The 53871-nt window shown below is 39.4% G+C and overlaps 1 protein-coding gene across 3 annotated transcripts; it reads right to left on the bottom strand.

Moving 5' to 3' along the window:
• Positions 1-29846: 29846 nt before the first annotated feature.
• Positions 29847-52754, bottom strand: LOC118787493 (adenylosuccinate synthetase isozyme 2). 3 transcript variants are annotated; one of them, XM_036543076.1, is made up of 13 exons: positions 52517-52754; positions 41124-41226; positions 39914-39982; positions 39460-39510; positions 38476-38542; positions 37118-37225; positions 36801-36882; positions 35277-35403; positions 33800-33954; positions 31488-31612; positions 31082-31179; positions 30510-30659; positions 29847-30122 (listed from the first exon to the last, which is right to left on the bottom strand). In XM_036543076.1, exons 1-13 carry the CDS (start codon positions 52709-52711, stop codon positions 30070-30072), a joined length of 1383 nt encoding a protein of 460 aa, XP_036398969.1. In that variant the 5' UTR covers positions 52712-52754; the 3' UTR covers positions 29847-30069. The 3 variants fall into 3 exon arrangements, with proteins under 3 accessions (XP_036398969.1, XP_036398974.1, XP_036398980.1); XM_036543081.1 differs by lacking the exon at positions 41124-41226 and having other exon boundaries at positions 52517-52599; XM_036543087.1 differs by lacking the exons at positions 41124-41226; positions 52517-52754 and adding an exon at positions 41041-41078.
• Between the last annotated feature and the right edge of the window lie 1117 nt (positions 52755-53871).

The following is a 53871-nucleotide window of genomic DNA, read 5'->3' as shown; positions in this document are numbered from 1 at the left end:
GTATGTGTGTGTGTGTGTGTGTGTGTGTGTACGTACATACTTACATACATGCAGACATGCACATATGCATACATGCATACATATACAGATTTTTTTTTTACCTTTGATAATTCTGATTTACTGTAATACAAAATTACACTCTTATAATTTCAATATCATTTTTCAAATTTTGAATCATATTTTTGATTTTTTTAATTATTTTAAAACGGTAATTAGAATCTAAAGACATGCAGTCAAACTTGAGTGATTTGCCTCTAGCAATTTTCAGACTACAGTCATATTTCTGAAAATGGAATCTCTCATTGCATTTAATAAAACCTGTACATGAAAATGTGAATTATAGTATTACTCTCAAATGAAGTTGATCAAATGCCTAACAGGCTGTACTACAATTGCAGTTGGTTAGAAAAAATAATAATATGGTTATGGAACATGCATGAATTGAATTTATAATGGATTTTTGTTTTAATTTATCACCCTGGAGAGCGCTTTAATATAAGTAAAATATACTTTTTCTCTTGGAACTACTTAGTAATGTTCTATAGGGCTGTGAAGATTTTATTTTATCAATACACAGGTTTTAAATTTGAGTATGTGTGTAGTATAGTAGTTTATCAGGTAGTAATTTTGGGAATATGTTAACATTGACAGATCCCATTGTAGTTCCACTCACTGGTCTTTTATACACGGCAGTTGATTTCACCCATGTGTTTGCATTGCTGTTTATCTCAGAGCAATGGGTTATTTTGCATGTATTGCATAAACAGATCATTCAGTTCTGGCAATTTATTCTATTATTTATTTGTATTAATTGGGCACTTTGTAAAGATGGTATCTTGGAGATGCTCTCTAGTGTTGAGCAATTTTACAGGCATTGTCTGTTATGCTCAAACTCAGAATGGTCTGTATTGATGCTCCAAAACTGGTCCAAATTGTCAGATATGTACCGTCATGAGGAAAGAGTAATTCACCCAAATGTACACATAAATATAGACATATACACACATACACACACTTGCATTCTTGCATTAAATGTTTTTAGGTAAATTCTAAATTTGATGAAAAGTTTGAATTGCATTTTGAAATTTCATTCGGACCATTGTATGTATAATATTCTAACCCAGAGAAAGAAACGTAACCTCCTTTCAAACAACTACTTGTGTACTCTGATATGTGCAGTGAAATGTTGAGTTCTAATGCATTGCTCTGTAGTCTTTTATCCTGCATTGCAAGAGATTTGTCAGAGTTTGTAGCTCTGGTGAAATTACTACAAATACTGTTATGGCCCAAGGAGGAGTTAGTATACTCTACAGTGTATGTTGTAGCAACACCAGTTGGAGGCACTGCATGTGAGATAGCGTTTTGCACAGTAGCAATTTTCCCTCTTTTGCACTCACAGATAAGTTGTATGGGAATATCTTTGAAAAAAAAATATGTGGATCTTTCCTATTTTATATTTTTCTGTGTGTTGACTGATCTTAACATGCTTGACTGCCTTAAACTACTGAAGCCACGTTTTTTTTTTTCTTTTCTTTTCAGAAGGCTGTTGTTGAAAAACTGAAATTGTGTATTGCTGGACTTTTTCTTTTAATTGTTATCAGTAGGAAAAAGCTGTGAACGTATGACCTGTTAAGCATCTCCAGGCATCTTTGGTTACTTGAAAACTATGAATTTCCAGTGTAAAATGTATAGATGTAGGGGCAAAGTAAAGGGGTGGGGAAAATAAGAATTAATTAATTATCTGTCAAAAAGGACAATCATTGTCTGAAGAAAAAGCTATTTTTTTAAAGGATTTGCTTTTATTGGTAATCCCTGTGAGATGATTTTGATGTTGTTCATTGGTTTGTCAGATTTAGATTTTCTTTTAGCTTTGACAATCATAGTATGTTTTATTTTCTCAAGGGGAGTAATTTATACGGCTGTTTAGTTTTGTACTTTTCTGGTGTGCTCTCAGTGAAATTTTTAAATTGTGTGTTAACTGTAATAAATTATGAGAACCTGAAAATTCCATTCCATTGTGATATTGCCTCTTTTCTGTCTTGCTGTACAGTGGTGTCTCATGTTGTGGGTGTATTAAAAATTTCAGTTTACAACTGTAAGTCAGTATTTTAGTATGATAGATGAGGTGCCATTTCAAAAGTGTGTGAATATGATTCATTAAACACCTAATACTGTAAAACAAAATCAACTTTTTAATTTTTCTTTGGAATATGAGTGTCATGAGTCATACTCAAACTACAGTATGAGGATTTGCATTACCTTGTTTAATTTAAGAGAACTTTGGCTGAATACTAATACTCATAAATTCATAAAACTCATAATACTCACGTTTCATAGATCATACTTAGAGGGCTTTGCAGACAGCATATTAGGACTATAAAAGAGCTAATTAGGACTATACAAACAGTGATGACTATAATTAAAGCCAATTAAGACTGCAATAAACAAATATCATTACTAAAATAATTAAAATAAAATCAGTACTAAAAAGGTGATTTGTTAATAAATTAAGATAGAAGGGGCAGTTCTAATTACCTCAGGCAGGGAATTCCTGTCTAGGCATCACCATAATCAACGCTACATCACCTTTGGTCTTCATCAAAATTTTGGGTATGCATAAAAGACCTCATAATTAACCTGAGGCTGATGCAGGGTCTGCAGGTCGGTAGGTTACACTGGGGCTTGACTGTTCAGTGCTTTAAGAGTAGGTAAATTTTGACTGCTAGCCACTATAAAGAAGCCAGGAGGGCAACAGTATATAACTTGCCCTTTTTGACCTACTGTCATCAGTAAAGCCCAGTATCACCATGTAAACGGTGTCTGATCACCTTTATGTTTCCACATGTCTCATAATAATGAGATAGCTGAAATGTCATTGCTTATTAGATTGTTTGATTAGACTAATGATATAAACAGTTATAAATACTGTTGAAACAGATAGGACATGAAAGACCTGTGTTTCAAAAATCTGATGTAGTTATGTCATTCAATGCTTTGCCATGTCATGTACACATTTTTGTCTTTTTTCCCTTTGCCATTGGCATTTGTCATATCCCAAGGGATTTTCAGTTGTTCATTGTTCTAAGAGATTCTGCACTTTTTGTGCAGTACTGTTATACATATGAACTGTATGTGTACTGTAAATGTTAACATTTTGGAGCACAGAGCACAACTGCTGTTTTGAGAGAGCAAGCGAGTTTTAAAAATGTGCAGCTACCATACCCCATGCTTAGAACCGTCATGCTTGAAAATATGTGCTGTAGGACCCCAGCAGTCCACAACACATGGCCCTTCTGTGCTCACCAACTCCAGATCAGCAGATCGAAGGTTTTTTTCAACATAATGCTATGAATCTGAACTGTACTGTGCTTGAAGCCACAGATAAAAGAATTATAGACTTCAAAAGGAGCAAAAAGTAGGCCTTGTAAAAACTTTTCTCTACCTGTATGCAGGAACAGATGGCTCACCAGACTAAACTGAGGTGGCAGGAAATTTATCAAGAAAGAACTTGACATCATTTCTAACCCTATTTGTGAAAATGTTAATGTCCTTCACTGCTGGGAGAGACCTTTTTACTCATATGCCGGGGGTGCAAATTGGCCTAACTTTGTGCGGTGCTCAAAAGTGAACTATCTTGCTGAGGCTTTGGCCCCAGTATGGGTTTTGGGTGAATCATGAAAGTCTCTAGCAGATTGATGAAGACCACCCCCCCCCCCCCCCCCCCCCCTTCTATATATTTTTTTTCACATAACAAAAAATGTAAACTTTACATGGCATATTCCAGAAGACATATCATCTACTATTTCTTTGCATCACAAGCCTGGGTTTATAGATGCACTGGGAACCAACCACTCTAAAATCAGGCAGCTTCATTTATGAGGAGATTGTCACAGATGGAAAAAATACAAAAAGTCTCCTACCTTTATCACCACCCTCTACAGTTCCTAAGTATTTCTAAGACCTTTTCAAAATGAGTGGCTTTCAATATATGTATGTGGTGTGCTTCACTGCATGTGGTGACAGTGTTGATGGGCTTGATTTTATTTGCAGTTTCACACAGCAGTCCAATGAGATGCAAGTTAGTAAGATGTATATTGTTACCTTTGCATTAATTATATGTTCAGATCTGTTTTATATAGGCCTTTTGTGAGACTGGACAAGTTTCAGATTGATATCTGGTTAAGCCCACATTGATAAGTCTGCTATGTCTTATCTTGTCTAAAACTAAATGTGATATGTTGCAATGTAATGTTATGAACTTATACAGTACATTCATTGGAATAAAATGGGGATAATGTTTGAAGCATGTCTACATATTTATTTCTAGATGCTCTTTTTCTTCTCAGTGAAATGCCTTTGTACAGCTTTTTAATGAAATAAAAGTATTTCAACATTATCTTGGTATAAGCAGGAACATTAAAGACCAACACAGTAGCCAGCCGCTGAAAGAGTGAGGATAACAGTATTAAATAATAATAAACATAAATACATAGTATATCAACACTAACATGCAGTGAATTTGACAAAAACATGCTGTTATGACAACAAACACAGAAAAAATGCAATAATCATTGGATGGATATGCATTGAACAATGCCAAGAAGAAAACAATGTTACCCACAATTCATTAAACACAAACACACTGGAACCAAACCAATTCAATTCACATTATTGAAGTGTATACCTAACAAAGTTAAAACTTTAAGGCAACTGTTAGTTACCGTTATAAATACTGAACTATGAAAATTCTTAAAAATGTAGTTTGAATTCCATTCTCCAGGCAATCAGTAATAGTAATGGAGTTGAGTGGGTGTTGTGTTTACTACACATATTGTGTAGTCTGATTGGCAAATTTTGTATGCATTTAATATGAAGTTAGGGCATGTCAAGTTCAGTAAAGGCTTGACCATCTGAGAAATATCCTTTTCTGAGAACAATTATAACAGCACTGCACTTGAACCTTTTCAGGCGTGCCACTTTGTTACACTGAGATGCCACACCAGCACTGCATGTGCACTCTTAAAATACATGAAGGTTGGATAATCGGAAACAGTGTTTCCAAAAAGAGTCCAAAAGTGTATTCAGAAATACATTGGTCTGATTTGTGAACCATATCACCTTATTCCATCCACTTGTAGACATTTGTCAGGTTCATCGGAATGGTGGATCGTAATGTAGCAGTTCATTTCTCCAATATAATGAGGCTTCCAAAATTATGCTGCCACTTTTCTATTTTTTGGATGTATGCCACAAATATAAGGAGCCTGGAGAAGTACACTCTGCCATACCGCATGCCCTCATGCTGTTTGAGAGCACACCACGATGTCCCACATACCTGTTAGTGTGAAAAATCTACTCCCCGCTGGAAGTAACCCAGAGATGGCTAGGTGAAGTGTTGGGTGTGGTGAAATGCATTACTCTTTGAGGCAGATGAAATTGCAGGGTGTCTGTTTGAGGTGCAAAGTCTTTAGAAGGATCAGTGCCCTACAAAAGTTGACAGAGGTACACTTGGAGATGACTTCCATTCATCTAGAATTACATTCCATCCTGAAGAGAGGAGTTCAAATTATTTGATATCTTTGCTGGTAGTGTACCAGCTCCTTTGTGCAGTTTTTGTATATAGATTTGCTGGTGCTCAATGGGAATGGATATTAATAATGGGAAAATCTAGTGCTTCATCAGTAGCTAATACTGGATCATATGATGACATTATATCGGCTTTGTTAGCAATTGCAAATTGGTAAGGAAGGTTGAGGCACCGGATGTGGAAAGTAGGCTCTGGTAACACCTTTATATTTTTATGTTACCGAGCTGCTTCATCCTCTGTCATTACTTGAAGCTATACTGTTACTTTACTAATGCATTCTTTTTGCCTAGTCTGTTTGTATGCTGTGCCTTCTCTTCAAGGAAGTACATTCCCCTGAGAAATGGTTTTCTGAAAATCATGAATCAGTGCTTTAATTGCTGGGGTTATCCATTGCTTTATCAAATTAATTCAACTGAATGAATTTGGTGGAAATGAAAATGTTCCTTAAATTTAGATGTACATAGTATACACTCCCTGCAGTATCCCACAAGCCTATGACTATTTATCTGAGTCAACATCAACCAAAAGGTAAAATACTTGTTTAAATACCTGTGTAAAATCTGAAGGTATTTTTACATTCTGCATACAGGTATGTACTGTATATACTAACTGATTCCTGGGGCTGTACTGTGATGATCCCTTATAGCTGCAGGATTTGAAATAGCTGGGACTGAATAACATGAATCCATGCTTGAGATGATGGCCTCAAGGATATAGTCATTATCTGTTTTAGGCCATGCCCCTTAAAAACTTTATAATGATACAATATTTACAGATTTGTTCTAAAAAAAGCCCAGGTGGTGTATAAGTAGCTCAAGTAGGTATAGAATTGGGTGCTGAGTAGACAGCAATACATAATACATACAGCTCCTTTTGTGCTTCATAGATATAAACTAATCCAGAAAGTCACAGGACAATTCCAGTACAAGAGAAGAGTCAAACCCCAAGTTTCTGCTGTATTAAGATATTCCAGAAATATTCTCACAAATATACTCAACTGATTACAAAAAAATACAAACAAAATGTAAAAAGAGAGGATTTTGTGTATAACAATGCTTTTTCAGCAATGGTGTCCTGGTCGCGGTAGATGTTTTTTATCCAAAGTGACTTACAAGTGAGGCAGAATACAACACAAAAACCCATTTAAAAACCTATATACACCAATTTATTCAGCTAGTGTTAAATTCTGTTAACAAGGCTACTCGGTATGTAAAACCACAGAACAAACCTGATGAAGCATTGAGCATTGTACTGCACTGTACTAAGAAGATGTACACTTTTTGATAAGGTTGGGGCTTTTGTTTTTAGGTGTACAGATTTCCATATTGGGTGTCACAAGATTTTACCATTATCTCATATTGGAGCACACAGGCGTTCAGAAAAGCATGGGTACAGCAGACCTGCAAAAACAAGCCTTAACCAAATTAGGATACAGTAGCCTGAGAGCAGGTTGAGAAGTGCAACGCAAAGCAATTATCTGCTAATACACTCGCATATTGTTGATGGCGCTGTTTTAGTTAACATCTGTTCGAGGAGGGCAATTTGCTCTCAGGTCGGGCTGTGTGTTTTGCTCTAAATTTAGGTCATTAATTTGTATCTGCCCTTTGTTTACATAAGGAATGGGGACAAAAGGGCAGCTGCAGAAACATTTGGCTGTGCCGAAGGCTAGCGGGCTCAACATGTTGAAGTCTTTGCGACCAGCTTGGGTTTCTCTCTGCAGCTACGGCGCAGAAGTTTGCAGGAGCGCTCTGCCAAAGCGGTGCGTGTCAGAGCCGGGGGGAAGCACGCACCCGGAAACAGGGAGAACGCAATAGCGGCGGAACCGTGAAGTCAATAACCCACGCACAACAAAACGCCCTCAGTGCGCTGAGAAATTAGACGCGACATAAACCATTCTGTGTTTAGGGAAAGGGGAACGAGGCGCCCGCGGTCTAGGTGTTTACAGCTTTCAACGGCAGCTTCGAAAAGCTCTTGGTTTTTGTTGAATTGTTTTTGTGGAGTTTGTCTCAGAAAAGGATTAGAACACGTGCGCCTCTTCTGACTTTCGTTACTTATGACACATTCGATAAAAGAAATAGCACAAAAAAGTGAAACATAAATTTAAACTAAACATTCTTCTGTGTTCCTGCGAAAATGTAGAGGAAGTTTAAGATGAAGTTCATTTAATGGAAGTCAGCTGAAGCTGTACGAGGGGAACGTTTTGTATGCCAAGTCAGTACAGATAGATAGCAAAATCTGTTAGAATGGTGCACTGTTTTCGTTGGATTGCCTCTGTATTTAACTGAGCATCCTCAAGTACCAGGCACACGCAAACAGACAGCAAGGACCTCGCCTTTGCCTGAACAATGCGGTCGTGCCCCAGCTATCAGGGAGGCATCAAGTGAGGGTTTGGCTTTTGGAAATGGGCACTCACTGAACTGAACAAAAGGAGGAGACACGACATGAACTTGAATGTGTCTTTGTAGGAAGAGGCCACACACACACACACACGCACACACACACACACACACACACACACACACACACACAGTTCAACAGGGAATTATATGGATTACTGGTGTTTGTATGGTGATTGAAACACTGTGGCTTGGTTTTATGCTATAGAGGACAGTCTAAACGTGTTAGATTGAGTGAAGATTATATTATAATTTCTTTGATCTAATTATGCTAGGTTTATTCGCAAAATAAACAAATACAAAACACATTAAAAATCTTTTGAATGTTGGAATTTTTGAATGTGATTAAAGTTATTAATAATCAGCCCTAATTTCTTAACATGATGCTTGAAACCATTTCTTTTCCCCTGTAATTAATACTCTGATTGATAATACCTTTACATGCATCTCACTGGATAATGCAAAAAGTTTTTGTTTGTTTGTAAATAGAAATGTAGCATATGGCAAACACAGGCAGGTGATAATAAAGTGTAATTTTTAGCCAAACAATGAAGATATTTTTAGTCAAACAATAATTAAAATGCACCTCAACATATTTTACAAATACTGATATGAAAATATATTTGAGATATAACGTGAAATCATTTTGAAAATTAATAACTTTTCCAAAACAATAAAAACATTTCTACACAATAGTTATAGTGAAATATTTTAAACATACAGGGGGTATTTTTTAATTTGTAAATTGATTTTATTTGAAAATTACATGCTTTGAAATGGCTGTGGAAGTCTTCATATGTTTCTTTGACACCCCACTGCTCCCAAGCGCATGTTAATGTTACAATACACTAAACAGGAAAATTGCTATTCAAAATAGATTTTATTTTCAAAAACTAATCCTTCTCTATATTCCTTTGATCATTTCCGTTTCACAAGTATAAAAACCAATGTGCTTGGTTTTCTTTTTAGATAAGCTACATGTCAAGAGGAGCTTTTTGAGTCTCATTACTATCTTACCTGTAATGTGAAGCACTCTTTATTGTCCCGGATGTGGTGCACAGTTTCTGTCACCAGCTGTTGCTGACCTTTCTGCTCAGTGCAGACACCTTTGAGGGAGGGAGGGCGTACCAAGTTGTTGACGTTCCAGGGAGGACATTTTTTTTTTTTACATGTACCTTTCAAGCTTTTTCCCTGGACATACATGAGGGCATACATGAGGGCCATGGAAGCTCCGTTATGGTCTAAGCAAGTGACAGCATTTCTGAGCTTTGGAAAATATTTCTGTCACTCCTGGATGAAGATGTCTGTTCTACAGGTTCCTCTACTAATCAGGCTGCTCCATTGGACTATTATCTACTAGTACATTTTATGAAACAGCAGTTCAATGTCATGATTCATCCGTAAAGAATAACTTGAGTTTTCTAGTCATATTTGCCTGAATTACATTTCTTATTAATTTTGAAATATTACTGTTACAGTACACCCAAAGCCCAATGACTATATTTGTTGATCCACATGGAACATGCTGGAGGTTTCTGGTTGTTGTCTTATGCCTACATTACCATGTTTAAATAGATGTATAGGTGGTTAAAGAGATAGGATGGTTATGGCATACATTGTTTAGATTTATCTCTTGCTGCTGTGCAGAAGAGTGGAAATGGAAGCAGTCAGAGAATAAATAGAGAATAAATGTGCAGATGCTTAAGTCAGCACCAGTAAGTTGGCTTTTTTGTCAGCCCTCTGCCATTGAAGCAGCACCACAGATTTACCACATTTACAGCATCACAACCTACAAATGAAAACATGCCAATTCATGTTCCCTTTTGCCTTCCATGTATGAATAAAGCATAGCTCACATTGAATCTTAAATTTAGCCCACATAATAAAATGTTAAATCCATGCACATGTTAAGTCCATTCTTTCATGTTCACGCCACTTTTGGCAACATGAACTCTAATTAATCCTTGTCTCTCTGCCTCAGTAAATGTGAACATGTAGAGGCTGCCATGCATCACCCTGATGGGCACCATGTCAGTGGTGGGTGAGGCAAGATGCCATCTCTCTGTGAAAGTGTTTTAAAATCTTATAGAAAGATTGTAAAATGCAATGCATTCTATTTATTAATTACCCTTAAAACACATTACTTCAAGGTGCAGGACCAGTGCATTTTCCTCTTTTACAAAAATAAGCTTGAACATGAGTGCTCATGGTTCCAAACATGGGCAGCACCAGGGAGGGGCTTGGTTGTGCTGTAGCTACCCCTAGGATAGCCATAGCACCCCCCAGCACCCCCAAGAAATTTCTGTGGTTTATTTAGAATTTTTAATTTTTAATGAATGGCATGGTAACTGTCGCGGAGCGGGTACTGCGTACGTGTGCGTGCGTGTGCGAGCATGTGTGTATGTGTGTCGGGGGTGTTGCAGTAGAAATTAAACTGTGGTGACCAGCACATTCATGGGAAACCCTAAATTTCAAAGCACCCTTGCTGAAAAGTCAAGCAACCCCATAGCACCAGCAAAAGAAAATCACTGGCACTGCCCTTGGTTGAAAACAAAAAAAAACTTACTGTGGTGATATAGATTAAAATATAACATAACAAAATATAACATCAATATACGGTCCACATACTAGAAATGGTGTAAATTGTTGTCACATTAATTAATTTATTTTTAAGGATGTATTGTATAATTCATTGTAAAATTACATATATTATAAAGCATATTGTACAACACTGTAAATAAACACAATAAATGTAAATGGCAATAACAGTTAATGGGGTGTATTATTTGCAATTTATTTACACAAATGACACAACATTTGTCCATATATTGAAATGTGTTCATTTTTAATAAGGGAAGATGATACAGAAAGTGGAGGGGGAAAGTGTCAAATCACTGTGGGCTCCCCAGCTTGTCAGGGTCATGCACACAAGTTTTGTACTCTGCTCTCTCCCCAGAATTGATCAGTGAACCAATCAGTGGTGTCTGCAGCCCCCCTCTGTGTTGCTTCGCAGGCTGAATCAAAGCAGAGAAGAAAAGAGAGCCTTTGTCAAATTGCCTCAGACTATGACGTTCAGACAGTGAAAGACGACTGCCCAAGTCTCTGTCTTCTCTTGCATCTCCATGGAAACACTGTACTTGTGATCCAAACTTATGGCTCCGCCTTGTGAACCTGCTGCACACTCTGGCTGGATTGCAGAGTTGCGCACATTGTTCTGACCATAGTATCATTTAAGTGTGATTCTCAGGGTTTTAGGTACATTGGGCTTATATTTACTTCACACATTATAAGCACATGTTACCCTGGACAAACACTCTCTCTCGATCATGGGATGAACAATTAGCTTTTTGGGCTTTCAACAGAACGTGGGCAAAATCCTGCTGTTTTTTTCTTTGTTTCATTTTCTTTCTTCTTGTTTGTCTTCTTTGTTAATTCTTAACAGCATTAGCTGGCCATGGTCTGTAGATGTCTGGAAAAATGTCCATAACCCAGAGCAATCATTAAACTCACCTCATAAATTATAGATACACTGAAATTGTTGGTCATGGCAATTGGTCTATGGCCACACCCAATTTTTAAACACTACTCTTGTCTCTAGATGTGTGCAATTTAAACATTCTAAACAAAAATTTTGCATACTTCTGACACTCATTCAGCTAATATTTGCCATATTTCTGAAACCTTGTCTCTGTATGCAACTTTGGTTTGAAAGCCTAGTGGTTGTCGACAGGCTCTGTTCGGTATATAAACAGTAATAACAAAATCAGGAATAGACCTGGTGTTAATGAGTAAGATACCATTATATTAAACTAATATTGACATGGAAAAAAAAATTATATTGATCAACTATCAGCCGGTGTACGCGTGGTGTACTTTGTGAGCATGTATGTATGCGTGTGTGAGAGTTTGAATAAAGGGTGACTCCTGAAATGGGTGAACCGCGGTGCAGCAGTTGCTCCCAGCTGAGTTGGATGGGATGTGGCATGCACAGGAATGAAAGTGAGGAACCTTTAGTTCCAAACCACTTTTGTTCTTTTGCATTTTGTCAACAGTGTTGTTGACACCCTCAGCAGCAAGTCATTAATGATGTTTTGTATTGAAACTGCTCTCCTTTGCTTTTTCTCCTGTGTGTGTGTGTGTGTGTGTGGGGCGGGGGGGGTGCTGAAAATGGTGTTGAAGTTGATCTTGCATATGCAGGCCGGTAACTGGCCACATCTCCCCTAGTGATGGGCCTCTCTGTCTGCTACATCTGCACATTGCATTATCATTAGCCCCCCTGCCTCCTGAGAAGGCTGATGGAGTGAACAATACTGACAAACACCCCCCTCAGCCAAAACCATATGGACCCTATTCCTGGACTCCAGTGGGAAAAAGACAAGTGATTGTGCTGGCATCTGTTTAGCGGTTCTCAAAACCTACCTTTGAGTCAGATGTACGGTGCAGAGCAGGCAACTAACAGTCAGGCTGCAGAGCTAGGCTCTGTCCTTCCTACTGCACTTCACAATCACCTACCCCTTTAGCCAAGCAGAGTGGTTTTGGGAGCACCTCACAAACCAAAGAAAATTGGTGTGGCACAGTAGGTTAAGTTAGGTTTATGTTAATAGTTAAGATACTTTTGATGATTCCTGGGATGCATGAAATGACTCTATAACCACCTACATATAAAACACCAGAGACCAAATTCTGCTTACATTTTCATCAACATAAACCAAAATACAAGGTTTTGTAACCAATAAAACCAAGGCATGGGACCTGAGGTCATGGGTTGAAATCCTAGTTGGGGCATTGTCATTGAACCCTACCTTGACTGGTCTTATAAATCCAGCTGTATAAATGGCCTATGGACAGTGTAAGGACTTGCAGGCCCTGGATGAGGGAGTCATCTGCTAATAAAATGCATAGTGTAAAGTCTCAATGAATGCCTAGCAAACGGTCCAAGTGCAAGTTCCTCATCCCAGTGAAACAATTTTACATGGCAGACTATTTCTTAGGCAGAATTATGCTGCATTTCATCCAGCATCCTGTTTTGCATGTGTGATTTCACAAGATATTAGAGATGAATAGTTATTCATAGAACTGGAAATACAGACACAGATAGTTTGCATCAGGTGTGGATTATTGTGTTTAATGCAATCAAGTACACAAGCACTGTTTGTGCGAACATGACTGACAACTGATGTAAATGAAATTTAATTTCGCAACGCAACTTTTTTACTGAATAAAGTGTAAGCATCACTGTCCCTTTTTTGTTCCCGGCTGTATTTTGATCCATATTTGAATTTTATGCAGATTCAGCCACACAAAGGAAATGAACCTTTCTCAGAATCTGAAATGTACCAGAACCTTTCTCACAATCAGCTGTACCAGTAAGTAAAAAATAGCCTGCAGTTAGCAGCTTTGTGTACATGAAACAGGAGAGCCTACTCAGTTGGGAAAAGGGTGGAGCTTAAGAATATGAATGTCATCAGTGAGCTATTTTCCTGTGCTTGAGATGTGGTGGATGATGTCACATCCATAGACAGGACGACACAACCAAAGCAGATTTGATTGTGGTGCATACCACATTGGGGAGACTGGGGGCAGCTGGGAGATTGACAGATGAGAGCAGTTTAGATTATCCACATTCACATTTCCCCCATTTAGACATTCACTCTAAGAGGTTACACAACATACCTACATGTCCATCATACACCTAGTCTGTCCATCCCTAATGTGCCCTGTCGTTCATCAGTTCATCTTAACTCAATAATCAAATTTCCAGAATTATTTTCTGTTTGTGGTCAAACCCAGAGGAAAAACCCCCAGAAACAGATATACAGCTAGTGTAAAAAATTTTAATGCCTAATGCCACCATATACATTTCCAATTGGATACTGCATTAGGCTCGTGTAACTATGACATGCTCTGTGCTCCTGCAGGAGCTCTGAAATGAGATGAAACACTTGTCTGACACACTCGAATGCAGCCAATCACTATTTTTCACACTGCAAGTCACAGTAGCCTGGTCATCATCAGCTAATAATGCAGCTGGGATCAAACCTGTAGAGCTCAGCTTGCACTTGGGGCGAGTGCCTTAAGCACTGAGCTACTTCTGGAGCCTCCACATTTGGTATAAATTGTAACTGCTGTAAATGTCACTAGATGAATGAAATGGTTAGTTTAACTTCATTAATAAAGTCTAGATACTGAAATTCAAGATAATGCAGGATAGATATGGTAGATATGTGCCATCAGTCACAATTGATTTACTTCAATATCTCAAGTTTGAAAAACATGGTCCTACTAGTTACTGATTATTGCATATCATTATTCATTTGGCAATTTAAAGAAAGAGTCACTTTGTCAGGTATGCTTATAATTTATTTACCATATGTAGAATATGTTACAGGATTGGATTTGTATTAATAATTTGTGACATTATATTACAGCAATCTACAGTCTAGCAGTCTACAGTCTAGGGTCCGAGAGGATGCTGTTAATCCAGTAATATTCACAGACAAAGCGAGGCTGTAAAATTTCAGCACTTGTTTTGGACAGCTCCGTTCAGGAGAGCTTTACAAGAGTAGGAGCAAAATACTATCCCAAACCTTGCTTTCAAAGTTGTATAATGAATGATTTATAATAAACATGACAAAAAAGATGGTGATGATGATGATGATGATGAGGGTGGTGATACAGACAGCCACAATAACAACAACAGTAAAACAGTTACAATATCAATGGCAAAAATTATAATAATGTTGTGATCAGATTTATAACAGTAAGTATGTATGTTTCTGACAGGTGAAACATAGATATAGAAGACCATGTAATATGAGGGCCAATCTCTTGCAGTTGTCAGCCCTCAGACTACTATATATCAACAGGATCCCCAGGACACATTCCAGAGTGCCGTGACACCATGTGTTTAAAGCCCTGCCACATTCTGCTTTCTGGCGTCTTACTTTTGCATTTCCAGCCCACCCTGATTTCAAACACAGCGCCAGCAGGCCTGTCCCTCCTGGGTAAATATTTAAAGTGAAAACAGCCTGGGCCCAATAAACAGCACTGTGGTGTGGCTGCAGTGGGCTGGATGGGAGGATTGGGTATGAGTGCAGGATGGTGGCTAGAACAACTGCTGGGGACGAGTCTGGACAAGGCTGCCACTAACACCTGTCCACTATGGAGACACAGAGGGAGCAAATGCCCAGACTGGACACACCCCTCTGTGCTGTGTTCCCAGTGATCCTGGTGCACGTCACACTTTGAGCAAGCAGCATCATTCAATGGAAAATCAAACTTGGTGAAAGGGGTGGATTGGACATATCAAGTGTTTATGAACTGGCCTTGGAAGGTCTATTCGCCTGAGCCAAACAATCAATGACATTATTTGGTGAATTCCTTTTCACTCAACAGCTGTAGATGTCCTTCAAATAACAGGAAAACTGTCACACATTGAAGGATTACAGACTTTGCTGGTTTTTTATGTATAAACACTCCATTAGTGATCCCCCTCAGAGCCTAACTTCTCTCAAATGAAAATTTTCCTGGTTATAATCTCCAAAGGTCAGGCTATCAATTCAATTGCTTGTTTTGAAATATGCTCTGAAATATTTTGTGGGTTTTATGACATTACTTCCTTCAAAATGACTGAATACGTGTTTGCCTTTGTGTTCGTTTAATTTTGATTTGACTGGTATTGTGTAGTGAAGCCCCTGCCAAGAGAATTTATTCAGGTTAACTAATGACTTCAACACCAAAGGTTCTTGCCTTCTGTGCTTCGTCATTGCTCTTGACGAATGTCAGGCTATGTAATGTGCCAGGAGACATCTTTTTTGCTGATGGTTGGAAATGTTCACTAGTTCAGGCCAACTGCGCTACTGTGTACGCTGGTTTACCACCCAGTGCTTATAGGACCACCATGAGCAACAGATGTCCTTTTGTGCATAATACACAGAGAGCAATCATTTGATTCCCCAAAACACAAACAATGGCTTGTTCACTGTGTAAAATTGAGTATTCCTATTCAGCTGGCTGAAAACAAAAAAGTGTACCCTTTGCTTGCTGTCCTGTGTCGCCTGAGACCCTGACCAGCCTGAAATCCCACCACCAGCTTCCCTGCCTCCCCAAACAAAAATAAAAGTGTATTAATTCCATAGCACTGTCCCCCAACCCCCAATCCCTCAGCCTGTTCTTCCAGGGTGACAACTAACACCACACACTCTTGCAAACCACCCCCACCCCCACCTCTGTCAGCCCCCCAACTGCTACAGCCTCCTCAAACCCCCTGTAAGTGGTGAGGTCAGGGATCAGGCAGGCTGCAGCTCATACTGAACAGCTGCTGAGCTTCTCAGAGACAGAGGCTGCAGCCACAACAGCGATGGCCACAACATCTGCTCAAATGGGCCCTTGGTGGGCTGGCGTGGCTGATGGCCCTAACACATGTGCTGACCAGACCACCAGGTCAGAAAGGGCCTCTTTGTGTGTCTGGACCTGGATAACCAAGTGCTGCTTCATTAAAGATGGTGTTTGTCTGGTGTGAGATCACAGTCAGAGAGAATTTGGAGCCTTATAGAATGCACATATATTAGGGATGTATCATGTCCGGATGTATGACAAGAGTGCAAGAGGTATAAACTGAGGTGTTGACCACTGTTGCATGCAGCTGGGTGTAATTAATTATTGAAACTACTGGGACTGAAATAATTGTATATTGTATGGTCATCCTCAGAACAGATGGTATTAGGAGACCGGTTATAGGCTTTTATAAATGGGAAATAGTTGCAAAGCTGGGAGCGTATAATCTGAGCCACAATATTAATTTTAAACACAGATAACTGTTACCACTACCAGTTGGAAGCTAATAGATAAGTAATTGACCATTCGTATAAACTTCCATATTCAGAATGTACACCAGGCGATATGCGTTAAATGAATTAAAATCTACATAACACTTTTTTAAATGATTTTCACTGACATCCACAATTGCATTTATGCTAGCTAGTTAAAAATACACTGTGTTCCCTCAACACTTAAAGTATCATTTATCTGTGCATCGTACTTTGGTGCTGTCAACAAAAGGTGTAAGATATTATTATAACTCCCTCAAATTATTGCTACAGCATATGTAGCTGTAATATTTTGGTCAACAAAAAGTAGATTAAACACTACATTACTGGTCATATCCAATTATTTTCAGATCATTAACATTTATGAAAAATAATCTGCATGTCGAACTTCTCCTAAAAACAAACATGAATACTTAAGATAACTAAGTCTGTGCAGGGAAAACTCCACCTTCACTACCCTGGTAGAGAGCAAATGCACAATATCAGTCAAGGCAAATAAAATACGTATTGGTAGAGCATCAAAGGCCAATTCCTTATTGCTAAGTCTAAAAAAAATTAGATTGTGCTTGCCTGGGTGCTGTTTAAAATATTGTTTGAAATCTGGCTTTGTGTAGGCCCTACTCGCTAGTTAGCTAATTGGGTGGGTTTCAGTAAAGGCCTATATGAAATTAAGAATTTAAATATAATGCAAGTGAAGTGGCTTACTATTAACTAGTCTGATGCACATATAGTCAGGTTGTAGTACTGTGTATGTTAAAACTGAATTCAAAGCCAATCAGATGCAAAACAGTATTATACATAATTTGGGTACAGAGGATAAACAAGTAAAATTTCAAGTTTCAAAGACTGGAGGGACAATAAGTCACTGAAGACAATTGAAAAAGCTTCATTTTGAGGCATATACATTAAAACTTGTTGTTCCCAGACATTTCTTTTTTCATCACATTTCTCACTGCAGTTCATAAGCCTCAAAATACTTCCTACTTTGCTCAGCACTGTCTTGAAAATTTTTACACCTCTTTGAACTTTGACCCTTGAGCACCAAATGGGACAGAATAAATGTGTAAAGGTTAAGTTATATAAAGATTCAGACTGTTCTCTTGCTGAAAATAAGTGCAATGGACTACATAGTAAAAGGGATTTAGCTTTCCACAGATTGATCAAATAAATGCATTCCCCATTGAGGCAATCCAAAACATTGTCATGGGAACTCAACATACCATACCATTCACTAAGTCCTGCTGCATTGTACTGCATTTCTTTGAAAAAAAAATCTGTATGCTGCCTGTCGATGATATATCACATGTTATTTCAATATAATACGGGTTTACTGGCATTATTTTTGCTCTTTCTGATCAAAGATTAACCAAGCACAAGAAAGAAAAGAAAATCCACCTTTGATAGAACAACCTTTGGCCTGTTTCTCTGAGTCTCTCTCTCCCTCTCTTTTTCTCTGTATGTCACACAGCAGGTGAGGTACAGACAGCTGCCCATGTGAGGGATTGTATATGTGTGTGTGTGTGTGTGTGTGTGTGTGTGTGTGTGTGTGTGTGTGTGTGTGTGTGTGTGTGTGTGTGTGTGTGTGTGTGTGTGTGTGAATTCAGGTGATCTCATTTGGCTGTGAGTTTGGGTCTCTCCCCCCACTTCAGTGGAGAACAAAGAGACTGCGTTCAAACTCTGCAGAATTCAAATGTGAGGGTCTGTAACGTGAGCCGCAACTGGAACACCTCTGGGGTCATAGGCAAATACTGACCATTCAAACAGGAAGAAGAGCTGTAGGCCAATTGCGGTACTCACCCGCCCCTCTCCATGTCCTCAATGGCAGATCAGACACCTGCTGCTGCAGTTGGAGGCCAGAGATCTATCCAGACATGTCCCACAGGCCCCATCTTTCTCATTGAGCCCAAGTAATTCCACAATGCAGTTTGAATGTAGCATACAAAATAAATTTGATGACTTTCTGTGCTTTACAAACTGTATATCATTTTGTTAAACTGGTAAATACTGGAATTACAAAAGCATGTATTACTTGATTGCATCTACAAATTTTTGTCTGTGGGTCCAAAGAGCTATAGCATATTTTAATGTATCTCGGGTTTGTTGTTTGCTGAATGATCACATGGCAGTTACAGGAAATCGTGATTCAACTTTCATAATGTTCCAACCTTTTTTATTCTTTCTTAGCAGAAGAAGTCTTTAGTTTTCATCAATCTGTTAGTCATCATGAACTACTTGGGTGGAGCCTTTGGGCCATCACTAATATGTGGACCGCATTTTCATAAGCATAGTAAACGCTTCAAGGGCAATCTGTCTTATCATAGTGCACTCACTGACTCTCTTTGCACGACTTTTTTTCCCCCAAATCACTTCATCACTGATATTCATAACAGTCTATCTTGTTGAGCCAAGAATTTATATAAAAGCTTACTGCTCACTGATACCACAAAATCCAACCTGAAAATTCAAAATAAATCCGTTGCTTCATTGCGTCAGAAAAAATTATTACTCTAAAAAAAAAAAAAGTAAAGCATTTCGGTTAATGTTGAAGCTCGAACTGTAGCCTACAAGCCGACAAGACTTGAACATCTTCGGTCACAGCCTAGCGATCAGATGATGACTTGAGATTAAACGATACAAGATGACCTTTCGTCTTCCCTGCCGAAATCTATCGTCTCAAGCCTCCAGTGTTCTCCTCACAATAATTCAGCAATGCGAATTACATGATTACGCTATGAACAGCAGACTCGTTTATTCTCAGATGGAGTCTTGCTACCTCAACATGGCAAGCCTCTGTGCTCTCTGATCAAACTTTCCCATGTGTGAAAAAGAATTTAAGTTACTCCATGTTTCTGCCTCAGAGTATTGCTTCAGATTGATGCTGTTCAAAGGCAAACAAATAGTTATCAAATAAAAATGAATAAACCGACGGTTCTTTTAATATCGTGGCCTGACAAATATATTGTGTATATTTAAACGTAGCTGACAAACTAAAATTACGATTTTTCCAGTATTGAAATAAATTCGGTAAGCACACATTGAGTACTTTCTCATAATCTTAAAGTTGTTGATTGTATAATAATTCCATGGCACGATTAAATTGCAGGAGACGCAAATGAGGATCACGAACTGAAATCTGATCTGCTATTTTCAAGGAGAGGGCTCCCTCTTATGTTCAGAAAATTAACTGCTGGTATGGAAACAAACACTTTACTTAGGCTACTTAAACTGCATTAACATCTCTCTATGTTTTCTAAATAGTTGGTTCTCCAGTCCACAGTGAACGGATTCTGATTTCATAACTTCTCCAAAAGGCTAGGTAGCTATATTGGTTTTAGAAATCATGACAGTTGTGGTTTTCATTGTGTGTGATCTGGATCAGAATATAGTCGTACTTTTAGATTGAAACGTTTTTTTTCTCTTACATCCCCCGGAGACAGGCTTTATTGATTCTTCCATGAATGTATGAATCCTTTAACGCAAAATGTTTCCACTTCGATTTTGCAACTAAAATCTGAGAACGCAGAACTTGAATTCCGATTGAACATGTTTGAAGTTTTGTTCCATGTTTTTCAGCAGTCACCAGGAAGGTACACCTAATAACACAATAGTGAATCAGAGGGGTTGTAACGTTTAGAAATCTAAAAAACATATTACACTCTTCATCCAGACCCCAATCCACATATATTACTGTAAATTTCATATAAGGCCTACATATTATGAAACTGCATGGGATATGAGGGGTTTTACGCTATATTCTAGAGAATAATGCTATAACTTAAATGCCAATTATCCATTTATTTTATAATATATAACGGATATTTCACATTTAAAATAAAAGTTTCCCGGAAGCACAGTCGTATCTGGAGAATGTCATTTAGTGCCTGTTCTCTTGATGATGATACTGATGTAGTGGAAGACGGACGGATCGGGTTTCCCTTCCCTGTAACTGAAGAAGAGGACTTTCTGCTGAATCATTCTCGAAGCGCTGGACAACAGGTGCGGACAGACCAGGACCGGCTGCCTATCGCTCTGGATTCACTGCTGCGCACAGTTAAGGGCTAGACTGTTGTGGGCAGGACAATTAGGTAAGTGGGATAACTGAGTGGAAAGGATTCATTTGAAAATAGTAGTTCACAAGAATGTTTAAAACGTGCGGGGTGGTTGTATTATGCACTACATGAAGTGTGCAGTGTTTGAAACAGCTAGAGTAACTTGATAAACGACGGGTACATGGTAAACGGAATGCACACCGCGCTTCTCTGCTGTACACCTGTCTTTCATGCCACCTTGGGGGGGGGTTCCATAAAATCAGTACCACAGCGGCCTCATGTGTACAAAGTTGAAATTGCAGATGAACTATCATACGGAACAAAACAGCGTATGTGTTACTTCTTTATTGTTTCCGTTACCATCTGCAGTAAAGCAAGAAAAGAAAATGCATCGCTATCCAGACGGTACGTTTATAAGAGAACGGCCATATTGGATGCAGTCTGGCTTCTGAATTTGGTGCAATATCTACACTAGTCTCAGTTGAATGGCCTGTTTACGCTGTTTGAAAATTAACTATTTAAAATAGTTGAGTGCACATGTAGCTTTTGAAATTATTCTGACCTTTTCACCTCAGTTAAGAGAACACTCCAACTGAAATATTCCACATGCAGTGCAAATCAAAACGCACTCCAAATATTTCAATCATCCAATTATTTTCTCTCAGATGCTGACTATTCAAAAAATAAAAGAAATTGGAGAGAAATGAGATTTTTATAGAAATGGTGCCACATTTCTTCTCATGGGAATACCACTAGTATCCAGTTCCTGGTTTTCATATTCCACTCTGTGGCATATGCAACCCCAGAGAAGGCGTGGAAGGCCTCATGGGGTCTGAATATTCAGGTTGCCTTTCAGTTCTCTCCTTTCTGTCTACATTCTTCTTAATGTGTTTGACCACTACCCTCCGAAATCATCTTGTCCTACTTGTGCCCTCAGCAGTCCAGCTTTGGGATTGTTTTTTTTTTTTTCCTTTTTTTTTTTTTTTCAAGTTCTAGATTTAGTTTTTCTCATTTAAGTGAATCTAATCGATCTCAATGAACTGTTTTGGCTACCTGTGGACAGTGCCAACTTTGCCCAGTTTGAACAGTGGAGTCAACACTAATCCACCTTGTTCTTAAGCAGGTGTCAGGATGGCGGGACCAGGTGTGGCACTGAGATTACATGAGTTTAAAGAAAGTGCTTCACCCAGTAATACTGCATTCCCATCCAGGTAAATTGGCTGATTGTCACGCAGCGTATATGTGCAGATCTGGCACTAAATTAACAGCTCAATGGGCCGATCTGACAAGCTTAGTTGACAGCAGAATGTACTATATAGTTTGGTCACGTCACTGTTTTCACATGAAAATTACAGTAAAATCAAAATTTTGTTCTGGATTATGAATGTGGGCATTATTATTTCTGTTCTGACCTGTGTTGCAGTTTATTGTTGATGCTCAAGGTTCTCTAGTTAGAGCTTATCATTTGCACTGACAACGCACACAGTGGGCTAACACAGGTGCTCAACACAGTGTAGTGTTGAGCACCTGTGTTAGCTGTACAGATCAAGATTTTACAGACTACAACACATGTTCACACTAACCTCCATTCCAAACCGCTTAGTTGCTTGGCTGCATTAACACTCGATCTCAATGGCAGAGTTACTCGGCATGGGAGGGATACACACGGTCTGTATCCTGGACAGGTGGGACGAGTCTACATAACCCCTTCAAGGAACCACAGGTGAATTCAATTCCTATAAATGGTTCTGAACTTGTTAGATTTGTGATTAGGTCAGGGGTGTCCAAACCTCTCCTGGAGGGCCACTTGTCCTGCATGTTTTAGATCGCTCCCTGCTCCAACACCGCTGATTCAAATGATCAATTTGTTACGAACTCCTGAAGCTACTGAATAACAAACTGATCATTTGAATCAGCTGTGTTGGAGCAGGGAGAGATCTAAAACATGCAGGACAAGTGGCCCTCCAGGAGAGATTTGGACACCCCTGGATTAGGTGCTGATACATATTCACCTTAAGCGGTAACACCAAACACAGAAACAAATATTTGAAATGAATCAGCATTCAACAAAGGAGTATTTATATTGCAATAAATTCAAATTATTGTCCTTTTTATTTGAATAGGTTCATGTTTATGCTGTTGAATGGGCAAGTGCTCGTCCAAGATGTAATGAATGAAATTTTGTGGAAATAGCTTTGGACACGGTACACACAGTAAATGTTGAGGTACTTACAAAGTCAAAGGTCAAAATGATCTTACCCTGAGCTGGCACATGTGATAAAATTGTTTTTTGCAAAGTTCCGTGCTTCACCACCAATGACCTGACATTTTTACTTGTCAAGCATAATTGCCCATGATGCTGTACTTGTATAGAGTGAAGCACGCATCTGATGGACACGATTCACGCACTGAGCAAGAAGAGGGTGAGGATGACACCCCGTGGGGCTTTGACCTACAGACCTTGCAAATGCTCCATCTGTCACGACAAACCAGCAGGACTCCTTTTGGACTTATCCATGTCAGCACACACCAAGAGCAGTTTGGCTTGCAGTCCCACCTCTACTGTAGGTACAGCACTTGTAGATTATTCTTAGACCACGCCCCAGTTTGTATTTAAGTAGTACAATGCATTTGTGCAGGCAGTGATTGGAGCATGGTAACCTACAGCTGTGTGGTCAGAATGTAACAGAGCTGGCCGATGCTCTGCACATAAATTAGCAGAAGGAGTAAAACTTTACAAAAAACACAATAATTTCTTTTTTAAAACCCACTCACAAACACAGGAGAACCAGTCTACAACCTCCAGCACAGCAAAATGGCAATCTGACCTCCCTCTGGCCACACACCTGTATTTAATCAGTCTAAGCAGGTGTGACCAATTAACTGGGTCTCAAAGACAAAGACATAATTAACAAAACAATTAAACAATCATTAAATCAAGACAAACATGAAACCTGTCCCAGCTCTAACTGATTGATTTGAAGTGCTTATTTTACAAGATGGAATATAGACAATGAGGATCCTCAATTTAACCAATTAAACAATTAACATTAAACATTTAACCTGTTGGGGGTAAGGTGAAGGGCTACTCATTCACACAGAGATACACATTTCTGGTCTCAATGGGTTGACTTTTGGGGAAACAACAACACACTAAGGGACCACAGTACTACATCCATCTGACTGACCCTTCTCTAGGAAATAATAATATTCAGGGGTAAAAATAGTCCCTTTGCTTTTAGTTTTGCAGTAGGCTTCCTAAAACAGAATTTTTCTGTTCTGGGGTGTCAGAACAGCTTTATCATAAACAGTCACCAGGAGGAATATGCAGCTTTCGTTCGACCAACTTACAGCTAACTTTATGTTTTTATATAACATATATAACACACAAGAGCAAATTCGTCCCATAAAGTTAATGTAAAAGCTGTTTGTTGATACAACATGCATTTCTTTGACTGGTTAATCCTAGCCCAATCAGTCTGTGATGTGCGCACACATTTACATGTATGTCAGTGATAAGGGAAACAGCATTTTCTTTTGTTTTGTGTTCTTCGCTACTGTAGCTGCCGATAACAGCAAGTTCACACTGGCCTCTCACCCTGGACCTCTGAAGCAGTACCACAAGCTGCCTCCGCTCTGGAAGGAAACTGCAGAGGGGCATTTGTGTGAATGAACAAGGATTAACTCACAGCTTTAGTCATGACCTTCTACCATTGTCTTCTCAATGAATTCAAATGGAAAGAATTAAATTAAATTGTTTCAAATGTCCTGATGTGCTGCAGCCCTTGAGTGATGCATAATCAAACAATCAAGAGCTCCTGAAAGATCACTGCTTCTCAATGAGATTTTCCACATATGAATCGCACAGTATATAGAAAATGTGCTGGAAAATGTACCATTCATTTTCCTTTCAGTTTTCAAGGTTTGTAGACAGAAATATTGCAGTCGTCATTGTCTGATGGACTGATCATAGTAAACAATTATCATTTGCTTGAATACTTATTCCTGCGTAGTTGTTGTTATGAGGTTCTCACTCAACATATCAGAACACACACAATTTCCAGGTTTCACACCTTTTTATTGGCTGGACATTGATTTAGATGATCAGACCCCCATTTATCAGACAGAACAAAACTGTCCCACTGGTTATAAAGAGTAAGATGAACTGTAAAATCCCTAGCAGGTAAACATGCAAATGTCCCCATTATCTCCATGCCACTCTCCACCCAGGCAGGGGAACTCCACAATACTACACAGCAGCAGAGGGACCGATAGGAGGCCCAGATGCATCTCTGTACATACATACAGACATATGTTCATACATGTCTTTAACAGAGCAGCAATGCAATATTGCAGATTAATTTAGAAATATTTGTGCAAATATGCAATTGTTGGGGAAAAAACATAGAACATTCAAAAAACGGGTTGCACAGATGAAAGTGAACTCAAAGTCATTCAGAAACATTCAGAAAGTCTCATCAGTTAGTTAGGCACCATTATGTGTCTTCCACAGTAAAGCTCCACACCAGGTCTCAGGTTTTCATTCTCTGCATTGACCTTTTAGACTACATAAAACTGTTTGACTGGCCTTGCGAAGAGAAGTTCTGTAAGTCTCACACAGAAGATAAAATGACACAATATGCTTTTCTTACAGAAGTCTTTCTCTCAAGTATTCACTGTTTTCTCTGATATGGCAAATATTAATTCCAAGAGACCAAAGTCATGAAAATGAGATGTCACAATTGTGACCAAACCTGGTTTACACCGGCACCAAAATCAAGGCTTAATCCCAAACAAGAGGTCCTCAGGAATCGAGGCCCATGTTCACTCTCTCCCGCAATATGTTGTGCTCTTTAATTTGAGTGACAAATTTTGAGCGAGCACTACATTCTGATGTTAATTTAAGCACCTGCCAAAGTGCCTGGCAGTGCCTGAGAGCACCGGTATGGTTACACATTGGACAGTAAGACCAGAAACATGCTCAGCGGCTTAGGAACAGGATTAAGTGGACAGTGATGCAATCAAGCAACTGAGACATCTAAAGCATAGGTACCTACATTCCATGGTCTGAAATGAATCACAGGGCATGAGACTATTTTAAAATATGTGAAACGGGAGGAAATATGACAGAATTCCCTACAAGCTGAGCAATTAAAGGATTGCTGTTGATTAACTGGTTGTGTAACACAGCAACATTCACTTATGTCCCTTTGTGTCTGGCACTTTAGTAAGTACTGGCAAAAACATGTCACCTCACTGCTCACAGGAGGATCCAAAAGGGATTACAGTAAATCAATCCACTTCACTCTCACTATGATGACTGCCATAGAAAAAAAGAGTTGCTAGCGTGACCTTCCCTGACAATCAAACATTTGCATTAGTTGGGCCACCTCATTTGAACTTTCAGCATTTGTGTGTTATGAAATGTGATGATGTGAAAATCTCAAACCAGTATGCTTATCTCTATGTTTGGCATTTGAATACAGCAGAAAAGGAACATTCACAAAACACTGGACCTACCATGTAATTCTATAGCTGTTACACATACCTATAGACAGTGCTTATGACCAGAGTAGCACCTTTAAAGCGATAGCCATCCTTCACCTGTTTTTCATAATTAACTATTAACGATCTGATTCCAATGACTTAAATGTGTTTCACTCTGCATCACCACAGAACAATTGTGAACTTTACATTAAATCATGTTAACTATAACAAAGACTGGTGGCAAGTTTTTAACTTAAAAACCATTGACTAAAAGGATTTAGTTTGAAGTGCACAAAACTAATGCTGCCACATATGCAATTGGGTAAGAATAAGTCAGCTGCTAATGGAAGAACCTTATTTAAATTGGCATGCTTGCTTATTATGAAATTATGAACTATCAAAAACATGTTTGGGACACTTATCAGATAAAAGTTCTCTGCCATCTCTTTTCTTATATCTTGCTCACCAGTGACCATGGGCTGTGCATGTTAAGATGGGTATACCATGCTTGACAGTCGATTGAGATGCTTCAGTGGTATAAGTTGGTCAGGATGTGTCTACCATCTTATACTGTCACTGATGGCTGACGGCCATTCTACCCGCAAGATCGAGAATGACTATGCATGGGAGACCCTGCAGTGACCACAGACAATTGCTGACCACCGAAGATTTTGATCCACGGTTGGGTGTACGTATCCCTAGCTTAAGTTACAAGCCAGCCAGAATGAAGGGGTGTAAGAAGAGAATTTCAACAGGTGGGTGAGCATCACATATAACAAACACAGAGGACTAAGGATTCAGCAATCGTCACAAATAAGAGGCCTTAAGCCCCAAATGAATTGTGGGTTACTTTGGGTTGGAATAAAAATCAGATGCAAAGATGCTCCGTGACAAATGGCAAGAAGCAAATCCATCTATGTCTACAGTATGCAGGTGGCAAGCAGATCTGACCGCTGAAGGTGGTACTGCGTAATGCAGTGTACTTCATCAACCCGCACCATCATTTGGCGTTCGTACACAGGTAAAGAATAATGCAAAATGCTGCTGCTGCTTCTTTTATGTGGAAATGGCTGAATTAGTGTGTCCTGTTCCATCAAGTGACACCAAATGCACAATCTGTTATACAATTAAACTTTAACAAAAGTTTTATGCAGTTTTTGGAAGTTGTCCTATGTGCTGCCCAAAAAGGTTAAACGAGCTATAGAGAGCCAAGAGAATCTACAGTGGAAAGGGTATCCTATAGACCAAAAGGGCATTGAATTGAATTGATTTGGGGATTAGGTACAATCACTCATTGTGCTCAATGAATCATTATTTGATAGAACAACCTTCTCCTTAGAGGTTTTGGGCAGCTCTAGGGCTGAAGAGTACTACTGTAACCAATAACATGCCCTTATGGAAAAATGTTATAGATATTAATATATGAAATTCACCTTAAAACATAGCCCTCCATATTTATATGTATCCCTGATTAAAGTGAAGGAAAAGCAATGTCACATAAGTTGTGAATATTATTCAAGAACGCATATTCATTCACATCTTTACATACTCTTAAATTAAAAAAAAAATCTACACCAACCAGTCTCCTTTCTGGAAGTTAAATGGAAGCTTCTAGAACTACACAAGGCCTCCAAAGGTTTCCATTTAATATGGGGTATTAATAAATATGGGGTACATTGTATAATTACCCTTGCCTCTTTATATCGTGTCTGTATATGAATTAAAATATTGGAAGATGAATTCTGCAATATATGCTTAAAATTACATATATGAAAGTGACAATTAAATTGATATTTTTGTAAAAGAAAAATTTCTTGTATTTTAGTTCTCGTATTTCTTTACAAGGACAGTCAGTGTGAATGGCCTAGGGTTTTCCTTTTTTCAATCACCATTATATTTCACAATAGACAAATGACTGCAGAATGCAATGTGTTGAAACTGTTTTTCTGATTTGTGTTTCCAAAAAGGTTACTGGCAACAAGCAATAGGACTACTCATTCTCCTAACACCATTAAATGCACCCCTAATGTTACCATAAAGTCTGGTTTAATAAGAGACATTCAGAACAAACAATTGAATAAGACCTTAAAATATGCAAGTTAGTGCATCACAATGTTTGGTGTTTGGTTTATATTGTTTCTAACACTGATTTATTGGAGTCATTCAGAACAGAATGATGCTGTTCAAAGCTACATGTGTTCTGATTATTTCTACATTCAGAAAAAGAACATTCAGAAAAAGCAGAGTGGACTTAATGAGAAACTCCATGTTAATATTTACTCTATATTTAAACGCTAGGTTTCTTTGAAAATTATTACATTAGATCTCTTGTGAATCTGCATAAATATCCACTATTTTTTTAAAATTCAATACATTGTATGTGTGGTACTTACAATCCATAACAAGGGGTGGTTCATGTGCACAGCAAGTTATAAATAATAACCCATAATCCAACAAAAAATATGATGCCCAACAATTGGTCAAATTTACCACCACTTAAATAAACATTAAAGATAAATGTTAGAAGATACACCATACAACAATTTTCTTCCAAACCAAGGCACCATGACTGTGCAGTTGGGTTGCCCATAAGGAAATGATCATTGTTAATGAGTTTAGCTTGAAATCTTCCCGGAAAACACGGGTGGGGTGGGGGTGGGGGTGGGGGGGGTTGGTGGTGTAAAAAATTCTCATCTAGTTAGGGAGCCACCTCTACTTAAAAACACGATTTTACAGACAACATACAACACCAAGTCATGGACAGACAAATTTAAATATTTGAAGACAAAAAAGGTACAGGATTAAGCTCTTTCCACAGATATATGCCTGACAATGATTTTCTTACAGGGTTTATTGCTACAGTGTTTGTAGATGTGTTGTTTTAGTTGTGTTTCATTTTATTAAGAAATCAGTTCCAACCTCTTTAAACATAAGTCAAGGGGGCACTAAGCTATGACTTAAATGTAGTGAGCCATCAGGAAAGAATAAAAAGGATACACTCTGACTAAAACAAGCCATGTACCAGGCAAGCGGGGCAGATAAATATTCGCTAAATAAGTAATGCATCTTCTAATCTATGAAAGGCCTTTTTCACATTTACTGCTGTTTGCAGATTACTTGGCTACCCTCCCATAAACTCTGCTTCATGGGAGTGAGGGTCCATGAAGGCAGATGAGGAACAAGAGGCATTCTCAGAACAGCTATGGCAAGTGACACATGTACACCTTGTGAATGTTATGAAAACATAAAAGCCTTGACACACAAGCATCCGTAGAATGGTTCTGTCAGATGGCTGGAAGAGAACATGTTGAAGAAGCCCACCCTGGGCGCCCTAAAGAAACAAAGTGTGGGAGGAGGTCTGGTTTGTCTGTCCTGGGAAAATAAAGTAGAACTATATATACATATATACATACACACACATACGCACACACACACACACACACACACGCACACATACGCGCACACACATGCGCACACACATGGGCACACACGCGCACACACACGCGCGCACACACACACACAGTTGTGTGGACATGGTTGCTCTAGGGCCACAACCCCAGTTGGTGCACCATGGATGCGCTGCCCAAAGGAGTAGGAAGGTCCACACTGAGAAATGCAGCATGTAGCATGGCCCCTCAGCGACATCTGACCCTTGACCTCTGGTAGGGACAGGGAGCCTGACTGTGGCTCGGGGTACACCTTCATCCTGGAACATATGACCCTCAGAAGAGTTGGATCATAGATTCCCTGGACTTACCCACACCGATCCACTTCACTGTGAAAAGAAAGTGTTATGCACCTTTAAGAGCAAAGAATTTCTTTACATGAACTCATGAATGCACCGATATTTAGCAGTGACTGACAGCAAAATTTTAAATCAGCCCATTTTTTTGTTTGCATACATTTCACATTTTTGGTTGAGTGATGCTGATTGATTGAATTGTGTTTGAAAAGCAAATTCAAACTATCCTGCTTGACTTTTGTGAGAGACTAGTCTGAATAAATTACAACGTAGAAAGAACAGAATAGAGCAGAATTTTTCTCAATGAATAATTTGCATTTCTGAAATGATTTTCGCCATCTTTAAGCCATGGCAGTGACCTGTAAGCTGTGCCAGCTGTCAAGCTCAGTGTGATCTGAGAGGCAGCTGGTAGGCCCTTACCAGGCACTTGCAGGTGCTCCTCGATGTAGTGGACATATTTCTGGGCATTTTCTGGCAGCTCTTCAAAGGTCCTGGCAGCAGAGGTATCGGTGTTCCAGCCGGGCAGCATCTCATACTGCACCTCCACCTTCTGTAAGACTTCTTGGTTCGCTGAAAGGGGCAGCGGGACAGCGGTTAGTAACTCTGCAAACAGCGCATAGCTCAGAAGCTATTAATCAAAGAGAACTTTTTTTTCAAACAAGCAGTTTAAGAGAAAAATGGAATATTTAAAATGGAATACTCTTTAAGACAGCAGCCTTTCAGAGGGGCTGTGACATAAAAATGACATAGGAAGACCTGACAAAAAGTAATTGCTGACTTTTTGAAAAAAATCCCTCTATTACTATTAATAACAACACACAATCAGCAACTGTTGACACCTGACTGGACTTTGCATTAAGCTCGAAATTGGAACGCATCTGACGTACCATAGAAAGTAGCACGAAAAGCCTGAGATTTCACAAAATATGTGTATTAATGAGAAAACACATCTATTTCAATGTTTAAATACTAAGAATAGTGTTCAAGTTTACCTGGGACATGAGGTATCAATTCGTTGTCAACCTTGTAGGCCACACCAACTTTAATCTCTGGAAATACATCCAGTATGTCCAGTTTGGTAAGGGCTAAGCTAAATGAAAACAGCGGACAAAGAAAAGGGATATTCAGTTACAGCTCACCTGAACAAAGCCTTCACCTACTCCTCAGATTTTGAACTACCGTGATGGCAAGCACAAAGAGCCAATATTTACAGCATGTACACATAGCAGGTACCTCAAATTAAAGCACAGAGGAATTAGTGGTAAGTGTGATGCTGGAAAATCTGCTATCACCCACATTTGACAAATTTAAGGAGCAGTGTGCCAACCCCTCCAAAGTTTGGAGTAAAATGAGTCCCGCCTCAGCAGTGCAGCTTTTATGTCACATCAGGTTACTCACGCAGTGAACCCATTGATCATGTGGGCGTATTTAACCAGGACCAGGTCCAGCCACCCACACCTCCTCTTGCGGCCTGTGGTCACACCAACTTCTTTCCCCCTGGTCTGGAGGAGCTCTCCAATTTCCTGAGGGAAGAGCGAGAGAGCAAGAGACAGAGAGTGGAGTCCCATGTTAACACCCAGTGTGATTGGAGGCATACGGAGGCTCTTAGATGCAACATGTCAACCTGACAAATCGGCTCATCTGAGGGACTGGTTTGATGAGCACAACCATGTTTAACTGTGGTTGGCTTTAAGGTGGGATACTAGTAGTCAAAATGAATGCCATCAGTTATGGGGAGGTAGTGTAAACAGGTCATTGAAAAACTGTTTTGAAATCACAAATTGCATCTTCTCTCATCACTTAGCAACTGTATTCAGTACAGGTGTTAGCATAGAAGGCTGAATGGCATGTGATCAACGGCAAGTCACTGACTCTACAGAAAGCAAGAGCCATCGGTTTGTCTATGAAGTCCATTGATTCTACTTATATAACACAGCTGTCAAATGAAGATGCAGATCCAAGTGCTGATGTAAGAGGTGTTTCCGAACAGGTGTTGGTATTTTAACAGTGATACTGCATGTTTTGCATGCAGCAAATGGGCTGGGAGTAAGTCTGGTATTGAGTTGTTGGTGTGACGAAGGTGTTATGTGGATGGGCTAATCAGAAGCCAGTCCCATAGACTTTAAGTAAATGTGTGCATGAGCACCATGGGCCACCATAGGCAATAGGACAACAGGAGACAGCCTATGAACAACAGACAACACAGAACTAGAATAGCGGTATGCCCTGTTAGCAGTAGATTCATTATAGTGGGAATCTGGTACATAGTGATCCTTGGGAGAGTGTAGTCAAAATAAAAAAGCTAGTCAGCTGTTCTCCTTGCAAAGGAGTATACAGTTTGCAGGTTATGAAAACAAGGAGGAAAAAAACAATCTTTGCACAAGTGTCAATTTTTGCAATCTGCACCATGTTTAAATAACAATATTTCCCAAGCCACACATATTGGATTTTGATCATTTCTGTATCTATGTGATCAGATTAATAAATAGGACCCCATATGTTTTTCTCATCCATGTTTAGTGAAAGGTATTGAGAGCAGTGGAAGCTCTTTAAATGAGACAGAATGGTGATGACATTTTGAAATAAAAAAGTGCAAAGAGGCCTGGACAAGAAAAAAAGGATCAAGTAGCAACATGGCTCTCCTCTGTTTGCTCCCTTTTCCAATTTGCTTCTGCACGAGATTCATGACTTCCCCTTAGTGTTGAAAGTAAATAGGATTTAGTACCTACATCTCTGAGCTGCCTGAAGTAAACAATTCTGACTTACACATGTCCTGGTACGGAAACCCACACAGTCTAACTGGGGCAACACCCAACTGAGGTAGTAAATCCAACTTATGTACAGAATACAACTGCCAGGTTATACAGGGGCAACACAAAATCTAATTAAGATAAGTGAAGTGAATGAATTCACTGTTTCTCTAAGGTTCTCTAAGAGAACTAAGGTTCTCTTTCTGAAGAACCTCTGTTGACTGAATGGATGAGCCTACATTACAAATCTACATTTCACTGAAAGTACAGATTGGGTAAACCAATAAACATACCAATAGTGCCTAACTAATAACTCCATGGGTCTCCCTCTACTTGACAACTGACAGTAGTGCATTTTGTCATATTGTATTGGGTTAGTTTGTTACCATTTTTCTTTCATTTGTGAATACCTGAAGACCTCTGGGAAAAACCAATTCTACCCAACAGACTGTACTACTCCCCAGATGGTATTATGGTATTATGCTGGCAGATTATTTTGATTGTTAGAAACTGCAGTTACTTTCATATTGTCTCGAATTTCTAGTCCTCTCAAATAATATAAAGCTGGATTTTCACATGTATCCAATTTTACTAGAACACATTGACTGAATTCAACTCTACTGTAAGTTCAGTGACAAATGAAAACAAAATCTTGTAATAGACACCTGTTGTAATTGTAATTACACACCTTGTAATTGAATCACCTGATGGTATCCTCTCATAAGAAATTAAGACACCGAAAAACGTACAAGTATTGCACATAATACAGAAACACCATAGACATAGAGACATGCTAGCAGAGTCTCCAACCACTGTAATATAAATGTGCAATGTGCCTTTTCCTCCCGACACTACCATTTTTGTTAAGGGAAGACTCCCAAAGGTCCAAGACAACAGGGAAAAGGGACAGGTTTACCAAAGATATTTGATAAGAGTATGATGTGAAAAAAGCCCTCTCACATTGTCCTGCTCAGTGGGGAAGGCGCCAATGCCAACCCTGGTGGTGTAGGCCTTGACCACGCCGTACACCTCACCCACATTCTGCGGTGGCATGCCCAGCCCTGTGCACACCCCGCCCACCGTGCAGTTTGACGAGGTCACGAAAGGGTATGTCCCTGAAAAAGTGAGAGAAAAAACACCGACGCAGGTCACCAAAAACAAACCGGTGACGCCTTCAGAAAAACCAGCTCTGCCTCTGTGGTGAATATGAGCTTTCTTATTGATATTTAGTGGCTGCTGATGCTGAAAAGTAAGTGTCCATTTGCAAATCATGCTACGGTGAAAGCGTCTAAACAGGGTCCAAAAAAGCTCCATGGTCACATCAAAATTTCAAGCAAGCAAATTAATTTCCAGCCAGATAAAGAGAATCCGCTCTGGAAACGAGAGTGACGTTGTGCATGTTCAGCAGCTCCATGAACTCAGCATACGCAAGCATCCGCATCCACAGAAGTACAAGCATGCAGTGATCCTGGCGAGAACACAATCAACATTCCGTGTGCCATTTCTCGCCTTCGCTCCTGCCAAGCACGTCTCCTCAGACTGCCTTTGGCACTGAGGATGGGAGCCCATTGAACTAAGCCAATCAGCGTCTGCTTTAAAGTCTACGTGAGAACCACGGATGTGGCAGGTGGATTTATCTCTCTGCATGCATGTATGTGCTGGACCAGGTGACTTACAGCATGCAAAAAGTGCACACTTGCTGGTACCCAATGCACTGTTTCCTGCTAGTAGAGGTTCAAATGCATAAATACTGAGAGTAAAAGCCAGTAGGTGCCAGCAGCAGTTTATATACAATACACTTAAATCTGAGTGTTTAGGTTAGAATTCAGTTTGGCAGCTGACCTAATGTGAAGCAACTACTGTTGTGAAAAATAACTAATGCACAAAGTACAAAATAGTAACACATTGGTATAGTGACATTACACTACAGGGCTGTGGATGAGAGCTTATTCAGATCCCTGGAAAAACGTAAATGTCAATGATAAACTTTAGCCTGCTGCAGCTGACATGACTTCTAGTAATGCAATCTATCTTGCAACAGCAGTGCAAGAACATACTTTTCCTGATCCTCCACAAAACCACATCCATATTCCTGCTGCACAAGGTGACCAACCAATATCTGCCAGACAGCAATCATCATTTCTTGTTGTGCACATTGGTTAAAATGATCACCATAAGTTCATATCAAAATACATGGTCATCTTGAAGTATCCACAGGATGTAAAAAGGGCAACTAACGGGTGATTACAGGATTGTGTGCACAAAGCAGTGAGATTGGGGAAAACAGCTTATTGTTACCCTTTAAGCTCACCTCTCAGTTAGTTAGTTGGAAAACATGAACGTACGCTTGTTTATCAAAATCAAAATTTCACCCAGTATCGCTATGCTGCCAGTGTCTACAGGTGGAAGCAACATGGTCTGGGCTGAGGCTGCTCACCGAAGTCAATGTCCAGGAGGGCGGCATTGGCGCCCTCCACCAGGATCTTCTTGGCTGGCCCATGCAGAGCCTTGTGCATGAAGTAGACACCATCCCGCACCATGGGCTTAATCCTCTCCACGTAAGCCTGACCAACCAACAGGCCGCAGCAAGAGTTAGCCATCCTACTATCACTGGACATGTCAGTGGCATACTACATATTGAAAATTCATGTCAAAATATCATATGGCTGGTGAACTGGAAACAGGGGAGGCAGAAATACTACCTTTAAATCTATCATTATTTTCAACCTGTTCCCCTTTATCCTTCTCGATTAACAATAAATATAAATAATTCATAGAATAATCGACACCAATCACGTGATTATAATAAATGATAATGCTCGCGAAACACCGCAGATTGTCTGAAATTTGTGTGCTATTGTGAAAGTTACAGCATGAGATTGTTTAATTAACAAGGATGGCAATTTGAATAATTCAGTGGCAAGGAATCCCAAAGCTTTCTCTTATATGTTTCACATTATAGCTTTCTTGTATTACAAAATTCAAATTACAAAACAGAGCCAAATTTAGTTAAATCGATTTAAATTACTGAGAATAAACTTTTAGGGTAGGTTCAGTGCAATGAACAATAACGTTTAGTAACACAGACCTCACAAAAGCTGTGATGTGTCATGAGCATTTAACGTAATTTAAATCGATAAATGCCATCCTTGTTAATTAAACATATCAAACATCTCATATTGTAGCTTTCGCAAGCACACAAACTACACACAATCTGCAGTGTTTCGCGAGCATAATCATTTACTCTATTTACGCGATTGGTGCCGATTATTCTGTGAATTATTTGTTTTATTGTTAATCAAGGAGGATAAAGGGGAACAGGTTGAAAGTAATGATAGATTTAAAGGTAATGTTTCCGCTTCCCATTTCCAGCTCACCAGCTGCCGCTGCAAAATATACAGCAGACTCTACATCATACAATACATTATAAAATCTCATGTATCTGAATATATTTTACATATGCATAAAATGCATACATAAAGGCAGCAGTAATTGACATATTTTGAAAAAAAATGCTATATAATTGCAATAATAAATAATAAATGCAAAGAAGTTTGGATTACACATGGATTTGGATTACACATAATTACGTTTTCACAGAGGCATACAAAGATATTAAATCCCAACAGAAATTATGGGAAACCTTATTGTATGACATAAAAATAGTACAACTAGAAAGATTACTTTTAAATTTCCCCTTGCAGGAATTATATCCTAATTTCTGCTATGGGGAACAATACCCTAACCAACACCCTCACATCAGTGCAGAGAAGTCAGGCTCCAATCTCCTAATTTTTTTTTTTTTGTAAGTATTCTTGATTACACAGAAAAACTGAGTATAGACCTAATTTTGCCATTAACATACCATGCACTGCAGTGCACTGACCCCATTACTGCCTTGTAACACTATACTGGATAAATCAGTAAAAATGCATGTACACAGCAGGAGTCAAAGACTCACCTTCAGCATCTCCAGCTCTCCATCGATGTCAAGTTCAAGTGTTGGGTACATTGCCTTGTACTGCAGGGCTAACACTTTAAATCTATGAGTGATGAGACGAAGGTTAAAACAAACACAGAGGCCTGGAGTCAATCAACTCCACTGTGATTTGTCTTAAACTCTGGAAAAAGAATTGACACAAATGATTTGTCTTTAGATTAACATTCTGGTCCAGTGCTAGGTCAGCTGTGTCTACGCACTACAGGGAAGTACTGTAGCGTGCTCTCTTATATGCTTTGGGCTCAGCTTTCACCGAGGAAACATAAACTCACTGTTACCTTTCAGAGAACTCTTGGAAATCAGCCAGGAGGTCGCATATCCGTAGTCCACTGCGAGCCGCTTTGGCTGAATACACTGGGCCAATGCCCTTCTTTGTCGTTCCCAAGCTAAGAGCGATAGGCAGAGAAGAAAAAGAACTCACACGCAAAGGGGGGGGCACTGAACAGTGTTTTCCTTAACCATGTTCATTACAATTTCATTATGTCCCCCCAGCCGCAAAATTGACATTGCCACCTCAAAAGCAGTAAGTGTCAGGCTAGGACAGAAGCACATAACAAGATGATTTCAGACAAAAGGGAGATACAGCATTGCTTTCTATAGGGGGGCTGAAATGTTCCCTTATACTGTAGCTAAAAGTCTCTGTGTTACATACAAGACTAGTGAGTGTCATGGGTAAACAGACTGACCATTGTCAAATGGTTGTATGCATTCATGTTTCTTAATGCATAACTACTTACAACTTGGAGCAGCTTAGCTATTGGGACAACTAAAGCTGACCTCAGACAAGAGACAAAGTGAATTGCAGCCTTGTGGTTGATATTGTGAGGAAAGTGGCATCCTCAGTAATCAGGTCTCAATAACCTTGAGCCCCTCAGTCGGTAAACCAGACTCTGCAGTGTATTGACGTTGTACAGAGAAGTATCAGGGGAGCACATAATTCAGATACAGCATACTGCTGGTTACTCTGGTCATTTGCAGTCAGATGATTCTGTGTTGAGATTCAAAGATGTCACTAGCTTGTATCATTTCTGTTGTTTGCCCCACTCAGAATATTTTTGGCCACTACACGCCAAAATTAAACCTGCGTGCCAGTAAACGTGTAATAAATGACCATTCAGGCAATGATCCTTGATGATGATGTAGATGTGTGCTAAACCACTTGTTTTAGAGTAAGTTTCATCATTACCCTACAGGGAGAAAACAAATGGCCAACTGCTATCCCATAAACCTGTTTCTCTTCTGGCAGTGGCCAAGATTCTGGGAGCATTTGCTAGCTTTCAGAGAGCTATTCAGATGACCAGAGGACAAGTAATTCCTCACTGACTCTAAATACCCTTACATGATTCAACATGCAGGAGGAATGACTGCAGTGCAAGTGCAAGGCCTCAGTGTTGACATTCACAGACAATCAGATTACTGCAGGCAGATATTCCAAGGTCATTGCTTACATAAGGACAGAGCACATAATACACTACGACAGCAGGTCTTTGTGACTTCAGCCTGAATGTGACGCTCCCACAGCCAGTGTGGATCCACCTTTTGTCACTTTCCTTTGTACAGATTAAGTCAAATAAGTCTGAGAGTACAAGAGGGGAGATGAGGCATGCCTCTGGGCTACACAGACAGTGAGTCTTACTTCTTCCCCACTTGCTGCTGCCTCTGCTGCTCCTGGACGCCATCGACCGCTTGGTGGAAATCAAACACTGTGGATGGAGAGAGAGGACAACAATCTGATTCAAACCTATGGGCGAGCAGGAAAATACGATTCCACATTTGGCAATTTGTGCATCACAAAACTGTCTCCAAGCAACTGTTTCCAAACTCTAAACAATGGCAGTGGTCCAACACAGCATGCCTGTGGCTGTTTGTTTAAAGGTTTAAACATTGTTCACATCATTTACAGATTTTCCCCAGCATTCTCATATTTGCCTGTGCCAAATGGTTTGACTCCCGCAGGAACAAGGAACAAAAGCCCTCCATATTAAATCTGTGATGTCTTGACTCTGGCCTCTCACTTAGGACCAGAAAGATTGATGTTATAAACCCGGACCATATCCCCATTAACACAGGGCTGTTTATTGTTACTGTTGATGAAAGTATTCTTGATGTACAAGTTCCTGTGGGAACACATTTCGAATTCAAGGTTAACACCAACCACCGTCCTGTTTGGCCATGTTCATTTGATGGAGGATTTAACAAATGGTACATTTCTAGGCGTACTGGTGTCTGGCACATTCAAATTAAGTTCAGATGTCTTTAGATCTCACCAGCATGGGATTTCAAAACAACGTGAAACATCTGAAGATTTCCAGAAGCCGAACAAGATCATTTGCACAAACTATTTGTGTAGTACAATTCTTGGGACAAACAACTTGTAACAATTAGAGGAATTTGACTAAACAGGATTCATGCTGAAATAGTATCTAAAAAAGAGCACACACAGCCCACTCCTCATCTCCCATGCTTCAATCCCTGAATAACCGATCAGACTGCATCTATAGTCAGGTTCCTGCTTCACGCCGTGCCCCACACAGCCTCATCCCTGCTAAGACTGCGGTTTACTTCCGCACAACACGCATTCAGATAGCAGTATCTGTCTGGGCGAGTCATGAGGACCTACCAATATGAGCTCGGTCTGAAATAATCAGCCTCTTCTCCCAGCCCTCCAGACCTGCAATCACAGTAGAACACAAGAGCGAGTGATAAAAAATCCCCCACACACTCTCGCAACATGTTCAAGTTTCACCTCGTGACTCTTGGGTGCATGCTAGTGCGGTTGCAGAGAGCGCCTGTGGAGAGTGGTATGGGTGGTAGTGTGGCATAGTGGTTAAGGAGCAGGACTTGTAACTGAAAGGTTGCTGGTTCGATACCCCACGGGGCACTGCTGCTGTACCCTTGGGCAAGGTACTTAACTCACAATTGCCTCAGTAAATATCCAGCTGTGTAAATGGATAACATTGTATTAAAAAAAAAAAAACAGTAACCAATGTAAGTCGCTCTGGATAAGAGCATCTGCTAAATGCCAATAATGTAATGTAATGTAACGGAGAGGCTACCTTGGCCGCTGGACCCACCTTTTCCCCTGGACATGTTTTTCTCAGCCTCTTCGAAGAGACCCGGGAGGTGAATCACCACCCCATTGCCTGTGGAGCAGGGGAACAGGAAGTCAAAAATATACAACGTATATTGCAAGGAACAGACATGGCACAAACAAGGGAAACTACTATATTACACAGCTTCTGCAAATTAGCAGTACCCTTCTGCTGGAATATTACAACCACACTGACTTGTGAGGATCTACTAAACTGACATTCATTCACAAATGTGTCTTGTACTCATTTCTAAAATTTCCTGTGGGTAGGCTTAAGGGATTCTGACAGATATTTCTATGACCCTGGCCTGGATTTATTTCTCTAAATGTAGCTCACTCGGTAAGATTCCAAAGATCTGATTACTAACCATGCCTGGATGGTGGAACTCTGCATCTATGTCTTTTAAGGAACATGCTCCCTAAAATTGGATGGGATTTTAATTTTTTTAAATGAACTTGTATGCCACTGGCCCATCAGACTGTCAAAGAATCTCACTCTCATAAGCAGATCTTACTGGGTTGAAAGTAAAGCAGATTTCAACAATAAATATTGAAATCCTAAAGCTAATGAGAGACAACATAATATATGTCATAATTTTGTTAGGGTGTTATTAAGATGATTATACCTGATAATCTGGTATCCTCTATTAGGGCAACAAAAAGTATGCAAAGATCAAGTCAAGGTGTATTAATTTAGAACAAGGCTTTCCATTTTTAGCACACAATTTATTCCTGATCTGTGATTCAAAAACATTCTCAGACAAGACAAACCAATGTGTCAATGGAAATCCTTCATCTTGTCTTTCACAAACAGAGTGTAAGCATAAATGCTTAATTTCTAATAATGTAATACAGATACCTCTCAGTCATTGACAAAAATAATGTACACTGAAGGCCATTATAATTAAATCCACCATGACCCTGACCTTGATTGAGCTTGAGTTTATATTCTGTGGTTGGATGGAGCTCAAGTCCTTTGGAAAAACCTATAAATATATAGAGTATTAACAGACCATTGATTTATTCTGAGTGCATTTATGTTCCTTTTACTGATTTCATAAGCAGAATTTGACTGCTGTGGTGCTCAGATTTTCATTCTTTATTAAACACCTTTCAGAATATTATCACTCCTTCGATGGTGACCCCAAGAAAACTCTTTGAGACACTGAGGCATTGTGTCCTTTCTTGCCCACCGATAAAGGCGATGACGTTGGGGTTGATGATGCCACTGGGCAGGAGGTGGAAGTCGTACTCCACCGCATCCACCACCACCGTGTGTCCAGCGTTGTTGCCCCCCTGGGGGAGACAGGCATGTAGGGCGGGTGAGCAACACACATCATGGCCTCATTGCCATGGCAACAGAACCACTAGGCTGCACCACTTCGGGATATATCTCAATCAGGGCTGCAGCATAATGTGTAGAGTACCCAACACTGGAGTCTAGGAGGTGGGCTAAGCATTGGGGGTTAAATTCTCACGTGGGAAAAAGTTGTGCACTACAGGCTTTACCTCAATGTAAATTGAGCTAGTAAAAAATTGCTAGCTGGAAAATAAAACTGTAAAGGCCTCTACAAGCACAAAACTGGAATGTCATGCAGAGACAAATCTCCCATACACAGAAAATATTTTTAACGGATTTATCATACAGTTCACACAAAGTTCATCATTTCATACAAGCTAGGAGCAAAAAGCAAACCTTGCCATCATTCATTGTCTCCTCATTCCCACTCAGACATTCTATGGATGCTAAAACAAGCTGCTATTTTGTTGGGGTGAGTCTCCCATCTGCAGCTATGCAAAGAATCTGAACAGGATTTAACTTGGATTCCACCCTCGTTCACAACCCTCCTCCTTCAAGCCCTCTTGTATCATTCTCAATAGGCTACTTCCTTGACCAGGGGCTGCTATTTCTTGTCAAACACACTCAACATGACTGAATGGCTGGTGCATGAGAGTAGCCTGTGATGACAGAAACATGGGTAGACTCTTAAAGCTAGAGTATAGTTCACAAACCCATATAATAGATAATGTCTACAGACAAAGAAAAGCAAACACTAGTAATGGACAAAAACCTCCCAAAAGCCTCAGGGTTGTTTGCACCAACGACAATCATTACTGCTCTGCTTGCACTTATTGTTAAAGACACAACAGATTGAAACTGAAATAAGGACTCACATAAGCTGCATAAAGTGCACAAATGCTGACGAAAAACGACTGATCAACAGTAATGACAGAAATATTTAACAGCTGGTTTCAACATTTTAGTAGTTGAAAATCTATGGAAACGGTGCAGTTGGCAGGGGAAAACTTAAACCAAACTTCCTGCCCAGAGGGTTAAATACTCTATGAAACAAAACTAGGCTAAGATCTTATATGTAAACATAAAAAGCTTATTAAATCCATTCAATGGTGTGTGCCTAGCCTATAACATTATTGCATCCTAAGAATGTGCAGGAATATTGTAGAGGTGTTAAGGTGAAAATGTAACATGTAGGGATGCACAATGATATCCGCACGACATCGGCATCGGCCGATAAAAACTTCAGAAGTTAATTATCGGCATTACCAGAAGCTAAGCTTCTCTCTGCTTCCGGAGGGGAGTGAGACCATTTTTAAATTATGCGGCATCTATATATATGTACACTATATCGGTATCGGCGTCAGCAATCGGCCAAAATGAGTTTGAAAATATCGGCATATTGAATATCGGCAATAATCCAATATCGTGCATCCCTAGTAACATGACTCATTTGGTGCAGTTAAATACACAGTACATGCTGAGACATGGTATACTCATTTATATGGTGGTGTTGGTGATAACAGCATGTTTAGTCTACAGTGTCAAAGACCTGGGTATATCATAACAGTGGGCTAAACATCTCTTACTAGGAGTGGCATGAGTAATGGGTTAAAACCCATTTTGGAACAACCCACAGATCCCACTACTACACTAGCACTGATCAATGACAAATACAATTTCAGAGCTCAGACACTTTTAACAAATGATGACCTCTCTTTCCAAATAGGAACCAAGTAAACATTATGTCTTGATCCCATCTACCTGTGGTCACTTCCTCTGCTTTTGCACAGTTATTTAAGTGTGCTGGTTACTATACCAGTGGAGCCCAGCACCTGGTGGTGCTTTCTCAGCAGACCGTCATGACAAACCAAGAATAGCTCGGGAGCTTGGTTTTAAAGGCCTGTGGAACGCAAAAAAAAATATTGTTTAGACTTTATAAAATTTTATAAAAATCTGGTTGCCTCAGACTTATAGCAGTCTGATCAAGGAGCAGTGGAGTTGAAATAGGCCAAATTAGAAATAGACCAAGAGCTGCTGAAACAGGGCTCCTGAACCAAAATCCACCAACAATGAATCATTTGTGACAGCTGCAACTGTTGCATTGTGCTCATACCAGAACTGCACAGTTCTGGCAACTTTGGGTTTGTGAGTAGATCCATGAGCAGTCAATGGATTTTTTTAAGTAGTGGTAGCTTACTGGAACTCTTTCCACGTTTAATAAGCGTATTTAGCACCAGCTAGTGGTGACCTTTGTAAAGGAGAATTACTTAACGTCATCTGTCAGTCCATTCAGGAAGTGTTTCCACATTCTTGTTTCTGCATCCATGTGTCCAGTTAATTCACATGTTCAGACAACAACCTCAACCAATCCTTTCTTTATAACCCTTAAAGTGGCATTACCAGCAAGCAAAACTTCTACCCCACAAATGTAATCACTTACAACTTTTAATTGAGATTGCTGGCTTAGGCTACCTTCTGTTATTGATCTGATTGGGTATTAGCCAATAGCATTTCTAATTGTTGCTATTGCATTAGTTGTTAGCATAGCTACTTTCTATAATACATATCCTATTCCCTGGTAAAGAATAGGCTAGTTATCTATAATATTTACTTTGTTTGCCTGTAAGGGATAACGCATTATGTTGCAGTCAATATGATCTTGTTTCATTTATTGTTTACTGATACAGTCCATTGCTGTATTTCACAGTTTCACATTCTTCTGCATTAAACTCGCCAAACCACAACACCTGCCTGTTCCTTGGAAGACTTCCATGCTGAAGAGAGTTTAGCTGGCTGTTTAGTTACACTCACTGAGAGTACATCAAATGAGAACAGTACAGAAAGCAACTGACAAACATCAATCCACCTATGGGATCAGGTGCAAGCAGGGGAAAAAGCATGTGGCCACAGCAGGGACAGTGTCAAAGACACCATTGACTTTAATGGAATGCAAACATATCTCTGCAAAAATCACCCCACTGATATAGATGGTATGTAATTGCATACGTACTTATGCCTGTGTCTTTATCATTACTTACAAGCTTGAGTGAGCAATTCACGTTATGGTCAAAATAATTCATCCAGCCAAAGACTGAGGGCCTGAAATACTACCCCCTAAAGGAATGTCTCAAAACTGTTTCCTACTAAACTATATGTAAAAAAGTAATCTAATGGTTTAACACATTGGTTAGCTCTACCAGCTAGCCTGTACTTTGGCCAACCAATGAAACCTAGTCATGCAGAGCTTCTGTTATTGCTGACTCCTTATGGTTTTTTGCTTGTGTTGTACTCTACCTCACTTGTAAGTCGCTTTGTATGAAAGCATCTCCCAAATGAAAAAAGTAAATGTAAACATAAGACTGTACAATGAATAATATCTGCTTATTGGGGCTTTGCCATAAATTAGACGCTGATATAATCACTCAGTATCCAGCAGGAAGGAACTATTCCAGGGAGAAGTTTCAGGCATGTGCAGATGCCTCTCCCAAGTCCCTGAAAGTGCAGCTACCATTAAAAGTTATCAGGGCATTTGAGGACATGAAGTGTTACTAAGGGCTACTCTGTCTTTCAGGAATACTAGCTGGTAACCATGGAACCATTCAGTCATAAAACTACTCCTAAACAATGTAGCAGCCTAATGGTTTGTTATCTGTATCTTTTCAATGGAATGAAATTCTTAGATTGGTTCTTCAAGAAACAGTGTTCTCTAAATTCAATTCTGAAATTGAATTTGAAAACTAACAATGAATTGAGAAATCAACTCACAATCAAATCAACAACTCAACAATCTGACAATCAACAAGTTTGTAAGGATGTGTTTTGACAATGGCAATGTTTTGTCAGTGATAATATGCACATGTTTCACACCACCAACAACACACAGAATCATCAAATTGTGCAGACTGTGGCATATTGGACACGGCTCACTCTACAGGGCTCTTTCATCTTTTAGGTGGTTTTGTTGTGTTTTTTGACCTGCATTTTTTGAGAAGTATAGCAAGATTTCTTTTATTGTTTGAAAAGGATATACTGACGCTTCCGCAAGGCTAAGAGACAGTCATAGCAACGAGAAGGTATTTGAATGCTAAACAATATTTTGTTTATATACCTATTATTTTTCAAGTTTTGTGAAGCTGTTGAAATTTCATGGATCTTTCCTGGGTAACAAGATTTGTAGGTGCCAAGGGAATTCCTAGAGTTAAAAATTTTAAAAGATGATAAAACAGCTCCCCATGGATGTTAAAGGAGGCCTTACACATTGTTTAAGTTTTGAAAAGGGTGCTTGTCTGTGCTCTGTCCTGGTTAATTAAGATCAACATATAATGTAATTTGAAGGATCCTCAGTGGACATTCTGCACTATGTGCCATGTGATGTCACACTCTCACAGTCAAGCCACACCCACCTAACCCCAGATGCCCCACTTCAGCTACACATTCAGTTACAAAATGCCAGCATTCCACTTCCCCAGATACTCATGTGTTTTCTTCCACACCCAATGTAATGTATATTTTCCTTTTGCATAATATTGCTCTTTCCTTCTCAATTCATCTTGAACTTTGCCATGTCTACAGCAATGCCATTGTCTGCAATCTAACATCAACATTCACACCTGTTAGCCTTTAAAGGACTTTACACTAAGGACTTAAAGATTAATTTGATTCTCTGAAAAAGGAAAATGGAAGATGAAAACCTGCCATAGAAATGCTGTGCCCTAACAAAGCAATTTGGACACTTGGGTGGCAACAAGCAATGTCTTGCCACCATAAACCACAAACATGATTAGTCTGGTGGTTCCAGTTCGATGGTCCTTCTTTGCTTCTGTGACACAAAGTATTCACTATTATAGGATGGAGTACACATCGGGACCTACCCCACTCTTTACACTCCACAGTGGGAGTTCCCTGCCTTGAGCAGAGTGCAACTTCAGACTTAGCTGCAGGCACAGGCATGGAAATAAGACAGTGTTACAACCCAAGACCCAAGGGCAGAAAATACACAGGCCTAGATGGACTCTTGCTAGCCTGCACTCCGTTAGTCTAGAGGATTCGGTAGCCGCCCTACTTGAGCTTCGGTTGTACCCTAAGCTAATGTGTGCTTTAACGTGGACGTCAGTATGTACGAATCCAATGTTGAAGGTGTAGCACTGAGGGGAAAAGGTGAGCTTACCTCCACCTGGGCAAACACCGGGCCCGCTCCTTGGTGTGACGCCAGAGTCGGCCAGCCCTCGCTCCTTGTTGTGGGTCGTTCAGGTTTTATTTATTTATTTATTTATTTATTATTATTATTATTATTAAGGTCGTTTAGCCGATAGTTCAATCACGGTGACAAACGGAAAAAAAACAAACGGGTCAAACAACTGAGGAGTCCTTCGCCCGAACTCCCGTCTCAGCTTCTCCTCGGAACTCCACCCCATTTGCCCTTTGACACCACTACCCTCTTTATCCATTTCCTTCCAGGAGGCAAACTTCACCCTGTCCCCCAGTGCATGAGGTGTGATACTGGAAGTGTGGTGTCTAAGCTAAGTTGCATCCCTATCCGTAATAACATCACAACAGCAAGTGTAGGTAGCTAGCAATTCCTTAGAAAATAAATGAATATACTGTTGTTAAAACTGTACTTTGTGTGAAAATAGCTAGATAGTTGGGTGATTAGTTAGCTACCATCTAAAGCTGCCAAATCTACATCTTGGCAAGTTAGCTGCTTAATAACAATCGTTCACACAAATAGCTAGTAAACTCGCTGAGTTGCTGCTCACGATCAGTGACACTAATCCTCCAGAAAAAAATCTTGATAGTTAACCATAAAACTTGGGCTTTTCAAATGGATGGTAAATACCATTCCATACCTTACAGGTTAGTAGGCATTCATGTAGAAGAGCAATGGACATGTGTCAAAGCATATAAATCTCTATTTGCCTTCACAAGAATGTCACACTCAGCCTTTTCCATTCCTCATTCGAATGCATAAGCAATACATTTGGTTTCCAACTCCCTGCAACAAGCATATCTAACCGCTTTGAGCTTTGAGAGCATGCACAGGTGGCTGTCCCAAGGATTTTAAGGACTTTCAACATTACTGAAAGATTCAGAGTTTCTGAAGTCCTAGCTAAACAAAATGAATCCTGCCAATTTCAAGCCTGTCTGCCAACAGACCAAAGGATACAACAGGATAGCATAGCGTCCTGATATAATGGATATTAATAAAAACTATACACAGTAGGAAGGAAACCATCTTAGAATACCAGCATACTTAGAAAACCAGTCCGAATAAAAAGTTCAGATTTTTTTTGTTTCAATTTTTTTTCCTTCTTCTTTTTTTTTTTTCTTTCTCATTACCATCATCCTAGAGTTCCAAGTGTAGGCTGAGCCCTAGAGGCCAGGACACAAAAAGTTCAATCTGGACTGTGTCATTAGTTGACAAACACTAGGGGTTTGGAGTTTTGTGGCTTAGTTCCACCTGCATAGGGAGGGTTATGTCAGTCAGGATACCTACATCTGACTACTCATTGGAACTCTCTAACGAATCATCAGGCACCTATGGGAGCTCAACTGACATCAGTGAGAGATGCGTGATATCAGTGAGATAATCCTCCATTAGCTCTTGTCTTGCATTGTGGGATTTGTTGGGTGAAAAATACCCATTGAGTGCATACCAGGGTATCAAATTAGCTTGAAACATACCCAAAAGGGCAGGGATGGGTATGTTTGCAGGGTTTCCTCATCTGATCACTCTGCAGTTCACCAGACACCTGCAACTTGCTTGGATGACATCACTGGGAAGCGCATATCCTCCAACTGGTGGCCAATTCACTGTAATATAATGTTTGACTTGTACTGTGCAAAGTAACATCTAGCTGCATGTATATATTAGAAGATGGCATCCATCTTACTTCAGCAATTCTGCATGACTACAGAGGTTGTCGTGGTGAGATGAGCCTAGCGTACGACTGACAGGCTGCATAAAAGTGAGAAAGAATCCAGAGAGAATAGGTGTAAGCCATACCGTAACTGATAACCATTTCTTTAACAGCAGTTTTTAGTCTATTTAGTCTTTCTAGTCTATTATAGACATTTTTATTTTATTTATACATATTTTCTATTTTTTCTCTCTATAAATACACATATTAACTAACTTGACATAAACTAATTTCATATGTTTTGCTTAACAGTCTTTTGTGGATTTATTTTATAATTATTTTCATTCTTATTTATCAATTTATCATTCCATTCAAATTACTATTATTGTTGTTGTTGTCATTATTATAATTACTATTAATTCCTACCCTGTTCTTGTTATAATAATAATAAAACATTCTACACAAAAATGGATTATCAGTACAAATGTGAGCTGTTTAATTCATCCCAGAGGGAGTCAACTAAATCAGTTAACTAAATAACAAAAAATAACCTGGGCAAATTAAGAGTTCTTTTATGGGGAGTGATATTATAAGCAAAGACAGTATCAAAGTGGATTTTAGCTTGTTGGAATTACATTCTTTTGTGCAATCTAACTTCAAAAATGAGCATATCACTCAATTAAGCTTAACAGTCAAATTGCAACCACTGGGTGAAGAGAGAAATTGCATAACATATAGGGCTGCAACTAATGATTAGTCGAATAATCTATTGATTACTGAAATGAATAATGGATGGCTCTGGTTTAACATTGTAAAGTTAGGGCACATTTGGAATGTGAACAGGATCCTTGTGAATAATAGGTTATTATTTGCTACACTGTTCAACATCATTAATAATTTTTTGGTCAAGAGAAAATGTATTTAAAAATAGAAAACGTTACAGCTCATAACGTGAAGTAACATGGTAACATTAGCTATGCTTGCTAGCTAACTATCTTAACGAGACGAGTCTTCATCATCCAGAGAGCCAACATGCCACCTCTTCAGATGCTCGAGCATAACTGATGTGCTCCCATGCCAGGCAAGGTCAGGTTTGCAAATGTTGCAGTTCACAACCTTCTTGGCAGAGTTAACCCTTTTGCGTGTACGGTCACACCGGTGTGATTAGCTGTTTAGTACGTATGCTAAAACCGGTGCGCTCAGAAAAATAGACTGGAAAAATTCTAGCTAATTTTAGTTTTGCGGAAACAGCGATTTAACATTAAAAATATAGTTAAATGCTATCTGAAAACTATGAGAAACTTAATAATGCTAATGAAAACATAATGAACCATGTAACGTAACACATAATACATAGCATACAAAATAAGTGATGTGCGAAAGGGTTAAGAGTGAATTGCTGCCACACTTTTGAGGTCTTTGGTCGTGAAGGTGTTGCCATCTCTATTGTTCACTTCAGTAAAGCAACATAGCTTGGGCTACAGGTCTGAGCGTTCAGAGTCAGCACGAAAAACACACGCGATGATGTCACCAACTAATTGACAATTAAATTCATTGGCAACTAATGTGGCCATTGATTTTAGTTGACTACGTCGATTATTCGTTGCACCCCCTAATAGCACGCATAGCACAACCTGCCATGACAACAAAAGGAAAAGATAAAAAAAATCTTTGGCTTTTCAACCCAGCACTATCACACTTATGTGCTCTAACTAGTACTACAATCAAAGTAAAACGCCTGACAGTTTAATGAAATACTTAAGCCTGTCAGCAACAGTAAAATGTAAGTATAAACAAAGGTTGATTGTATAACTAATACAAAATACAAATAGTGAATAGCTGATTTATTGGACCAATTAGTTTCAAATTCTGATTTAAGTTACTCTCAACCCAGGGGTTCTTCTGTGAATAGCGGTAAATGAAACCAAAGGGGACTGTTAGCAGGACTGTTACATTAAGGGATGCTAGTAATAACCCAGCTATAACCTCCTAAAAGTACAATGAAGAATCCACAAGTGGAAAACCTGTCAAAAGTTATCAAAAAGTCATTGGGAAAATCATCAGCAGAGTGAAGTAGCTTTCTGGACTTTCTGGATTGCAGTGACGTCAAATAAAACACACAGGACTCAATACGGTTTGATGTCTTTGCTTTGAAAATTTGCCCATTTATAATTTACAATTTATAATGACATTTATAAGTAAAGGTGGCATAAATTAAAACCACTTAATCAACTAACAGGAAAAAACAACATTTCAAACTTGATATCAAAAAATAAAATAAATTAGGCACATGTATTCTATAAACAGGTGATTTCAAAATATTTCACAATACATGCCTAAATTGTGTCAATATGTATTTCATGTTCAGTATGTAATAGTGGCCCAGACATTTGCTGTTTGAAAGCTGGGTAGGGTGAGGCAGTCAGCCAGAGTTCCATCTCATTGTATATAAATGCTACAGAGTAACTCTTTTTTACATTACTCTTGCCTCACCTCAACATCTGCACATCTGCATGGGTACCTTAACCAGCTGAGTCTCACAAGAGCCCAATTATGCAGTTTCTCATATCATTTTAGTTTCTCTGTTGCATTCGATTTTAGAGCACACAAAGTTTTCACAAAATCCTATTCTTGTATCATACTCAAATGAATTCTACCTTCTGCAGCACTATCCAAGGGGCCATAGTGACAGCCAATACAGATGAAAGTAGAGAAAAATGTTGGAACATTGTCCAGGGATTCTAAAACAAAAATGGAGGAGGACACACCCTAATCCTACAGCACAGTCAATACAATATGGGTCAACATCATGGGCACTTTTAAAAATAGAATAAATTATGTCACAGTTTTAGGATATCATACAACAGCTGTTTGTGATGTACAAAAAATGTTTTCACACACACAAGCACAAGTGGTTTCCACTCCCAACCAATCTTAAAATTACATACTTTCTCTAGACCTTCTTCCCTGTTTTCTGTAAGTAGGCTACCAACATCTGTGATCACATTAGATGAAGGCCATACCTGTTTAGTAATGTATTTTTCAGTGTCAGAAGACATCGCACATAAATTTGGCAACAAATAAACTATAGAAAGTACTCTGGTATATTGTAATATATCCCCCAGTGTCTTTTACGTCCTACGCAAGGGGCCAATTTCCCATCAATATAAAGACACTGGCCAGAACAACCATGTACCGCATACAAACTGGGATAATATGGAGGCATCTGGTGATAACTTCTGGAAAAAACAGGCACAGCATAGCAATTTGTAAAGGCCTGTATGGGACTCCTGCACCGCAGCATTTCTTCTGCTGTTTTAGATCTCTCTGTATAACTGAGAGTGAGAGCTACTGTAGCTACTATATGTGATTCACCCATGCAGTCCTGTTCTGAACTGTCTCCACCCACCCGGTCCACTCCAAATAACTTGCCATGTCCTTTTGTTTTCAATCAAGCATTGGGCAGGCTGAAGGGCCACTTTTACTGTCCTTAATTTTGACAGTTGGTTTCACAGTTCTCTTCTTTCAAGTATCAAAATGTTACATTACTTTGACCTCATCAAAACAGAAAAAGTGTAATATATGGATACATTCCTGTAGATCATGGCTGGGAATGGTGACAGTCTACAGTGTGCTCCCACTGTAATACAGTAGCTACTGTACCACAAGAATAATTCAGACCTGTATATTTACTACACTAAATGAATTTCATACACTAGTTCCTACAGTGCATGGCTCATGTGGACGACTCAGAGACTGGTTTTCCAATAAAATTTGAAAACCAGTCTGTGATTTCAAATTAAATTTGTTAATTCACTATCGGTTAGGTTGTAAGGGGAATAACAATGAAGCATTGACCAACAATATGCTGAAGGGGTAACATTCTACCCAATGTGAGTAGAAATGTGTTCCATTATAATTATTAGCTTGAAAGGCAAAACCAGTCCTTCTACAGAGGATTACAGGCAATGACGACTCACCCACTCTCATCACCCGTATCACTCTCATCACCCGTATGACAGTTAGCCAGTTAGCTAAACAATCTAACACTGCTCTTAGAAATTACGGGAGGCGTGTGTTAACTAAACCTGGAAACGGGATTTTCTTGGAAACCGCCTCGAGTCTGTTGGATTGTAGCACTACCGCTATTTTAACTCTGCTGCAGACTACACAAACCATAGCAATCTAGGTAGCTGTGTTTCTTCCCCCCATACTTTCTGAGCTCGTTATCTGACTGTTTGATGACTAATGTTGGCTATTCAGCACAACATTACACTGCTTTACATCTTTTTGCTGCCGAGCTGTGTTATCACATTTCGTATCTACATGGCTACAGTTAGAAAGTAAGTCACCTTACGTTAGCCGTTGCTATGTCATTTTCCTAACGCTAGCCAGGCTACCTAGCTAGGTAGGTAGTTAATGTCCCCACCTGACATCTGCAGACCATGTCGGCGTCCTGGGCCAGCAAATCCACGACTTTGCCTTTACCTTCATCGCCCCATTGAGCCCCGAGCACCACCGTCACCTTATTTCCAACACCGCGACTGCCCACTCGGGGACCCCCTATGGTACTGAGGCCTCCATTCTTAGGATCTGCCGACTCTACACTCCCATTCTCCGACATGACCGTCTTTGGATGTCCGTCTCTAGCTGCTTCGCCTCACTTGATAAACTACGTTCTCGCTGAGATTGTCACGCCCCCTCACGACGAGAGACGCTCTCTTCACAATGCGCAAGCGCTGTAAGAAATAAGTCGCACTAACGAGAGCGCGAATGCGTTGATGAATGCAGATAGGGCCTGCAACGAATGAGCAATAAACGTATTGCAAGGTCAGAGCAAATGTAATTATTATATTTTCATTTGCATAAACATACTCCCAACAACAAGTGTCTAACTTCAAGGATATACATCAGATAACTCTGAAGGAATACAGTATTATTAGTAATAGATTATCACACTCAATTGAGTATAATTTCCTAAAGATTGAAGGTGACCCTAAAGTACAAATGGACTGGATCAGCAAGGCGGGATGAAGTGTTACAGAGTGATGTTCCACAACGATGATTCACCCACAGTTAAAGAAAAAAGCAGTGGATAATACAGTACTTAATAGAGTAACTAGAAAGGCAACTGTTCTGCTAATGCATAGGCCAAATGCTTGACTGTTGACAAAACTTCCTGCAGACATGTAAATGAGCCTTCTTAAAACCCCAGTCTGTACAATCAGTTTAACTTACAAGAACATTTAGAGAGACTCTGTAAAAATGGTTATGCTAGCCTATTCCTTAGAGTCATTTTACAAAGTTGCAGTTATTTTAAGGAGAAAGTTTTTTGCATTTTTTTTTTCAGATGCAGAACATTTTTCTGCAGCAAATTTCTTATCTCAAGATTTTCTTCTCCAGAGATATTGTCAAAGACACAGTTTCATCAGCAGCCATCCAGTGAGTGGACAGAAGAACCTGCTAATTATAATAATTAATTGTTGGTTGTTTCATCTGAAGCTGACTTTCAGGGACAGGTTTGAGGTAATCTAAGGGGCAGTAACTGCCTCAAATTGTGAATTCATGTCTATTAACTACTTTATGTCGGCATACGTAGTTTAAAACTGGTTTAAGGTGCTCCAGAAAAAAAAAATTCTCCAAAGGATTCCAGGGTAAAAGGGCTTCTGCTCAAGTGCATTAACTACTCCCCTTATGTGTATGTATAAGGATGAAAGCATTGCATATTGGGGGTGATTGCCCATGACCTTATGATGGCATCTGCCATTTTTAAAAAGAAAATAC

Source organism: Megalops cyprinoides, chromosome 1 (genome assembly GCF_013368585.1).
Source record: "Megalops cyprinoides isolate fMegCyp1 chromosome 1, fMegCyp1.pri, whole genome shotgun sequence".
Taxonomy (NCBI): domain Eukaryota; kingdom Metazoa; phylum Chordata; class Actinopteri; order Elopiformes; family Megalopidae; genus Megalops; species Megalops cyprinoides.
Note: the sequence above shows the minus strand (reverse complement) of the source record. Positions and strands in the feature narration are given on the sequence as shown.

What these genes read in the sequence shown, in the direction of transcription:
- LOC118787493 (XM_036543076.1), bottom strand. Translation starts at nt 52,711, where the DNA reads ATGTCGGAGAATGGGAGTGTAGAGTCGGCAGATCCTAAGAATGGAGGC. An exon ending in ACATGGTCTGCAGATGTCAG is followed by an intron (nt 41,227 to 52,516) that starts GTGGGGACATTA and finishes TGTCTCCCCCAG; the next exon opens with GGGGGCAACAACGCTGGACA. An exon ending in CCTCCTGGACATTGACTTCG is followed by an intron (nt 33,955 to 35,276) that starts GTGAGCAGCCTC and finishes TCACTTTTTCAG; the next exon opens with GGACATACCCTTTCGTGACC.